The 72,089-nt window shown below is 38.8% G+C and overlaps 1 protein-coding gene across 1 annotated transcript; it reads right to left on the bottom strand.

Annotated features, from left to right (window-relative positions):
- Nucleotides 1-23,149: 23,149 nt before the first annotated feature.
- Nucleotides 23,150-33,406, bottom strand: shox (shox homeobox). Its single transcript, XM_072396591.1, is given in 7 exon segments — nucleotides 23,150-25,157; nucleotides 25,507-25,657; nucleotides 25,660-25,719; nucleotides 27,687-27,775; nucleotides 27,932-27,989; nucleotides 31,293-31,501; nucleotides 32,996-33,406. Coding segments are annotated over 7 exon segments (1,029 nt in total). The 5' UTR covers nucleotides 33,243-33,406; the 3' UTR covers nucleotides 23,150-24,942.
- Nucleotides 33,407-72,089: the final 38,683 nt, after the last annotated feature.

The following is a 72,089-nucleotide window of genomic DNA, read 5'->3' as shown; positions in this document are numbered from 1 at the left end:
ATCTTTGAAGTGCAGCTGTCAGTCAGCATGTTTCCATAGTGGGAACCATGAGGGTAAAATGATGTACAGGTGTGGAAGCAGGCACAGCTGGACCCCACCAGGTCAAATTGATACAGAAGGGGGTGTGGGGGGTAGGTGGTGAGAACAAACTTTGTAGAGATGAGAAGCAATAACATTGTGTGAACACTGGTCTTCAGCCCAGAAAAAGAGAAAACACTTTAGGTGGTGAGAAAACCAAGAGCACGACATTTTTTAACATGTGCTTGTTCTTGTTTTGTGTACATTGCATTCACACACATGGGGTGCAGGGCAGGCAGACATTCTGCTTGCAGTTTACACCCATAAACACAATCCGAAGCATATTTTTTTTAGGTTTATGTCTGTTTTTCAATGCTTTATGCAGTTAACCCCATTGATTGAGTACTGGGCTTTGAGTGTTGCTGCTGCTCTGCTGTGCACGGTTTACATTCAAAGTTGACTTGACTTCACATGCAGGTATCATGAATTATTACCTGTGTAAAAATCAACCTGAAAGTACAGAAATACACAAAGGAACCACGTCCTATTTAACAATGTATTGGGTAGTGGTTGTACTGTGTTGAAAATATGTGATGGTACCATAGAAACGATGCTAATGTTATGTTAATTAGCAGATTCGTCATAATGGACATATGACTTTGCTTGTCTTGCTGCACACAGACTAGGTTGCTCAGTTCAGGAAGTACAGAGACCCAAAGCTCACTAATTGGGAGAAGAAAGCGAAAGTGGTGTTGCACAATCAGTGCAAGACTTTCAACCGAGAGACTCTGATTCAGCTTTCATCAGAACCTTTTTTTTGCTAGTGTTGTCATTTTCCATTCTATATTGCTTTTTTGCTTTTTCAATTTTCAATCATGGTTGGGGTAGGATTAAGGGGCTTTCACTTAGAATGCCGCATTCGCTCACCCCATCTGATGCTTGCTTTTCTGTCCTCTCATCCACTAAATTTAATGACCACTTGAGCCCATGAAACCTTTGAAATAGTCACTAGCAAATTTCTTCCCTAGAAATTTAGCCATAGCTTGATAAGCCATAATAATTATAAAACATAGCCTACCCCAAGGGCAGTGTGATGTCTTAATGAGAAGTCTGCTCTTAATTCTGAACAAGACAAAATTGTTAAAAGTGCCTTCCTCTAAAAGGAAAAAAAATCCATGTTTGTAATATTTATACATTTACTGTATTTAAGTTACTTTATTTAATTCCCTTTTAGTTTATGTTCTAGGTCTGTATTTAGTTCCTCAAATGTTTCTTTAACTGTCGTATCTTGAACCATCAACTAATTGCTTTGATCTGTATAACAATATCAACAAACATGATTGAGAATGAATCATGTGCACACACAGTGCTTTACGTTCCACGAAACAGAAATGTTCCAGTTAGAACATCCAAAGAGTGACTTTAAAGATGTTAAAATGCTTCACAAAGCTAAAGGAAACAGCAGAATCTAGTAATGATATACCTGTGATTCCTTCTTCATTATCTGTAGACAATTCATCCTTTACTATAAAGATAAACATGAAGACTGAAGACTTTTAAAAAGGCAGTTTTTACTATTTTAAAGTTTGTGACTCCACTTCACACAAAACACAAATGTGCAAATGTAGAATAACTTGAGGCGAAGGCGTATCTGTACACACTCAGTGTGTTTCTAAGGTCAGTGTGACTAGAATTGAGAACACAGATTTGGAATCTTCACATATCATACATCCCTGCCTTGCATGTATCCTCATGTCAGAGAAAATACTGACAGTCTTTCATTCATTCATTGCTGCTTACATCAACGAAATAAGGACAAGGATGCCATGAATTAACGCTTCAAAGAGCTTTACCCACTCACAGACTCTTATTCATGTCAAGTCTGCATCTAACATTCAGCTGACAGACATCCTTGTCATTTCAACATTAGCAATTCATTAGTGTCCTATGGTGGCTGAAGGAGCTCGGTGCAGCTTAAGAAAACACATGCAAATGGACCAGAAAAGAGAACATCTTTCACTGCAAAAACACAGCACAAGCAAGTGGATGACAGAGCTGCAAATGATGAAAACAACTTCATCAATTTGACACGTGTCTTAGTCTGTGTCATCGTTTTTTTATGGCTTTGAAAACATGTTGTCATCTTTGCTATTTGCAGCAGTTCTGTATGTTGTGTGTGTAATTTTACATTTGGTACATTTTACACATTTATGTTTTCTGATGTCCACTGCTGTCCAAAGTCTGAAACAATTTTTTTTTCCTTCACAGATACCAGCTTGGTTAAAGGCTAAATCTCAATATATATCACTCTAAAGCTATGTGCATCAACTTGATGTACAGTATGTAACATATCAAAAATTAATTGCAAGTGTAAGAAAGCACTGAGACAATACATTTAAATTCAAATAGTTTGGGATTGTTTCTTCGGGTTATTCTGACGACGAGAATTTGGGAGTCCTTCCAGTGATCCAGGTCCACTCTTAATACATGTAGTCCATAAATGTCGCAAATTAAGCTTTTCCAGTAAAACCGATGAGAGAGCTACTCAGACTGTATCCAGCTGTGTCTACAAAACACAGCAAATGTTGAAGTTGAGGCATTTTCCTTCTGGTTGATCAAAAACTGATATTCATTGACATTGTATGGAAAGCAGCATGCTCTAGATTAGGTCATGGCATTTTACAAGTATTTTACACAGTTGCCAGTGTAATTATACTATTAAAGTGACTAAGCTCAGTCATCAGCGGGAGTTTTCTTTAATTGCCAAACCACAACAAATCTCACATTTACATTTATTGCAGTTATTTTATGGGCTCCAATGAGGTGACAGTGGCTTCCAAAGCAAAGTGACCTCTCTTCACTTTACATGTCTTTGACCTGATTTTACCCTCATGAAACTTCAATGGCGCTAAATTTGGAACAGCTCAAGTCACTTGTCAAATCTGACAGTGCTGTCACTTCTGCTCACTCCTGCTCGGCTGTGCATCCAGGCTAATTGTTCCCCAGATGTGAACATTTGCAGCCATCTTATCACACTCCATTGTGATGTCTGTGTTGGAGTCCAGGTTAATCTGAACTGAGCGTGGATTTCAAGAAAAATCAAAAGCATCCTGATTGGCTGACAGTCCCAGTTAGCTGTGTGATTTCAGAGTAAATACGCCATCTCCAATGGACCTGGACCACCTACTGATGAGTGCTCAATGGAAATTTGTTTGAAAGACACTCCTCAGAGATTTTAGACACGCAAACACACACAACACGCTCACAGACTATCAGAGATGGAGAGTCCAAAGTCATAACTGTCAGTGATGGACAGGTTGATGCAGAGATGCTTTTAAGTGACAGAATGGCCCAGGTTTCCTCTGCAGACCCCCTCTTATTGTTTTTGCATTTTTTTTCCATTTGGCTAAACTTAGATGTTCACTGGGAAATTACAATATTTCCATTGTTTGTATTTTTTATTCAGTGTCTGTCTGGACTGTTTGAGCAGGAAAATTAATAGGTCTAATGGCTGCAATAATTAGAAATGCAATGTTTTCTTCCAGCAAGCACTCTGCCAAACAGCTGAAAGAAAAGGGAAGAACCAATTCCCTCCGTGTGCATACATGCCAACACATGAAAGTCATTTAGTTGCACTTAACTATCGAAAAACAATTAGGGCAAAGCATAACAACATCTGCATGTACACCTTTTGGAACATGCTTTCTTATCCTCCTTTATGCCAGCAGTACAAGTATTGGCAATCCTCAAATGCTAGGTACACTTCATGAATTTTGCATTATGCCTGATCATTACCATAACGACACTATCAAAGATATTAGGAGCCTTCAACACTGTTTTCTCTTACACAGGGATCTGTCTTAGATCTCTTGTCATGAGGGTGGGTATCATCTACCACCATCTAGTATATAGCACGCACAAGCCCCCTCTCCTAATGAGTGTGCATGCATGTCTGAGTGTAGCATATGTAAATTCGTGGGTTGAGTTTTTGAGAGGGGGGTCGGTACTGTCTGTGGGTGTGAGCATGTGTGTAATAAATCCTTATAAAAGAGGCAGCATTGTCTTCACCACTGTGTTGTCTAATTTATCCAAAAATCAGTGACTGCTTTACGTGTGATTATTACATTTTTTCTATTGTTTTGTCATCCAAAAATGAGCCTATTGTTTTGTTTTGTTTCGTTTTCTCTTCAGTCATTTGGACAAACCATGTTACTCCAGCTGTTTGAAGCAAGAAACCTTACAGTATTAGATCTAATTTAACTGTGTCTGCCTGTATGTGACACATGTGCCAGGTGCACAACATTAAGATTTATCAAGCTAAGTTGGTGGCTTGACAGATGTTCAATAAAAGGTGGAGTAATTAGCATTCTCATCTAATCTCATCTCTCGCTATTGTCTTCCTCTCTGTCACCCCCTCTCCTCCTCTTCGTCTTGGGTGATGTGATGTCCTGTGAAGCTGTAAAATGAGGCTGCTTTCTGTGTTGTCCTTTCTCTGCTCACAAACCAACTGTAATTATTTTCTGCCAGGGACTGGATCAGTGTGGAGAACAAAGTGCGCACAAAACACCCTTGTGACAATCGTATTGGTATGTACAAAACATGAGCTCTGCACACACATAGACACACACACACACACACTTCATCATCATCACGAGCAGACAGGCATGACACAAAGACACATGCACACACACAGAAACAAATTGTACATGAACACAGACACCGAGCAAGCCTAACTTTCCTCCTGGTTGCCTTGTTATGCTGTGATTCTTCCCAGAGAGAGACTAATTTGCTTATTAATGCAACGAACGCTGTCCATTTTCTGACAATTTTGAAAATATTGTTTACATAGGTTGCATGCAATAACATGTTGTTCAGCTGTTATTAACAACCCCAGAACAAGACATGCACATTCAATGTCATACATACACACTTTATGCATGCACAGCAGCTCGCTATCTAACAATCACTGAGCGCTCTTTGGATTTCTTCCTTCTATTTGCTGGCAGCAAATTGGATGGTCTCCCATACATACAGTATTTTCATATGCTGATGGCCACATTACTGGTGCAGGCATCCTGCTGAAGTGATTTGTGGTGCTCATTTGAAAGTGATAGGACACAGGCAGCCACTGAACTCCTACTCAGCGGTGGCTGGAATCAGGCTGTCTTTATTGCTTTACAGCTTGCGCAGTAACCTGGGCACATTGATAATGGGCTGTTGTGCTAATAGGCAGATAACACATCCAATCCATCACCAACTTCCTAGAATGTGTGTGTTGTTTGCTTTTAAGTAACAAATATAGCCTTGTGGCCACAATAACTGTACCTGATTTCTGTAAGGAGCTATCCATAAGCGAACAATGAATCTATTAAAATAGGCCAAGTTTGCATTCTAAAGCAACGGGCATTCTAAAGCAACAACACAGTTGTTAGTGACAAGTGATGTAGCATATATAGTCATAAGTACTATGAACAAAGTTGCTCATTATTCACTCTGAACTTTTTCTTTTCAAACTGTCAGTTGGTTGTTGTACAATGTGATTACCTTCCTCTCTCGCCTTACCCCACATCCCTTATTCTCCCTGTCCTGCTCTCCTCCATGATTACCAAACTGCCTCCAGCTAGTGAATTTGAATTGGGGGCGCCTATTATTTTCCCCCCATGTGATAGTAATTATTTACAAATTTTGTGAGTGTTCATGAGAAATACAGGGTGTTCCATTAGGAGTTATGTGTAAAAGTGGGGGAAGGTGTAAAGGTCTTGATTTTGAATATGCAATTAATGCAATTGGATTAAAATACAGCCACAGGTAGTTGAAAAGTCAAGCAGGAGCAGCCCCTGAGACACTGTTAACCCAATCGGATTAATATTACAGATTGTCATGACCACCTCTGTTTTCCATTTGGGAGAGTCTTGGGCTCACAGGGTTAGGACGTGAATGTGATTATCTGCAAGAAACAATAGGGTACAAAGAGAGCATTGCTTTCGGCGCTGCTGTATTCAATAACCAGGAGAACAGACCGGATTCTCGCCCATTATATTTCTTAATTTGGCGAATCTTCACGCAAATTACTCAGGCTGGTCTCATTTGGGTGGAAGTACAGATTACAGAATGAGGATGTAATTGCAGGAGACGTGGGGCCGCTCACTGGGAAAGTGGTGAGGCTGATTGCACAGGAAGTAGTATTACTGGCCATGCATATGGAGCTGCTGTAATGTGGCACGACTCAAGGTTGTACAGACACAAAAGTATGAATTTCTTGTAAGATAATTAAGTTAAAGATTTATAGTTATCTTTACAGTTTTAAGATAACTGATACATACTGAACTGAACTTGTATTATTATGATTATCACTGTAATTAATGTAGTATACACTCAAATACAGCTTGTGCTGCTCTATGACACCCAGCAGTTTAGCTCACGGCCTGAAGCAAGCCACAAGGCGTAAACAAACACACCCTCAAAGCGAGCCCGTTCTTTCTGTCTAAAAAACACAATTTTTTCACACTACATAACAAGGTGTTCATTCTTGGTATCTTGGTGCCTAAAAAAACGTTGATATTCAGCATAGTCTTTAAAGCCCCCAGAATTATATTTGTTTAGGAATTACCCAAAAACAGTTAGTCAAAATATGACAACTCTGCCTTACTCTGCACCAGACATGTTCACAAGTCATTTTTTACAAGTACAAGTCAAGTCTTTGAGGACCAATTACAAATCAAGTCTCAAGTCTTTTGACCCAAGTCCAAATCAAGTCTCAAGTCTCAAATGACTGAAATGAACGTTCTATCTTTAGACACATGACATTTGGTCTAGATAAGACTGCATTGTTGTATGTTATGGACTGAAAGCATGCACTGTATTATCTATATATATTGATGTATAATAGCATGGTCACTTACGGGGGCTATTTTAAAGTGGGCTATTTTAAAACAGCAATTAGATTAACGTTGAGCTACATCCACGTAGACTTGGCTTAGTAATTAATTTGGTAAGTGTTAACCTGGGCTACTTAACTAAAGTTCTTCCCAAATTTCTCAGGCTGCTGCAGATAAATCAGCAACGCCATGTAGTGAACAAAGACGCTTTAATTTGCATATAGTTTACAACTGTTTACTTTGATTAGTTTGCTAGTGGTACCTGTCAATATGCGCTCATTTTCTCTTTTACATTACAAAGAGAATGACTTATCCGTGTGCATTTTTAGGTGCCTGATGAAGTTGGACGTAGTTGAGCCAGCATCACTTATCCTGATACCACACACTTTGCAAGTGGCCGTTCGCTTGTTTGCTGTCTGCGTGAAGGATTTATTACCAAATGTGACAACATATGACACAGTTCCAGATTCGCTTGACGTTGCCGTGGTTAGAGTAGTTTTGATATCAGTGGCTGCATACATATGTGAGGCTATGTTGCGCTCAGCCTGCCATCAGCCTTGTCATCAGAATTAAGATTGTTTATGAGTCCCAAACCTCGAGTCCAAGTCAAGTGTCAAGTCTTTTGAGGGCAAGTCTGAAGTCAAGTCTCGAGTCTTTGTTTGTGCGACTCGAGTCGAATCATCCAACTCGAGTTTTTGTAAATAATTACAAAAAATGATATTTTTTATCTATCTTTCAATCATCTCCCAGCATCAAGTCAGTGATAAAGACATTTTTCCTTAAGAAAGGCCATGAAAAACTTGACTGAACCCAAGAAAACCTCACACAATTGTGCCATATCTGACAAAGTTATTGTATATATAGGACTATATCCTGCTTTCCAAGTAAGGTGTCAACACAAACTAACCTATATCCAGTAGCATAAATACCAGTGTCAATTAAAAAGCAAAGTAAAATAAATCTCTCTGAAATAAAGTTAACATTTTTCAATTCCTTGATTTTTGGCTGCCAGGGAATTTAATCTAGTAATTATTTCAAGCTGTGCCTCATTTCAATGAATTAGTCACAGAGGTAGGAGCAATGTGGAAGCAAATTAATAGGCAGCTTACTGGATCACAGGATCATCTGCTAAGTTTTCAGTCCCAAAGCAGTTGCGGGTTGCTGGCTTCAGATGTTGGAGTTGGCAAACTTTGTGTGCAAATGTCCAGTCAACGTAGAAGCTGGGTTACACATAAGTTGACACATAGTCCTTTGCCACCATTGGATTGTCTGTTACTACAGACTTATCATTGTCCAAATGAGTAGCTGTTTGGATACAGTCTCCACTGACTTCTCATTGGTCTGTTGTGCAAAAAAGGAGACTGAGGGGCATGTATTTGCAGACACATACTGTATAGTGTGACACCTCCGCTCTTATTCTTGTCATGTTCATTTCTTTCCAAATCTATTTATCTCTTTTTCTCTGTTGTATGTATAGAAGAGTTGCCACAGTATGGCCAACATGCTGAAGGGTGGAAAGGTTTGTTTGGAGCTGATTCAATATTGCACATACTACACCTTAAAATCAAACCTAAAAGCACAAAGTTATTGCCTGAAAACATCCAGTAATAGCCAATTAGATCATCAAAAACCCTATTCCCAACAATACACCCTTGCAAGAATTCACACAGCAAGGGATTCAAAAGAGAAAAAAACAGCAAAAGGAACCCTCGGGCTGTTAAACTTTAAAGGTCCTTCTTCAAAAACTTCATAAAATAAATAATCTGACTAAAACTATGACCCTGGGAGACCTCGCTCACTGCCTGATAATTGTCTTTATTCATGGCACCGTCCATCCAGAACATTAAGCCTGTGTTCTCAGGCCTGCTGGGTGCTATCACATAGGGCAATCACAAATGAGGGAGGGAGGGAAGGGCTTCAGAGAGGTTGACCTCCACAGGGAACTTTACAGCCTCATGCTTATCGGACCGTAGGGATATAGGACCCACAGAAACACTTTCAAAGACAAGTAAAAATTGTTGCAAACAGACCAGTTACACTGCTGGGGCACATCATACATACAAAACATACACATGCATGATGTGTACACACATAAAAACACGCGTAAGTGCACAAAAACAGACTAGCTTTGGTTCTCATTCCTTCTTTCTTTGAGGCAATTGCTGGTTTCACATATGATCTATAAAAGATGAAACAACCTTTGCACTCATCCTCCTCTGATGTTCACAGACATACCTGCAGCCAACGTTGTTAGTTACTGCCTGTATTGATATGCACCATGCCCAGTGCAGCGTGTTGGCGGGTAAAACTACTATGTGTTTCTCCCACGCCTCTTCCCTTCAGACAAACAGACGCACTCTGGCCTCCAACTGTAGTGTTGTGTGATATATTTAAATCTAATTGGGTCTCAGAACAACAGAAGAGAGGAGGATGAGTTCATTAAGTTTAGCATTCAAACTGCACAGGTTTAGTCAAAGGATTCATTGCAGGATTATGACCAAATACAAATTTGACTGAATATACACATGATGTAGTTTTGTATTGCCTTTGAATATCTTTAAAAGCACTGGGTGTGAAGATAAAAGCACTCCAAACTGATATACTGTAAGTATTAAACAAGCACAATTCAACAGAGCACACAAGTTCATTTCCTGCTTCTCCTTTAAAAATGGTCTATTGGTTATTATGGGTTGTACCATTCAAATCACAACTATGTTAACAACATCCTCTCTAGTCAAATTATGCTCTATCAATTTTCTCATCAATATAAAAGTAAAATTCTTGTGGGCACAGGAACTTCTGCTTCATGATGTGTTCTCCTTCACCTACTTGATTTTATTTTCTGCTCACATGAAAACTCTTATCCTTTCTGAGAATGATTATAGCACAATAATGAATGATGATGATTTAATGAATGATTAAAGTACAATTGTTTTTGTTACTGTGTTAATCTGTGTGTGTGTGGGTGTGTGGTGTGTGTGCGTGTGTGTGACATCCCTGTGGGTTTGGAGGCGTCAATAACACTCTATAAATTGCTCCAACAAACCCATAATAACTCGCGATGGGGTTATCTGCCCTGTACTTCAAAAGATGTATTTTTGCATGTTTCTGAAAGCAGTAATATCCACAAGACGTAGCTAGAGAAATGAAAATCCTAATGATCATGTTATTAGGCAACTGAATCTGTCACAGCAAGATAATACGATGTTTTACTCAGAAGCATCCCGTAAATAAGGGTAATTAGGTGCTCTGTTCTCTTCAAAGCAAACAGCAGCCTTGCTTGATTTACTGACGTTTCTTTCACTGGTGAATAAGCATCACTGCAGTGTGTGAGAAGGCGTGCCTGAACAAATGTCTGCAAACTACATACAACAATAGGGTTATAATCAATTTATTAGTTTGGCATTATAATGGGATAAGACGGTCAGGGTTTTAAACTATGGCATTAGCTTTATTGATACATTCTGACCATAAACATGGTCTCCTCCAAATTTTCCTTCTGTGAAAATGGTACAAAAGCATTTTTCTTGTTCAGTGTGAAAATATAATACAGATTTTACTAGAAGTTCATTCAAGGCTTCCACAGTCTGAGGAAAATCAGGCAAATGTTTTGAAGAGTTAAAGCCTATTTAATGAAAAAGTGTCCTCTTTGCAGAGATGCTTTTAAGTGACAGAATGGCTTTAAAGATCCTATGACTAGTAAAATGCCTACATTCTGGAAGATACTGTTGATTTATTTTATCATCCCCAAGTAATATTTAAAGGAAGTCCTGTTTCTACAGATTATGTTATCATTTAACTAGTAAAAAGTGGAAAACGCACAAATCAAACTCCATTTCAGGCTGTTAACATTCAAAATACATTGCAAAGCCCATTGTCATGAATTAGGATTATTAATTATATCAGCTTGATTCATTACAACAGACCAGCTTCAGGTAGGTGAGACAATAATACACCATTGCCAGACTTCTACAGAGAAAGGACAAAAATATATATTTTTTATATTTAAAGTGAACTCTGCTTACAACCTCTAAAAGGATCTGTTTCTCAAACCATGAGCTTTTCTCAAATCTACCCAAGCGGCTTTGTTGCCTTAATTTAACCAAGCAGATGGAGAAAGTGAAAACCATCAAATGAGAGTAAAGCAAAAGCTGAAAGACGACAGAACCTAACAAGGCTTGAACCCCATTCTCCTGCCTGAAACGCTTACGCCTCTACCAACTCTACCAACTTCTACAAAAACTAAAGCGCCATTTCAAATTCAGTTTGTATGCCAAAAAGAACTGTAGACCTCACCCTGAGCTAACCTCTGCAACCTCAAGGAATGCAGCTCACACAACTTATCAGTTGAAATTCCATAATGTTTAGTTAAATTTGGTCTCAGACTACAAACCCAACATGAAGACAATCACCAAATATGTTGTAACTTCAATAGCTTTCAATCTACAGATTTATATGGTTGTAGCAAACACTATATTTCACTTAGAGCCACAGTAAAAGCTACCATCAGAAGCTTCGACATTACCTGTTCTCTACAGCCAAACTAGTTGATGCAACAAGATTTTAAGCAAGATTCTCATGTCGCAGTTCAATGTTGGAGGTTGCAGACAAACAATCCAGATCTTTAGCAAATCAGTGACACCCACTGATTGGTGGTTATCAATCACTGTGTATAAACATTTCAAAGACATGAAGGACTATTGAGAGGCTCATGGAGATGTCCAATTCTCCTACTGAATATCTAGCATCTTTTTTTAAGGAGATAGGGAGGAATGTTGAATCAGCCGTCAGCAAGGAACTACAGTTAACGAGAGCGCAGCAGACAGGGTCAGGTGATGCGACAGGCCAAAACCCGGAAAATGAAAAACATACAAACAAGCATACAGCAAACATGAGCCAAAACCCGGTGAATAAATAGTCTTCTAAGAAAGCTCAACAGAATTTGGTTTAACGTTGATGAGAACATCCATGGATTGCACAATGGTGTGGTGGTTAGTACCATCACCTCAGAGCAAGAGGGTTCCAGATTTAAATCCCGGCTGTGGCCTCTCTGTGTGGAGTTTGCAGGTTCTTCTCACGTATGCGTGGATTCTCTTCAGGTCCTCTGGCTTCCTCCCACCGTCCAAAAACATGCATGTCAATTTTAATAATTGGTTAATTGGTGTCTCTAAAATGTCCTTTGGAGTGAATGTGATCATGCATGGTTGTTTGTCTCTGTGTGGCCCTGTGATGGACTGGCGACCTGTCCAGGGTGTACTCAGCCTCTCGTGACAGCTGGGATACCCCCCCCCCCCCCCCCCCCCCCCCCCCCCACACACACACACACACACACACACCTCGTAATCTGACTTAAAGTAAAACAAATCGAATACTCATTACATGTGTAATTTGTGGACTTCTGTGATATAAAATCTGTAACAAATGTTCAATACTTGAAAGTGCTTTCTAAATAAAAACTGAATTCAGATTTACCTGACTGCTTATATGTTCTAATACAAAATCATGTCCGGTCATATTGTACCTTATTGTAAGACAATTTGATGCATCAATACACATATCTAGATACATCAGACTGTTAAGGGCTGAATTATAAAGTTTAACACCTCGAAATTCAAAGCTGTACAGAATATTGCAAGTTCACCAAAGACACTTTGCTGTGATAAATGCTTAAAAAAATACACTTTAGTAAATCCATTATTAGTAATATCAAAAAACATTTATAACCAAATGGCAGCTTATTAAGAAGCATTTCCAGTTTATTGTTCTAGTTCAGTCTAATTATAGACACAACTTTTGTAAGAAGGTTTGGTTTAAACAGTGTCTTAAATCATACAGTTCTGCAGTACTTAGGGGAATAGTACTTTGTGATAAAAAGAGGGGAAAAAAATTAAGCTGACAGTTTGGACTGTGGCATTGTACAATTGACAAGTAACGTATCCATCAGCCCACATGTAGCCCCAGTCTATTTAGGTTGCCACTGACTGACACCTTCTTTTTGGACATACCAGTGCAGGCTGAGAGGCTGCATGTGTAGCTATTGATTACCAGTCAGAGAAGTATAAAACATTCGGCAAACAGTTGCAATCAGGAAAGCTTGCTTTTCCTCAGGCGATTTATAGACCCATTTGCCTTTATTGTATGAAATATTTTCCAATAGTTCATCTTCAGGGATAGCTAGAAGTGCAAAGACTCTGGCAGTCTACATGGCCTCCTAAAGGCACTGCTTTTCACCAGTATAAGTCCTCCTGAGAGGTTACATGTGTGTATGATATATTGTTATTTTACATGGTTAGATATAACCCCACTGGGCTGTCATGGGAAATGTTTAGTTTTCTTGGATGCATTTTGTATGATTCATATATTTGTATTTATCCACAGCAAAGTTAAAGTCACTGATTCATCTGTGAGGTCACAATGTCATGTAGCTACAAGTGTGTGATGTACATGCATTATGTTACACATAAGCAATACTAATGAAGTCAAATGTATAGTCATTGATTTTTCATTTTAAAGTCATACATTAATCAGTAACTTTAAATTATATTCAAGATCATTTCAGCATGCACTACATATGAATAAATAATTTCATCGATCAACTATTTTATGACTTGGAACACAATCAGCTTAATCTTGTTAGTTATATATACAAACAATTCAGTATATCTCATATTTGCATGAATTTTTTGTCTGAGCCCTGTCCAAGTACATTTTTGTATCCATCTGTTTTCCATTACGATAGAAACTACATAATTCATAAGCCTTTAACATATGAACTGGTCTATGATCAAACGCTGTAGCTATCCTACACTAAAGTGTGTTTATTCATGTTTAAAATCTGACTGTGAAGTTTTTGTCTTTATTTTCTACATCGCCACAAAGAAGATGAGGAGTCATAGTGTTACACCATCATATGATTAGAGAGGAAGCCTGAATTGTCTGGTCAAATGAGATCATTTTTTGAAAGTGTGCCCTAGGCCAAGCCTGATTAATTTGCTACACATTATGTTGGCTTATTGTACCAGCTGCATTAGTCACCTTCGTTTTGGTGCTTTGATGAATTCCTGCTGAGGTGACAAAAGCAGGGACGTTTAAAATCCCAGATTTCTAAAACAATTTTTTTTATGCAAACAATTAAATAGGGTGTAGGGGGGATCTTTTTGTACAATATTTTTAAGAACTGTATCGTGTAGAGGCATCATTGCCACCTTTTGTGTGGTAGACCTGGGTTCAAACCCCCTGCATGAATAAAAGCATCTGCTGAATACATAAACATAAGACAATTTCAATTAAAAATAATGTCCAATAGGAATTCAACTGGATGGCAAAAAATAGACTTGGATGGTGCTTTAAGTTCTTTGTGGCTTGAGTAAAGTGATCACTGGACTTCAAGTCAAATGAGGAATATCACAATTAAGGAAAGTTCTAGATTATTTCTGAGTTAAAACAATATTTTCTATGAGGACGAATATGGTGAAAGTTCTTTCAAAAGGCTAATAATAATAATCTTTTAAAGATCAACTGTGCACACAATACTTTAAGGGTGTAATCTCCACTGTTATTCTTCATTTCATGAACACATGCAACCCTTGCCTCAGTCTTACATCCAAAACCAAGCTGTGAATAGCTGCAACTTATTTCATGAAGGCATTGAGGTGTCAAGTAAATTCTATGTACTGTATAATATCTAACTGCCAAAGTCTGTGTATGGATCTTTTTAGCTATTTATTACATCTCAGAAGTGAAGATGAAACATACTGGGCTGCTGATTTTTTTTTTTTTAAATTAACCTGTAATCTGGGGCTGCACAGTGGTGTTGTGGTTAGCACCATAGCCTCACAGCAAGTGGCTTCTAGGTTCAGTTCCTGTGTTTTCCCCGTGTATGCATGGCTTCTCTCTGGGTACTCTGGCTTCCTCCCACTGTCCAAAAACATGCATGTTAGGTTAATTGGTGTCTCTAAATTGTCCCTAGGAGTGAATGTGAGCATGTGTGATTGTTTGTCTCTGTGTGGCCCTGTGATGGAAAGGCAACCTGTCCAGGGTGTACTCCAGCTCTTGCCCAATGGCAGCTGTGATGGGCTCCAGCCCCCCACCGCGACCCTGAATTGGATTAGAAAATGGATGAATAACCTGTAAACTATACTGTTTTCCCAGTTTGTGTTGGTTTCAGTCCTTTAAAAATATTTTCTCAACAACCCCTCACTGAATGTTTTCTCTTTTTGGTTCATATTTTGAGTTGAGCTGCAAGTGACCGTCATTCAACATCAGGAAGGATCCTTTTACTCACAAGGTCACATTTTGTCAGGCGATACAGACAATATTTGTCTTACTCTCTAAATAGTAACCACCAAAATTACTGGCATAGCTCTTGAAATTGCAGCACTTTTGGTCAAAGTAACTGCTGTACAGGACGTTATAGTGATATAAAAAAAAAAGTCAATTTTTTTTAGTTTTGCACCACATATCAGGTTAATCTGCTGTTTCAAAAGTCTTTTGATATGTTAATCACCATCACCAAAAGTACAGTCAAGTACAGTATTACAGTCATTTACTACTGGTAAATGACTGGTAATATTCATACAGATTTGATTTCTATGTGGGGAATTCATGATAAATTATCATTACTAAATGTTCTTAATTTTGTTATCAGATCATTCTGTGCATAACCTCCTCAGTATAGACAAGCAACAGAAAGTCATTATCTGCCTTGTTTTCACACATTTCGTTTTTAGTATGAGAGCCAAAATCGCGGACTGAAGTCGAATACTAGTTCCCCAAACAAGCTCTGTTATTGGATAGATGTGACCACAATAAGAAATGTTCTGCTGTTATTCAAATTTCTCCAGTTCATTTGCCTGATTCCAAAGCTGAAAGTTGTTTTCATTTATGTCCAAACACAATCAGAGTTCAGAGTTGCAGCAGATACTGAAACAGAGCTTCCAGTACAGATGTTGTTGCTCTTGTTAAATTATTAACAGTTATCCTTTGTCTGATTGCATCAAACTTATAGGTCCCTCTGCTAAAATCTCCTCCCAACCGCCCAACAGAGGAGCTTCAGCAACTTGGATTTGTTTTGTTGTACTAATTTCTTTTCCCAATTATTCTGTGAGGTAATAATATCCCCCACCAGGGTTATCTTGGCAGGCAGTCTTGTTTTCTTCTTGTTAAGTGAATAAAGTAAAAACACTTTTGAGCATTTGAAGGTGGGTGCTGATGAACATAGGAAACAAAAGATTCTAACACCTATCAACAACCTAAGCATGACAGCTTTGATTCGATCGTTACGGATTCTTGATCCTCAATCCTCAATCCTTGATTAAGCATATGGAAAGTTTCTAAATTGTAGTGTAATTTTCAATTTGTTTGAACATTTATAGAGAAGTATTTTGAGTTTCTTCACTGACCATCTTCATCTTATTTAGAAAATATAAACAAATTAAAAATGTATTTCCAGCAACACACTCAAGAAATAAAAAAAACATTTCTCTTTGTGTTACATCAGTCTTTCTTTTAATGATACTTTTTAATCATTTTGTAAACTACGGATGCTAATTGTGGCATTTTTGATTCTTTCTCTATTCTTGCCGAATATAAAATTTCAGCTGCTCAACAGTCCATGGTCGCCATCGTCTGATTCTCTTCTTCATAATATGTCATACATTTTCAATGATAGACACATCTGGACTCCATAATTCCAATATAAACCTGGTACTTTCCCACATGCCCATGCCTTGGGCACTGATCATCACAGACGTTGGATTGTCAACCATTTTTCTGTCCTTCTAAGATGAGCTCAAGTCCAGAAAACTCAGCAGTGTTTGTGTGCACACTTGTTTAGTTGCTTATTCTTTGCGTGATGCAGTTTAAGTTTACATTTCCAGATGCAGCAGCAAACTCTGGTGAGTTTTTTTCTTTTCTTTTTTTCATTTTACATAGACAAACTCCTTTATTCAATATAATTTCTATTTTCACTGACTGTCTTTTCTCCAGCTGAGTTTGGCACAAAGTGGTGAGCAGTGACCCAGCTTTGGTTGGAAAGACTAAGACTTGGTGGATCCTGTTAGTATACCAAACCCTGAAACCCTCACCTCTCACCAATTATTCTGATTATGGTAGAACACTCTTTATTTGTATATTTTAAACTTTTCTGTCTTTCTATGCTTTTCTATGTCTATATTTTTGCTGGAGTGTGTTGCTGGCATTGTTACATTTTCTTCATACATTCTTGGATTCGTTCAAAAACAAAGATTTGAATCATTGACAATTTTCAGAATTTAGTGTTGCATTTTAGAAAAAACTTCCCAACTGCCAGCTCATGGATATATTTGGAGATGCCAATGCAGTTAAATATAATGATAATTACCATATGCAACAGTGGCCAAGTTGGTTCTGACAAATTAGGACCAAAGAAGGAGTGGTGTTACCAAAAGACTACGGTCCAAGATGGGCTCCGTGTCAGATGCGGAATGTTTTAACAGGGTGCAACCCCCTGTCTTTAATAACAAATCAGAGCTTCGTTTCTGTCCAACACATATTTATTCTGCACCACACAAATACAAAAGCCCTCTGAGAAATCATGAAACAGTGTGTTGGAAAACATAAATGATTTGTTTGACCTTTTTACAGGCAAAAATAACTTCAAGTGACGATAAGCCACAAATGAACGGTTATTGAGTTATTACATGCTAAATTTCGTGTAACACTAGTCGTTACAGTTTTTTCATTAGAAAGCTTCAGCAATATGGTTACTTCGGAGTGCAGTTTTTAGTGAGTTTTGGTGAGCACTTAATTCACTTCCTGTGACAAATGCCATAAAAACATCTCTGAGGACCCCCTGCGTGCAACATGCAGGCAGTGAGATGAGGAGTGTAGGTTTGAGATCTCATGGCAGTCCGAGGTAACTGAAGCTAATAGTTCTTTAATTTACTGTGATGGTCTGCTGGGATGCTTCACAAACGTTTACTGTTGAAATTTGTTTCAATTGCTCAACCTAATCATATTTGCTTTCCCATTTAGATTAATCTTTTGCAAATATGAACAGAATCTGAACTGTTTGTGCTCACAAGCTGAACCGGATTGACTGAATTCTCTATGTGGCAGGACTGGACAGTGTTGTCTGCACTGAAATGCAGCTCAGGTGCAGGAAGCCTGGCTGGAAATCAAACTGTTCTTTCGTTGGAATTATTGATCATATTAAGATGAAACGATTTATTTATTTTTTCACGGTGAATTTGTTGACTAAATAGTGGTTTGAAGTATTGTAATTAGAAACAGCTTTGAAGCAGAATCCCAGCAAAGAAATTTGACATTTTAAGAAACATATTTTTTGAATCAGTTCTACTGAAGTGTTTGTTAGTCATCACTTCAATGGAGGATGTCTCAGAATGAATTACGGTTTTAAATTGCTGCTGATTGTTTATTTGTACCATATCCACAACGTTTCATTTGAAATGAAGGAAAGGAAAAAGAACGACAATGATGCCTTGTTTATTTGCATTCTATTTAGAAAAAGAAGCCTCTTGACAGTAGGTTTGCTGTGCCCTCAGTTCAAAGGGCGCTTAGGAACATGAACAACAACAAAAGTTGTATTGTAATGTCTAAAGTCATCACACTTAAAGTAACACAGTGTTACTATTGATTTCCATTTGAACTATGTACCATAAAGTGAGTTTGTTTTGATGTTCATTACAGAAATGTTTCTGTCTTTAACTGTAAAGTTAAATTTTTTTTCTGTTTTTAAGACTCACATACATGTAAATAACTGCTCAATATAATGGTTTATTAACAGTTTATCATGTTAGTTTCTATGTAAATGCAATAAAAGCATGTTGACCTGCAAATCCTCCTGGGAAAAATTAGACTGATTGGTGATTCTCCATCCCACAAATATAAATAGAGAGCAGTGTTTGCCTTTGAGTCATTGTATGTTTTTCCATCTAATTTTCACTCCAATTCCCTCTAAACATGAATATTGAATAAAAATATCAACAATAACCTTATGCCACATACTGTAAATACCCGTTTCTTTACTTTTTTAGTCACAGTCTCTTATCTTAAAGTCTGGAACTCATTCTCTTTTGAAAGCTTTCTGGTTTTCTTCTGTCACCTGCAACAACTTTTACCATTGAAGCAGACAAAGTGGATAGAGGGCAGAAAGTTATATGAGAATTCTTATTTGTGAGGGCCATTTTAGAGAACTGCTTCAAAGTTGTATTCCAAGATACCTTTTGTGTTCTTTCCCCTGAACCTTTCACAAATGCAGGATATATAGACGTTTCAAACTATACCTCTCTAGGTGCTAGTCCCTTCAGTGTGAAGAAGCGGTCCTTTGCCATTAGCTCCTCTTATAGCTATGACACATTTTCACCAGAAACCTCACAGTGAGAAGAAATATAAACACACTGTCTGAAAAAACATATGATTTGTTTAGAAGAAAAGAAAACTTATTGCAGTGATTCTCAACAAAAGGGTTGCGAACACCAACCCAATATCTATATGGGAATGTGACTCCAAAATGAAAACCACTGGCTTATCCCTTTAATGTATCAACTGTCTGCATTCAGTGTCTTCACTGTGTCTTCTAACTGTGCCCCGAGCCTTCTATATTTCTCAGTTTAAGTGTGTAATACTTAAAGAAAGTATGTGTTATGACACGACTTTTTCTAATTTCTATGCTACTATCATAAAGCTTCTGCCCAAACATCTGTGAAAAACGTTGGTTTTAATTTATTCTTGCCCAAAGGAGATGGAAAACTTTTTTCAGTGAGCTTATTAAAGGCTTATTGGTATGTATTGCATAGAAAACACTTTGATGCTGGTCTGAAAATGGATTCAACCATACTTCATTTCAACATTTATGCTGATGCTTTTTCTACTGTGACATGTCAAAGTGTTTAGTTACTTTGTAATTCTCCCTGAGATGTTGTGATTTGGAACAAAGAAAATAGAACTGAATCTAAATGTATCGTGGTGGAAGGGTTCACTTTAGGAGGGTTAATGACATTTGGGTGTTAGTATTGTCTCCTCACAGCAATAAGACTCTGCAGAAGGGGTTTTGCATGTTCCCCGTTGCCTACATGGGTTTTCTCTAGATACTACGGCTTCCTTCCACAGTCCAAACATCTGCATCTTACGTTAAATGGTATGTTCTTGGTTATTTTTCCCTTTGCTGACCCTGTAATGGACAGTATGTACCCTGCATGTTATCTCATGACAGCTGAGAAAGGCTTGTGCCCTCTAACCACCTTAATCAGGATAAAGTTGGTGTCGAAGATTAATTGAACACAATTGAATTGAATTGAATTGAATTGAATTGAATTGAATTGAATTGAATTGAATTGAATTGAATTGAATTGAATTGAAATGAATTGAATTGAATTGAATTGAATTGAATTGAATTGAATTGAATTGAATTGAATTGAATTGAATTGAATTAAATGAAGGTCTTGCCTCAATATGCCAATTCACATCTGAGTCTTTATGAGGTGAATATCTCTTTAATTAAGATAATACTGTCATAAAGCCATTATATTATACAGTTGTTTAAATGTTTTTAGTTTGAATATACATAAAATAAAGATTGACTTGGCTTTCATTTGTTTAAGTCAATTATCTTCTACTCTTCCTAACTTGTAAATGGATCCGTCAGGCAAAGAGAGGGTCATTCCAGAGGAGAATATGAAATATACTTTACACTTACTGGATAGGGCTGCTAAGACACTCTGTATCACTAAAAATTCGGTTGAAGCAGAACTATGGAGGGAATTAAATCCCAAGATAAACAATCTAAACACAGCTAAATCATGATCTCTTACAGTATCTGTTTTCAACAATATCACCCTCATAGCATTAGTACAGTATGTGATGAACGAGTAAGGGTTGTTGATGGAAGACATCAAAATAATATGACTAAAACTATGGCAGAAGTCAACTATTTAAACTCTATTTTCTCAATTTGACATATACTTTAAAGTTTTTGTAGATGGAGCTGACGCATTCAGTTTTGGCTTCCAATAGACGTATTAATAGGACCGAAAATGTTGTGTTTTTACAAGATTTCTTACTTGGATTACAACAACACAGGCTGAATGCTTGAACTGGAAATAAATAGCTAATGAGTGTAACATAAACAGCTGAGCGGAATGTGAACTAATGCCTCACTGTTTTTTACCCTCTATTTTCGAACTTTAAATTCTTGACTCTTTCCACTTTCACGGTGAAAAAAAAAAGAAAAAAAGTGTTGACCCAGACTTAAAATGTTAGTTTTAATATAGCTTTGTACTGCTGATGACTCCAGATACATTTATGAGCATTAGCCAACAAAGCAAACCAAAGTCTAGCCCAAACAAACTAGGATGAAAGGCGGCCTTTGATCCATGGCCGACTGGAGTGACTTCAGCACTTCAGCTCAATTGTTTTCAGCTGAGGTTTCTCTGGGTGGCTTCACTTCAAGCAACAACTGAAACTGCCGGAACAGGATTTACTTGGGATTTAAGAACCACAAAGTTATTTCACAAAAATCCTCTCAGTTAAACTGAGCAGACTGTTATTACCGCTGCATGTAGCCCTCCAAGTTATTGTGATATAGCATGACAAAAGCTCCAACTTCACATCTTTGAGCTAAATATACACTGTCTTACTGGCCAGTGAGCTCTGTCATTTTACACCATTACTTGTGCCTCACAGAGCTTTATGCTGAGGCTGAGACAGCCCACATTCCATCTGATCATAGTTGTGTATGACATTTCAAAGAGGATTATAAGAATGAAATGTGATAAAAGTATTTTCACGTGACCCCTGAGCACTTGACCTCTGATAGGCTAGTGGAGTGTTGCACCATGGCTCAGACTTCTTGCTTCCCAAAGCAGATAGACTGAGAGTGGCAGAAAAAAGGCAAAAAAGTCAGATCTTGGTAGAAAAAAGAACATTAAATCAGCTGAGGATCCATAACTATAAAACAAGGCAACAACATTTTAGCAAAAAGCAATGCAGCGGTAAAAGCAGATTTCAAATTAATATCAAGCACAAGCTTCGACTACATGCCCCCACACTCACATGCATACACCCTCACTTCTCCCCTCTATTAATATATTATTGTGTATTTGTTACTTGTGGCCAACATAAATAGCTTATGTGCTTGAGCATGTTGACAAAGCAGCCATGGCTCATTGGTGGTTGATGGATGGCTGTGTGTGCCTTGCTAATTATTAGTACACATAAAAGGATGCTGTTATTTCCAGACCAGACCCCAGCCAGAGGGGTCACCGGGTAAATACAGAGCCATCAGTCTGCGACTATATCACTCAATCTTGATGTATGAGCAAAAAGGTACAAATTAAACGTGCAGCGACCTTCTTGGGGGTACCGCACTCAACAGGACGCCATTTGGGCTAATTCTGTGTATGGGTTTCAGACAATAAGGCACTATAGAACATGGTGTAATTACTTTGTACACACACACACATCTGGAATTAGGTTCCCAAAGGAAGCTAATATACTTAAAAAAGAGGCCAACCATTTTAAATGTGCAAAATTTAGTATGTGTGCGTAGAACAAGTGGAGGGTGTATGCAACTTTGTATGAACTCAAAATGCAGGTGAACAAATCGCAATTCATGGCTTTCTGATATCCACCGCTCAAAATGAATCGCTTGTCATCGAAACAAAACATCTTTGAGCATCCCGGTCAGAAAACAATACATCAGCATGCCTCAGATTTATCGCTTTCTCTTTTTTTTCCGCCAAACTCCAGTTACAGCCATATTGCTTCTATTTGACGACATTGCAGCACCACTTTCCATACCGCTTCACTCTGTGTCTGTTTGGCAAACAGTGGGAATCAGGTTGCATTTGGAGTTTGTAGCAGCCCAATTTTCTCTGCTGGAGTATGGCACAGATTGGATGTGATGAGCTAAGCCGGCTAACATAGAGTCTGCGTGAATGTCAACTCTAAACTGATACTGACACCGATTCGCACAGTTGCTGACATCCACCACAGAATGGTGGATGTCAGACCTGGGGAGCGAGAATCGGCACGTAGCAAATGCCCAAGAACTTGTGGAAGAGGATTAGTGTTTGACTGTAGCTAAAATGTGGTTACTATTGTCTTTGCAAGTAATTTACAGGGATTATTGTGTCGTTAATGTTTTTGTGTACTCAAAGTTACAAAGTATGTTTTCCCAGCAGCCATGAATTAATTTATGTTGGAACCCAAAGTGTTTTTTTGTGCAGCTTCTAACAATTATTTTAAAACTCAAGTACAAATATTTATAACTTTATTGATAGTTTACTTGTACAAGATGTACATTCATATTTTGTGAATCAAAAGGGGAATAAAACAATCTGTACGATGGTTCATGTTTAGGCATGCTTGCATATGAAATGGTAATAATTTTAATGGGTACAACAAATTCCATGGAGTATAGTTTAATTCAACCATCCCTGAAATGTTTGTAAACTCTGACACGCTACATTTTTTTTAGGCAAACAATGCACTACTGCCACACCTCCTAATTAAAATTCAACACAAAAAAAACATACAAAAATAAATGCAAAGCCATGTAAAAATGTACAATTGTAGTTCGACTTTTCATAAACTTTCAGACAAAATAATAAATAAAACAACCATATGTTTAATTTAAAATGGAGACATAGATAAACATTTCTAAATGGAGGTCTGTTAACATAGAAAATTATGTTTGGTGACTGTCAGAGGTATGTAGACCTGAAATGGCTCTACATATTTAGCGCAGCAGTGTTTGAAATGTTGTCAAAATTTCAGTCTTCGGCATTTTGTGTGGAGCAATTTGTAAAGTACAGTCTGGATTATCTGAAATTAATGATGAAAAGTCACAAAACACATGCAAAATTAAACTAATGACGTTGTAAAAGAACTGCTTGGTTTGGGTTTCAGAGCAGATTTGTTGATTTGATCATGGATAGTTCCCAATATCTAGAAGCAAATTAGGTTTGTAAAGTTTTGACTATATTCTTTTCCGACTCTCCGCAGTATCCAAAAATGTGCTAAATGTCTTCTTTAACATGTGACAGCTGTGCTTGATGTCTATGAACTGTCTGAATACATATAAATTATGTGAGATATGACACCTGATTTGGGGTGACTTTTCTTCAACAAAACAAAAATCACACTGCCGTAGAAAAAGAAATACAATTCTCCAACAGTGCATAAAAACAGCAACAAAGGAAAAAAAATCATCGGGCTTCTTTATTGTTGAGGATTAACTGCTAGCTGTTTTTAACTTTTTTTTCTTTTTTTTTGCTATTTACAGTATTGCACTTAAACTGCACACCATTGCATTTCAGTTTGACTGATGCGTGTTTCATATTTTTAGAATTACAAATGAAGAAAAGAAAAAAAATCCCCTTTATACCCTTTAATCCAAGATTATGTCATTTTTGCTGATCACATGACGATATCAAAATCCCACTCCCCCCCACCCCACTTTTCAATTAGTAAAGTAGTATCTGCTTGTAGGGCCATTTGTAAACACCCACATACAAGACCTGAAGTGCAAAGGCTATCTTCAATTCTTTACCCAAAATACAACACAACAAGAAAGAAATAAAGACACAGAGAGAGAAGGAGAGCACACTGTGAGGAGAAATGCAAACAAAGTCTTGCCGACACATGCCCAGCAGCACACAACATTGTCTCTCCCCTCCGCAGCAAAGAAATAGGAAATTGTTGCTTTCATCACAGCACAAGTCCAGTCCATAAGGACAAGGATATGGGACTCTGATGGAGACCTTTGACTTTGAAGGGGTTGCGGGCAAGTGAATGGCAGTGTTAAAAACTGTGGCTGAGCGATTTTTGTCAGGTGTGGATGGAGACCAGTCCAAGAGTGGTCCTCTATTAGAGCTCATGCACTTGGCAGCAGCAGGGAACACAGTGGTTGGAGACAAATATGGCCTTTTTTTCTAAAAATGTTTTCATCTTTTTTCTAGTGACGGGTGGGGTGTGGGCGAGGTGTGAAGGTGAGAGCCGTTCCAATGTCTCGGTGAGGTGGTGTGTGGGTCTGTTTCCACCAAGCTCAACACTTTGCATTGTCAACATGGCGGCAGCCAGCGTCAGCGAGGCTCTGCTTTTGGCCCCGCTGCTGCCTGTCAGTTTGCTTTGTTCTAAAGTCCTCTGGTCTAAGGGCCCCCGGCCTGGCCCTCAGACAGACATCCACATGTGTTTGTATGGTCCTTGGGATGTGATCTGTGCCTGGAGTGGACTGAGCCACTGGCCCCGCAGAAGTCCTGCCTGTTGGGCGAAAAGTAAAAGGTGATTTCATTGGTATTTAATTACCCTTTTACAAGTGGTTTGTTTTGGCAGCTGGTTTTGTGACAATTTCTCGCTCCCTCCTCCTTTTTTATTTTCTTCCTCCACTGTTCTCCCCCTTCCTCTCTCACACACACTCCCTCTCCCCTCTCTCTGTATGTGTTCCTCTCTTTCATTCTCACTCAGTGTTTTTGTTTATTTTAGTTTTAGCTGTGAGTGTCACGGCCCTTTCACAGGCTCAGTCTTGTGTGAGAGGCGATTATGGGCATCAGGCGAGCGGAGGGGTAGCCCGGTGGGGTCAGAGTCCCAGAGCCTCGGTGTGTTTTCTTGCCTTGAGTCGCAGGTCGGCGATGCTCGAATTCTTGCTGTTGCTTTTGGCAGCTGCTGCCACCGCTGCTGCTGCAGAGGCCGAGTCGGCGAGGGATGCAATTGGTAGTCCAAAGGGAGGGGGTGGAAACATCAAGTAGGGAGCATGAGCAGCCAGGTGAGGGTGCAGATGAGGGTGGGAGTGGGTGACCCCATCTAGCTGGAGTTGTGCTTGGACCTGCAGGACAGCAAAAAATAAAGTTTGTCAGCATTAGTCCCTGAGGCGTGTGTGAGTGTGTATGTGTGTGAGAGGAGGGCTGAGGATTTAGGTTTCACAGTCTGACACTATTAAATTTGCCCTCAGATTTTACCCCCTCAAAGCTGTTGCTTACAGTGTGTTTTCTAAGAAAATAGTTAAGGGCTGCACTCTACGCTTTAGTCCTTTTTTCCTGTCAGCTATTCTAAAAGTTAATGAATCATACATTGCACTCAGACACCACATCCAATTTAATCTCTGAGAATCAAAGTCTCTCTAGGACCCAGAACAGATTTCTTTAATTCAGACTGAGGACTCTGTTATACCCTTGGAAATATGCAGTCTTGTTATCCTGATTATGTATTCAATTGCATAAATAAACAATTTTGCACTAAAAAGACATTCACATATTTGGAGTCATAAATATTTATTCAGACATATTCCTGAGTCAAGAGGAAAACAGAAACCATAAGGAGCATAGGATATTAGTTTTCACATTCTTGGCAATTATTTTATAAGAAGTAGGTGAAAATTAAGCATCAGCTTACTTCAGAGGCAGAGAGCTGAGCCCGTTGCCATTTCTCATGTGTTTCAAACACCACGGGAAGAAGAGGGAAAACCAAAGTATTTCATGCTTTTCTTCTCCAACCAAAATAGAACGATAAAAAGTCAAAGTTTTAACTTGACTAAATGTTTTTTTTTTTCCAGTTTTCTTCTTTTCAAATTGGCATGAAAATGACAAAAAAATGACTTGAGCTCAGGTTGTCAAATGAAAGGGGAAACTACTTTGAACCACAAATTGATGGTTGCTAAGCACTGTAATGGCATCCAAACAAAACCCTCTATAAACAACAAACCCACCTCCAGTAAATCTTATGTACTAGTTACCCATCAGGTAACAAACTTCTGCAGGGACTGATTTTCCAACTGTGTGGTGCACTGACGTTGGATTAAAATGCAGAAGCAATGATGGAAAACCAATACGAAACTTGATTTTGTGGAGTAATTCCAGTTGGGGGTTGTGACAGAAATTGATCTGCTGCCGACAAAACATGTTGGAAAGGTTCAAAATGTTCGTGTGTTAAGGGGTGCGTTTGTGTGTGTGTGTGTGTGTCTGTGTGTGTGTGTGTGCCCTTTTTGTATAAATTTGTGGACAAATGCATGAAAGTTTGCCTCTTACAAAAACGTGAGAAGCTTTAAAGAGTAAAGAAGGACACAAGCTCGCAGGTTCAAGTTGTAACCTTATCTGAGCAAATTTCCAGACATCCACTTGTCTTATATGCATATGCTGCATTGTAATATCTGAATCTCTGGAAGCCTTCTGCCAATTTCTGCTTCATGCATCGTGCCTCTCTCAGTATGCAAGCCTCCACCCCTGCCAGTGCAGCTCAACGCCAATATCCATCAGAGCCCACTCCATTCCCTGCTTTCATCATCCCTTTTATGTGCTCACGCCCGCCGCACTGTTGGCTTAATTAGGCCTCTACTTTTCACAAGGGTCAAGCAGACAACACAGCAGTCAGGATGCAAAAGTAGATAGAAACAGATCAAATCTCAGTCCACCTCTCCACTCTCTTTCCTATACAATCCATCCCACTCCACCAAGCCAGGAGGTTAGGTCTTAGCCGCTTCATCCCCATCCAACATATATTCACAGTCTCTCATCACCCTCATACTGCAGCTGCTTAAAGATGTATGTAAATGCGTAGTTATGGAACAATTACTTTGAGGCCAATTTTACCAAACACGAATGCGCAGAAACACACAAACAGCTACATCACTCCCTCGGCCTGATTTTAAAGATCCGACCGGTTTCACCTCTGCTTTACAAGATGCAGAATATTCAGATTTGTTTAAAACTTTTCTACACTCCAAGCTTGCTTTGTCTGACTCAATTGTTTTACATTTTAATCTCCGTCTTCTCCGGCTAATATTGAAATGTGGCCTACCTGTTGGAAAGGCATTCGGAGGGCGCCCATATTAACATAGGGGGCGACTCTGCACGCATCAAGGTGACTGCCACTGCCCAGAATGACACCTGGGGAGAAGGGAAAGATGTCTGTCAGACAGCCAGACAGTTGTTGTTATGTGAGATGAGGAGATCAGAGATTTTACAAATAACTGGTCAAATTGTAATATTAAATAAGAGAATACAAGTAGGATCATTCAAACGGTTAGAGGAGGTGAGATTTACCTTTGTGCATTTGGTTTTCTTGTTTTCGACATTTTGCTCTTCTGTTCTGAAACCATACCTGCGTTTTGAGAAAAAGAAGAAAGAAAGTGTATTAGTGATACTGGCTATGTTGGCTTTTTTAAATCCAATCTACCGTCAACAAATTGTTAGAACATCATTACAGTCAAAAGATGGGCCAGTTTTTTTGTTACCAACCAAGAAAATGTAGGCACAGCTTACACCTAAGCAAATTAAATCTTATTCAGTTCTAATTTTACCATCGATTGTTATTACAAATAAAACATGCAAAATGACTTGATTATAAATTAGATCAGAAAAATGAGACCAGAAAATGCTAAATAAATTGATTTTTGGAATAAAGGGGGAAACGCAGAGAAAAAACTAAAAAGGTATACATGTATATATTTTTATATATATACATATATGCATATGTATGTGTTTTTGTGTGTGTGTGTACACATAAATGGAGATCAAACACAGTAAACTTGAAATTCTCCATCAAAGTAAATTTCAATGGAGTATAATTAGAACATGAGAATGTCAGTTAGATGAGTTTACTCTGCATAAAACAGCAGCCTCGGCTACAACTATCACACAGCAGTACTCCACTATAATGTTATAAGAAACCCGTGTCCAAATGTCTTTAAGACACTTAAACAAAAAAAAGGAAAGAAAAAAAAGTCGTTCAGGACCTTCCAATTTGCTTACTGCCTTTGAAGCTCCAGGCTACGGCCTATTGTTAATCACCATCAGCTTAATTTGACTCGTTGAATAACATTATCTCCCCTCCCCTTCGACCCCGCAGTGATTATCTTTTACAGATGCGAAATTAGCGACCGGTCGCCGACCACAAAGGGCGCAGACTGATGATGACTCAGGGTGCCACGAAGCTGTTTTCAGATGCGCGCGGAGCGACGTGCAGCCATGTGCCGATGGGCTGCAGGGCAGAAAAGAAGGAAACTGACAAGAAACTGAAGCGGCAGGAGCGGGCAGGGGGGAAAGTGTCGAGAAAATTCAAATATGTCGCTCTGTCCTCCAATAAGAAGCCTGTAGTATGGAGTTAGAATATCAGACAAGAGACGTTATATCAGCAATACCAGAGTTATTACAAAAATATATTATTATCACTAATAGAGGTAGTATTGGTATTATTACACGAAGCTTTTACGCTGTGAGTTGACGTTGTCATTTAGGCCGTGATCGGTACAATAGTGGTAAATGGTGGTAAAGGTGTTTATGCAAATCCCAGGTGATTTTGCATAGACGTACAGTAATCCCTCAGATAAATCAAGGCTAATATTAGACGGGCCCGAGATCAATTCCAATTACGTTCCAGTATGTTAAGCAAAGTGAACTACACTGGTTCAGACAGTTATTTCTTCATTAAGGACCACTCAATGATGCGCTTCACAAATACCCTAATCTCATTTCCTTTTTGATTTTTTATTAGAGACAGTGAATAATGACATTTAATTTAGCAGCGCGCCAGAAACCCAAAGATATTAGTCCTAACTGAATTACTGCCTGCTCCTCACCAAGCTCTCATAACTTTCAATTAGATTCATTGACAGCTGCTCGGAGCGCAGGTTCACAGCCTGCAACAACCCTGCTGCAATTCACTGGCGTGTGACTGGAGTAAACATGTCCGGGCGCCCTAAAAGAGAGCCCGCAAAGGCTTTTACAATGTTTTATCTTCCACGATGAGTGGATTTTTTGCGTGTTCAGTGTCCATTTGATCTGTTGAAACACACACACGCTCAGGCTGCAAAGACTTTCTAAACTACATTCACACCATGGAATTACCCTAATGAACACACTTTATTAGCCATGATTGCAGAGTTACGCTGCATTATACTGTCAACCAACTCCGACAGTATTCAGCTCAAAATGGTAGTCGCTGCGCTTATAAAGCTCTATGATGGAGCTTATTCATCCGATTAGATATATCTGAACAGCGGCAGAGTTGGCCCACAATTGAGTTATTTCTAATCTCTTTTTATGGGGACACTACATCAAGCCAGTGGCAGATATTACAAAGAGAATGAGGAGGGATACGAGTTGACATAAGAGCGCATCCCCTGAAGCAGCCATTCGGGCTCTTCATTCATTTCAATCATTGTTGGGGAGCTTATTTTTTTGTTGTTGTTGTTTATTTTTGTTTTGTTTCTGTGTTTTGTTTTGTTTGTTTTTTTTCCCTCAAGGTTGTTAGGATCGTGTGTTTTAGGCTCTATAGGCCTACTGCTGCGAGTTCACATGGTGGTTACATCCTGGATGATTTACAGCAATTTAACAAAGTTTGACATAAATGACTGCCACCAATCAACTTCTTATTAAACATGCATTATTCATTTCCATTATTGAAGCCTATCGCAGGGGGTACAAACCAACTGGAAATTCCTCTCCATTTAGATATATATCTAAAATGAATTGATGTGAAAGTCTGCACCAAATCTTGAAATGCACAGTTGTCCTGTAGGCTCTTAAAAAAAATCCAGCAAAGTATGACTCTTTACAGGGGATCCTGTACAAGTTCACAAAGAACTGGAAATATTGATGGATACAAGAGACTTTATAAACCCCCCAAAGGAGTTTTATAAAATTATGCAGACTCGGTGGTTTTTGTTTTTTTCAGCCACAGAGGCTGCATCATTTATCAGTCCAGTTTGTGAAGCCAATCTGAATGTGAACGACTAAGCCTGTCCCCTTCCCATTCCTAATTTAAATTCTTAATGTTGCAGGACACATAATTATGTCTCTATGTCACAAAACTATGAACATAATATTGCTGGGTTTTTTTTAAACGTGTTTTGGACGCAAAGGGAAAATTTGGTAGTGTCGTTTACATAAGTTTAGGCCTATATGATCAACACGAGGGAGCAACATTAAAACTAGAATTAGACAATAAGAAGAAAAGGGGCAAATGCTGCACTTTTGTTTAATATATATTGTCACATTTTCCCGAAGTGTTAATTAATTTTAGGATAAATTCATGATGCCTTGTTTCCATCTTATTGAGGCGCATTGTCACTTATTTTTTCTTACATGACAGTGTGTGTTTGTGTGTTTGTAGGACTGATTATACAATTTATAACTCGCACAACGTCACCGCACAGTTCACGCAAGCCTACATGAACTGCATTAATTCATATAATGTCCATGAAGGACCAGAAAATCGCATCACAACAATAATATTGCCACCAGCAGACAATGCGCAAAAAAAACGCTTCGGAGGCACCGGTCCCTGAAGGAATATTATCGAAAAACACGTTTTTTCTCTGTTGAACACACAGAAGCACAACAGGGGCAGCTGCCTTTGCATCAGACACACATACACAAAAACGACTATTAGGTCAATTCTCACCTGCACTCTGGCCTCAGACAGTCCCAGCCGCTGGCTCAGCTCCTCTCTCATGAACGCGTCCGGGTAGTGCGTCTCGTCGAAGAGCCGCTCGAGCTCGTTGAGCTGCTCCAAGGTGAAGTTTGTGCGACTCCGCCGCTGCTTCAGTTTGCCCTGTGCGTCCTCGTCCTCGGATTTCACGTCCTCCTTTTTCTCCTTGCACTCGTATATCCCTGTTAAACGGCCCGGGAATGAAGAAAAAAAGCAGACGCAACATTTAACATTTCATCTCGCCGCAGATACACGAACACAGTGCCTCGTTCTCGTTGAAGCAACTACATATACTAATACATCACCTATGCACATTACTGCTACCCATCACTGGGCCATGATAGGGGCCTTAGGCCAGGCAGTTTGATAGCAACACACAAACATTACACAGCCTGTTTCTTCAAGGGAGAGGCCTGCGGCTGCAAATCCAGCCTCCATAAGTCAGCGTGTAATGTCAGAACCGTTATACAAGCAAATCCGTCACTATGGTATTCAAGACTTATAGGGTAGCCTTAAAGAACAGAGTTAAGTTTTGGCGAAATGAAGAAGGGGTTACTTCATTACTTCAGTCAAGTTAATCTTGAGATTTCTTTTTTCTTTTCTTTGCCTTTTTTATTTAAAACACGACATTTCTGCAATTCACACCATCAAAACGAGAAGCTGCATTGATTGAGGTTATGTATCCGTTTTTTATCAGGCCATGCTGTAAAATCACTATCATTCCTATTAGTAGTAACAGAGTCGACAGCTGCTATAATTACTGGCCTGTTCAGTCGCATTTTACTGTTTGTAGTTTCCTGACAGTTTTTTTTTTCCCTAAAATTGAAAGCCGTTTGATTCTTACATAAATGCTTATCAGAATAATCCCTTGCAGACAAAACAAGTTTTGATCTCTGCTGGCTGGATTTAACGTGAACGAGGCCATAATAATACAGTAGCATGTTGACCCCTTAAATAAGTCAGATTTACTTCGTAAATTAAAAGGAAACTTGTATCTACTTTATAAACACCTATTAGAGGAAGACACATTTTAGTAGTGTGTTCAGTTTCAGATTTTTGTCAACTGATCGTCTTGGATCGCAGGTGAAAACTGTTTAATTGGCTTTCGGGTGTTCAATCTGTAAAAGCAGGATAATCCTTCAAGCTATAAATCTAAAAGGAGACCAAAATTACTTTCCATACTGTCTGATTTATAAAATATCACCAAGAACCAAAATGATTGACCGAAATCCGAATTTAAAAAAGAGAAGCCTGACATGCAGTCACAGCAGGCTTGTTAAAAGCCACTCAAATGTGGCTAAATTCATTAGTAAACAGCTCAGATCTGATGTATATAAATTATTAAAAAATATTTAAATATGCTAAAAAACAAAAGACAGGGAAAAAACACAGATTTTTATTTTAAATGAATGTCTGGAAACAATCATTAAATAGTTAAAACTATGCTTAGACGAAGGGCCCGCCTCCTGCTATGTAAAATAACCACTGTAACAGCAGAATAAAAAGCAAACTTTCTGTAACAGGCGCTAATCAAACGCGCTCAAGCCCCTATTGAAATTCGGATTTGAAAGCATTTCCAAAAAAAAATGTTGCTCCCAGTTCAAGGCAGCTGAACTTGAGAGACATTTGCTCGACATGACACGGAACATTTGTTAAAACTACAATGAAAGCCTCACCCTCTGTCGCCCTCGAAACATTAAAGTCCTTCAGTTTCTCCTTTTCCAGCTCGACATGGTCCTTGAACAGATGCACCGGGCAGTGGTTGCTGTCTGTTATGTCCTGCAGGTTTGTCTCCGGGCTGCCCAGCTCCCTCGCCCTCGTCAAGCCGCTCTCCAAAACTTCCCTGTACGTGATACTCTCTTTGCTGGTCTCCTTGCTTTTCTGATCGAAAGATTTCGACACGAATGCCGTAAGTTCTTCCATGGTCGACTCTGTCGGTCAGTAGTGGTCCTGGTCGGGGAAATCCACCGTGAATTCTCAGTGTGTGCGCGCCTCACCGTCTACACCGCTCACGGATTACGCTCTGTTTTGGAGGCTGGCAGCAGCGATAGATAGAAGGGGTGGAGAGGAGGTGAGATCACTCCTGCTGTTGTGACTGTGTATTTGAGAGCACACTATTTATACACGGCCACCTCGGCCCAGCCCCCCCTCCCCCCCAGCCACCCCCCACTCTTCCCTCCGATCTCTGTGTCTTGAGCAATTACAGGCCGGCTCTACTTTGCAGAATTCAACTTTCACCAGCTTTTTTTCCCCCCTTCTTCTTCCACAAATCAATGATGGAACTGATGGAGGCGGTTAATTGAATTATGGGGTCATTAAAATGCCCACGGTGGCTCACTCCTGCAGGAGGCTGTATTTATGTCTAATTAATTCAGCGAAAATTTAATCAACGTTAGGCTATTGCTAGATACAAATACAGGGTTTGTGGGGTTTTTTCCCTTTTATTTATTTTTTGGTTGTTTGTTGAGTTTGTAAATGTGCTTGAAAGCACATTGTTCTTTGAGTCACCCATGCCACTGCTGTGCCAGCTGATTGGACTTCTCAAAGGTCGGACTGGCACACAATTTAGAGGGAAAAACGCACGCGTGAAGGCAACAAGCGATGACAAATGAGTATCTGAAACTTGCAATGTAGCTATTTAAAAAAATATTTACACGTAAATATGCTTCCCCATGAACACTGCCACTTATAATAAAACTACGGCTGCCTTTTAGTATCACAGAACTACTTGTTAAGGCCTAAAGTTCTTATTTTACAGTTTCAATGCAGGCAAATTTCCGTTTGTAGGCATCTTACATTCTGCAGACAAGTATTCACAATACCGACTGGGAATCACAACAGAAAGTATCCAACACTCCAATTAAAGTCGCTACAGTGTTATAATTAATATTTAGCTGTTAAATCCGGGTCCCATTTGAGTATTCAGTTATAATCCTTTGCGGTCTCCGGTTGCAAATGTGGGACAGAAATCAATAGATACCAGCAGTGAAAAAATGTTCCCTCTATTTACAGGGTTTTCATGGGAATAAGTGAGCCCATAATGGCTTAACGTTATCTAAGTCGTTCATCAGTCCAGCACGCAAACACAAAAGGCCGGGAGAGGAGTGCGATCCCCTGGGTCTGTCGCCCTGAGCAGGCCGCCACAGTGAAAGCCTCATATCTCAGCTCTCTAATGACTCGGTTTGATGTCTCTCCATTTATCAGTGAGCCCGCTTCACATCACTGCGGCTGACTCACAAGTCGAGGTCTCTCCCCTGTGCCATGAACTGCGTCTTTTGTTGTTAATAGACCCAAATCCTCTTTAAGACGCAAATCTGCGCTCCTGGTCGTGTGCCTCGATATCATCCTGCAATGAAATGACGCTTACAAGGGGCGCACGTGCTTGTAACGAATAATCCACAATTGGAGACCTTTTAGAATAAGATTAGAGTAAATGTTTAACTTTTACACGTGGCTTCTTTAAGTGCTATCTTACTTTAAATTCCATAAAAATAGATTGTTCTTATTCGTTCTTTGGTCATGTTGGTGACTAATTTAAAATTGAATGCTGTTACTTGTGGCAGGATGAATATACAGAAACTAGAAGAAGGCTGACATTTGCGGTCAATTAATGGTAATAGATTTAATGTTTACCAAGATCGATGCCAGTATATTTATTTCTTTTTTCATTTCAAAGTGTTTCCCTCTACTTTCAGCCGTGCGTCCAGAGCCAAAGCTATCTAATATCCCCCACTGCAACAAAACATTTTTCCAAAATAATAAAGAAAAACATATTGCCAGAAGGCCTATAGGCAGCGCCTGTTTGATATGAATGACGAACACCAATTATAAGAAGACAACACATACATAATTTTAATTTTATTTCTGCTCATCAAACAACTGCTGCAGCAAACTGAGATTCCTCAGTTCCACTTTTTCTAAATATCTATCGCATATAAAGTCTAATCTCACAGACGTGAGGAATGTGTTGTCCAATCAGCAGCTGCCTGTTTAATATCAGAGGAGATCCAGGAGGAACGCTCTTTACACACCAACGCTGGTGTCGCTACAGTTTAGTGGCCAAAAACTCTTAAAGGGGCCTCAATCATATTTCCACTTGCCGTTCACTCAGCACCATTCCAACACCCCGCCTTTCCTGCTCCACCAGCGAAAGCATGTCGTTTTTTAATTATTCAGTAATTTAATCAATGTCGGAATTGTTGTGGTTATTTTAGCCGGTGTGGCACAGGACAACAGAGGGATGCCCGCAGTAATAAAACACCACTGGCTAGAGAACAAACGTAGAAAAATTACCACTATTCAAATTATTATTATTATTATTATTATTATTATTATTATTATTATTATTATTATTATTATTATTATTATTATTATTATTATTATTATTATTATTATTATTATTATCCTAAATTAATATTAATCTTATTTTGAATCAGGACCGAGACTACATTCTTTATATATTACGTTTGAATTAAGTCACTTGTGATGATCAGCATTGGTCATCATATGATATTGCTAACTTAAAATTTAGGAATCATTATAAGATGATGTATCATTATTTTAATAAGTTATAGTAATTAGTGACCAAGATGCATAATCACCAAATGTGACTGACCTCCCTATATATTATTTTCATGCAAGAATATGCAAAGAATTATGTGCTAAGAATAATTTGGAACATTGTTTCTCTGCACGTTTCTTTGTGTTTTCAAGCGAAATAAAGTCCTTACTCAACTGGAGGAGGTGATAAGCACTGCATTTTTCTGTCCATAAACAAAGTCTTTTCCATTTTATGCCAGTTGGGGGGCTACGCTGGAATCTCCTCACTACCTGCTTGCGAATGCTTTGGAGCATTATCAAGACATCAGCAGAGTCAAATGAGTCTGTGCTGATGGAGAGAGAGAAAGAGAGAGAGAGAGAGAGAGAGAGAGAGAGAGAGAGAGAGAGAGAGAGAGAGAGAGAGAGAGCGAGAGAGAGGTGGGTGGGGGTGCAAAGAGACAGGGTAAAACTCAGGGAGATTAAGTGGAGGACATGCAGCAATGAAAAGTAATGAGGGGAATAGGATTGTACAGATTTTACTTCAGATTTACACATCTGGGCAACATTTTAATAATTCGAGCTGCACTGCTTTAAAGCTCTGGAGAGTAGGTTTGAAAGTTTGAATCTGTCAGTGTCCATATTTGGCAGAGAAGGGGTGAGAAACCCAAGCAGGGTCTGAGCAGCCGCCGCCTGCCTGGGCACAAATCCTCAATCCAGCAAAAGCCAAAGCACTGCTTCAACCTGTTCATCCTGCGAGGTTGGTCACTCATGTGTGAAGGGATGGATGAGTCTAAATGCACATCGCAGCTCTTGGAAAGGTCCCAATTTTTTTTTTCCTAACATTAGAGTATTCTTAAATAAATCCTTTTGTTCGCAAAAATTAAAGCATTTTACAAAATAATTCTCAGGATTGGTTTTCTGGTATATTTATTGGTATCCTTAACACATTATCTGTGTAAGTTTTAGTCAGATAGATTCATCTATCCTTCTCTCTTTGCACCATGCTTCAGTAAAGTCATGTCATAAGACAGATGTGATTGTGCAAATGTTATACTTGGCCCCAAGAGGAAAGAGGGATTTTTTTTCAAACTGTAACTTTAAAAAGCAACTCCTGCACCTCTATCTTCTAATATGATTTCCATGAACATAAAGTGTTTTTACAGCAGTGCTTATCTTCAAATATCATCAACTTGTTCTATAGGGACAGGGAAATGGCAAAAAAAAAAAAGCAATAACGTGCTTTACTTGAATTTGATTCAGCAATGCAGAGATGCTGTACAGATGTGGTCCTGAGCAGAAACAGAAAATTGGATTCTTCCCTGGTACGAAAAAATCTAAACCTTTCCCATGAGAACGCAGGGGATTTGAACTCAAAGTCGTGTTAATGACAGTGATTGTGTGAGTGTTTATTAGAGTCCTCTGGCTTATCTGTGGGTGTAGGGAACCCATGGTTGCTACATTGTCTGGTGCCTTCATTTAGGTCCTTTTGCAATGCTGCAGCAGTCCACAGAGACTACAGGCTGTTCTGTGTTCAAACGCCTCGTCTGCCATCTAAATGAGGCTTTCAGGGCAAAAAGAAGGGGGAAAAAAATTCAACATGAAAATACTACAATATGCTGAACATTAGCTCACACTCAACAGGGATGTTTTGGGAATATGTTGATTCTCCTTTTTTGGATTGTTATTTTTCCATGTGTTTTCTCTAGTTGCTATCTACCCGCAGGCCCTCAATTTGGGAAAGAGAAGGCATAAAATTGACATTATACCCTTAAATGTGGAGGGATTCTAAAGGAAAACACAATAATCTACTGGCAATGCTTGAAAATCAAACACATACACATTTCTCTCTTTCTAACAAGTTAGTTTGCTCTTAAATCTCGTCATTAATTGCAATTAGCACGGAAGTAGTTGCTTAAAAGATATTGATGTCTTTACAGCCAAAAAAAGGAAGAATATTTTCAACAAGTCCCTATACAAATACTGCAGTGTTTATGGTCAAAGTCTCAGGAGAAAGGCAACATTTTTTTAAATCAGTAGCATTCAAATAATTCATGAGTGATCACATGGTGTTTTAGCTCCTTATTTGCTGTAGAAAACCATGTTTTGTTTGGCTCCCAGAGGGCAACATGAAAGACTCGGGCAGAGGCGGGGAGATTTGGGAATGGAAGTGAAGAGAGTGCATGAGGATAATAGGAGGACATTGATCATTTGGTGCACAAGAAGAAACTGAACCTGTTAGTCGAGGCTAACAAGATGTATCATTTATACATTATTTAGACATGTCTGAGTTGCTTGTGTACATTTAGTTACATCAGGTTTGCATCACCATCTTTGGAGGGGCCACTGCGCAGTGACCTGAGATGCTAAGATGTGGATCACACTTTTGTCGTTGTCTAATTTTTATTGTCCATCCACTGGCAAAGAGAAAGAAAAAGAACAAGAACAAAAGAAGGGGAAGACATATAAAACAACTGCCAACATACTGCAGCAGTCAGTTTGATCCTGATTTCAGTTAGATCTTTCATTGCTGTCCATTTGAAATTGCTATCATGGGAGCAAATAAATCCCAATTTGGACAGCTTTAGTCAGTCACAGCTTGTAATAAAAATTAATTTTGTAAATGTGGAGATGTATCAAGTTCCCTCTTGGCAGGAAAACCATCCCACAGACATGTTAACAACGTCTTCAGAGACCAATGAGGCCCATTTACAATAAGTGTCTGTTTTAAGTCACTTGCTTTGTGTGTGCATGTGCACGTCTCACCACAGCAGGCTATAAGGGGTCCCTCTGGTGTCAGCCTGAAAGCGGCCATTTGAGGCAGACTGCCTTTAATGGAGTGATGCTACACTTTCTCAATCACACAATTAAAGCCTGGTCTGGGGAGAGAGAGACTTTTGTGCTCACAGTGCAGGGAGAAAAAGAGGAGAAAGAGAAATAGCATCTCTTACACAGAGTGATTTATGTTGTGGTGTTGAGGAAAGAAAATGCCCTGATAGATGACTTCATTAGAATTAATTAACAGAAGTGAGGACCCAACACAGACACAGGAGAAAGAGGAGAAACTAAAGGGTGAACAGTGGATTTGAGGGGAGATAAAAAAAAACAGGAAAACACAGAGAAGAAGTCTATCCAGGAAAACTGAGGCAGAGCGGAGGGAGAAAGGATAAATGGGGAACAGATGTCAGAGATTAGGATGAGAAAAGTGACACATGATGAGAATGCTTGTTTTTATGTGTTTAGAGGTTAGTGTGTGATCAAACAGCTGTGCCCTCTGTAGCTGCGACTGTAAAGAGAGCCACTGGGCTGGAAAATTGTTCAGCTTTACACGATTGTTCTCTTAGTTTCCCTTTTGACGTGCAGATGTGTACACACACACACACAAAAGAATACAAACCCCCAGATCACCATCCAGAATATAACACTACAACTTACTTCATAACACCAAGTGGCCCATTTAGGAGCGAGGCACAAGTGTGTTCAGTGTAAGACTTATCTGGCATGCGCCGCAGGCTGTGTCTGTTGGCTGAAGGCAGGCTTTGATGGGGCAAATCACTGCCTCTCTTCTATCAGACATGTCTATCATCTCAACGCTTTGAATCTCTCATCTCCCCTCCAAAGAGACAGAGGCCAGAACTCCATCGACTACAGACAAACCCAAGTCCCCTTTTTGTAGATCTCAAACATTGTTTGACATGTTCAGATGACATTTAGACAGTGACTGCAGCTAAGATTGGCATGTAGTATTTTTGACTTATCATGTTGTTTCTCAGCTTTGACATTTTGGACATTTGCTGGACAGACAGCAAGCAGTGTCACCACTGCATAGTTAGGAAGAACAAATTTTTAGCACTGACGGAAGGTGAGCATTCTAAAGTAAAGCAGTGCAGGTAGTTGCTAAGGGGCCTGAGGTAGCAAAAATAGCTTTTTTTAAAAACGATAAAGAAAGAAAACCGTCAAAATATCGCCTATCACCTATGCTATTACAGGAAATACAAGCAACCTTTAGTTAATAGGGTTTAATGATAATTTTGTAAACAACTGAAATGACTAATCAGTGCTAAGAAAACTTAAATCAGGATATTGGTATTAACTGACTGAACGATATTGGAATACAGCTATCTTAGATGATGTATTACATCTTATATGTCATTACGTTAGTTAAGTGATGTATATCCACTCTTTGCAGTCATTATAAGCTGCCAGTTGAGCTCAGTGTGCTGCTGTAGTTAGGGAGCACCTGTCACTTCTCATCCATACATGTTAGCCTGTCTTAACTCAGGGCTGAGGAGAAGAAGGAGACCCTCAGAAAACCTCTGCAGCCTCACCTGCTGAGGGCAATAATTAATCTAATAAATCACACACTTAATATGAAGGTGCAACTGGTGTGCTCAAAAAAAAAGTCAAATCTCAGATATAGCATGTTTGTAGTGCAACTCTCGATCTTTTTTCTTCTCGTTTCATCACCTCTCCCTTCCCTCATTCCCTTCATGCCATTCTCCTTATCTATCCATCTCATCTCAAATTGATTCAGGCACCAAAACTGTGGTCACATGACATGGATAGGTAGTCAGTAGGTATTAATGTGTGTTGATAACCCCTGTGCTGAAAGAGGATTTTTTTTTCTCAATATAAGGGAGATAACACAGCAGAGGAGTACAAAACGAATGGCCCTAAGCCTCTAGCTGCTGCCCCCCCCCCCCCCATCCAAAGTTGTTTTCCTGGAAAATTAGGCAATTGACTAATGGTGTAAATGCTGTGTTAATTACCAGCACCAGTACCCCAAACAGTCGTCTCTGCCTGTAACTAATAAGAAATCAATTAGCTAATGAATTGGTCATTAAGTGAAAAGCTAATCTTGGCCGAGGTATGTTTTAATGATTATTTTTTGCCTATGATCCTGGCTAATTGCCGTTGTCATACGGCGCTCTCAGCTTTCAGCATGCCTAATGAAGCTTCATTAGATCATAACTGGCACTCTTGGAAGATTCCCGAGCAAACCTGCTTCCCAATTATTTTTAATTGCCAGACATTCTGCACAAACAAGTGCTGCTGCACCTTGCAGAACAGGAGAGCTCAGGCTGGCTGCGCTGCTTTCCTTCATGACTTCATTTGAGGCGATTAGAGCATGGGGCAGGGTCGCCGCCGAGCTGCTGTCGTCTGTGGCAGATTTAAAGAGCCCATCAGCTCAAACTGCTGGGCTCATCACTTCGCTTCCTTCCTCACTTTGATTTGGACAGGGGAGAAAAAGCCACTGATTCCAGCATGGCTGTACGGGTCTGTGTCACCCTTTTACACAGGCACTGTTGGCCACATTTTGTCTGATGATAATACGCACAAACACACTCATACGCAGACAATGAGGAAATTTAGCATTTAAGCAGCATTTCTACACAATTACAAATAAAAACACAAAACTGACACAGACAGATATATAAACACACACACTGCCTGCATCATCATACCTGTACATGTGTCAGCTGACAGAAACAAAGAAGAGGGAACATCCCTCCCGGGCATGAATAATTAAAAAAAAGACAAAAGAACCATGTTTTTTTTTCCTCCTGTACCTCCGTCTTTTGTTCATCTAGTAAACCCCACCATAGCGTGCTCTGAGTTCTCATGTAATAAGATGGAGGATCATTCCCTCTGTGGTGTTCACACAACACTTGTTTTAAATATGACCCTGTGCAAGTGTCTTTCTCTACCATGAAGAGGCGTATGCGTGGAACTGATACTCTGCCATTCCTGCTGATGCATTTCGGCAGTTTATCATGAATTTGCCTTTCCCTGCAATGTCAGGCCTTTTCCACCTGCATGACGAACATAAATGACGCCACTTCAGTGACACGGACTGAACATTGTTTTGTTTTGTAAGAGCTAACAGAAATAGAAGAAACATGTCCAAAATAAACTGAAGCTTAGACCAAGTTCAGTTAGGTACGTTTCAGTTAGGAGCAACATAATGTTATAACCACCGACACTTGCAAAGACTTTGAAATGTAGATTCTGCATTAATACAGCTGTCAAGCAGAGGCATATTCATGCAATTACAATAACAGTTAGCTGCCAAAATATTGTGCCTTTGAGACATCAGCCAATCTTCCATTATTTCAGCGGCTTGATTTTGTGGCCAAGGCCATGCATTGCAGTGATGCCAAACACCTCGCCCCAGGTGCCTTCCTGTGCATGTGTGTAAATTTGCATGCGTGTCTGCAATGGTTGACACACTGAGGAGAGGGCTGGGCCTACTTCACTGGGACGCTGAAGTTTGATGGCGGATGAATGGCATCCCAGATGTCTATCAATATTTAGCAGTAAACATCCCGGGCAGGCGGGGAAACGTGGCAGCTGAGAACTTGAGGTGGTGCAGCAATGAACTGTTGGTTTTCAGTTTAACTGGTTAAACTGGAAAGTAAAACCTCTCTGTAGATGACAGTGCCAGCTACTTCTGAAACACCTCACTGTTTCAGATTTCTTTGCAATATCAACGCTTCTGTTTCTTTCTTTTCTCAAAAAAAAAAAGAAATCTGGGCTTTTGTCTACACATAGACAATTGCTGTATTTCCTGAAAGATTACCTATCTTCTTTTGTTACCTCTGGACAACAGAGAACTGGAAAAACGAATGTCTGGTTGAAATTTTGTGGGGATTTTGTACATGAACAAGTAACAACTTCTGCATAGACTTGTAAACTTTAGGCCTGATTGATATTCTGAAAGCTCATTCTGTACAATTTGAAAATGCAATGTGCAATTTTTCACGTGCTTTATCTTTTTCTTTTATGAAAAAGTCCCATTGAGATAAAGATCTCATTTGCAACACTTATAAATAATGTCCTAATCAAAGCAGAAGCTGATAGAGCTTTACTGTCTCTTACGCTCAAGCTGTTTCAAAATTCACTCCAGTAATCAGATGACTGTAACTGGAATCCTGTCTAGTGTTTGTTTAGTGTTTGCTTGAGAATTTTTTAAAGCCAATTTTCTCTTTGTCTAACCAAATTTCAAGATATTTTGTATTTCTGGACTTTACAGATTTGATTTAATTTTAAAGGAGGGATAGGGTTGGGAGCATAGATGCTTCGCTCACTTCTAAAGTGCACAGCTGCTTTTTTGTTGATTAAAATGAGCGGAAAGATTTGATTTTCAAATCATTAAAAGCAGACTATAAAACTGGTGAAGGTCTAGTTTACAGAGGGATCGATGACACATAAGATGGTATCATCAGAACAAGAAATGTAGAATACAGTTTTGAAGTGAAAAAGAAATTGTTTACAGAGTCAAATTAAATGGACTTTATACTGAACCCTGAGGAATACCTTTATCAACTATTTGGGGACTTTGTTTTTGTAACTGTCAACAAACAGTTTGTAAGGGGGAACGAATAGAACAAAAAGTATTTGCTCACCTGCCTTTACACACTTGTGAACTTAAGTGACATCCCCTTCTTAATCCGTGGGGCTTAATATGACGTCGACTCACCCTTTGCAGCTATAACAGATTCAACTCCTCGGGGCAACCTTTCCACAAGGTTTAGGAGTGTGTTTATGGGAACTTTGTACCATTCTTCCAGAAGCACATTTGTGAGGTCAGACACTGATGTTGGACGAGAAGGCCTGTCTCACAGTTCCGCTCTAATTAATTCCACAGGTATTCTATCGGGTTGAGATCAGGACTCTGCGCAGGCCAGTCAAGTTCTCTCACACCAAACTTACTCATCCATGTCTTTATGGACCTTGCTTTGTGCACCGGTCATGTTGGAACAGGAAGGGGTCATCCTCAAACTGTTTCCACAATGTTGTGAGCATGAAATTGTCCAAAATCTCTTAGTATGCTGAAGCATTCAGAGTCCCTTTCACTGGAAGTAAGGAGCCAAGTCCAGCTCCTAAAAAACAACCCCACATCATAAACCCCCCTCCACCAAACTTTACACTAGGCACAATGCAGTCAGACAAGTACCGTTCTCCTGGCAACCACCAAACCCAGACTCCTCCATCAGATTGCCAGATGGAGAAGCATGATTCGTCACTCCAGAGAACGCAGTCCAGTGGCAGTGTGCTTTACAACACTGCATCCAATGCTTTGCATTGCACTTGGTGATGTGTGGCTTAGATGCAGCTGCTCAGCCATGGAAACCCATTCCATGAAGTTCTCTGTTCTTGAGCTAATCTGCAGGCCACATGAAGTTTGGAGGTCTATAGCGATTGACTCTGCAGAAGGTTGGGGACCTCTGTGCGCTATGCTCCTCAGCATACGGTGACCCTGCTCTGTCATTGACAGTGGCCATTTTACGTGGCCTACATCTTTGTGGCTGAGTTGCTGTCGTTCCCAATCGCTTCCACTTTGTTATAATACCACTGACAGTTGACTGTGGAATATTTAGTAGTGAGGAAATTTCACGACTGTATTTGTTGCACAGGTGGCATCCTATCACAATATCACACTGGAATTCACTGAGCTCCTGAGAGCGACCCATTCTTTCACAAATGTTTGTAGCAGCAGTCTGCATGAATAGGTCTTTGAAATTATACACCTGTGGCCATTGAAGTGATTGGAACAATTTAATTATTTGGAAGTAACAGTGAACACTTTTGGCAAATTAGTGTAAATATATACACACACACACAAACAAATGCACACACAAATATACATATACACACAAAGATGATATTAGTTGTAACAAATAATCAAAACAAGGTATATCAAGTGATAAGCCTTATGTACATCTTAATGCCTTACAGCAATAACAGCAACACACATGACAAAATGTTCAGGAAATACAATCCAGGTTCAAATACATGCATAGTTATTAACTGTGTGAGTAAGAAAAGTTTCATGTCTGCTTTTGAATATAGTTACTGTTGTAAATGACTTCTAGTCAGCAGGCAGCTTGTTCCAAAGAGCAGGACCACAGTAAAGCTCCCCTTGGAAACTTATTCCAGAACTTACTAAAAGGACTTCACCTGATCACCTGACAAACCTGATGTTTTAGTGAGTATGTTTTAGTGAGTATGTCAAAGCTCAGGGGCCAAACCATTAAGTACTTTAAAGACTAATAAGTGGATTTTAAAGGGGACTGTGGACTGAAGTTATATGTTCACATATCCATAGGAACTCTCACTGATACAATCTGAAAGATTTTAGCTCGTCCTACTGGTTGTTCGGATAAGCTTGCAATTAGATCGTAATATCAGTCCAGCAGAAGAGTTTTGATATACTTCTCAAGTGGTAGAAAGCAGTCTTGATGATGCTGGTAATATGATGATCAAAACTGATGTGATGATGTTCACATGATCAAAACTGTAACCATATTAAAGCCAAGATTTCTGACTTACTGGGATTTAGAGACAGCAGTGACAAGTATGAACACATTTTCTCTCTCCAACTATTTGAGCCAACAAGTATTTCAGTCTTGGCTTTGTTCAGTTATAGAAAGTTTTTGAGTTAATATAATCAGAAACACATAGTTGCAGCAGTAACTGTGCTATTGGTTTGTCTGAAGTTTATCTGCTGTGGTTGAAGGACAATAAACCACATAATTGTGAATTTGACCGGATTTTTGGACCAACAGAAAAGCTTGGAAATAGTTAAAAAGCTGTTAAAGTCATCAGTGTCACCATCTTTATACAATAGAAGTGACCGAACAGTCTCTCACACAGATGGGATTTTGAAGCAATTTTTGAGCCAAAGGTTGTCTTAAGAATGTGTTCACAGATGTATTAATAACAAGAGCACTGAGGTGAACAAGCAAGTTTTCTTTGTAGGAGACATTTTAAATGTATCAGTCAATTACATACCTCTGATTATCTGACAGCTATTAGAGAAAAATTGCTGGATCCATTATCAAACATGTCACAACTATGTTACTTTTTATTGAAGTTGGCATAAAGCAAAAGTGTAATCCGACCAACCAAGTAACATGAAGTAAATAATGAAATATAGCCGCAAGCAGTGATGAGGGGCCAAACAGTTCGGCAATGCACAGTCGTCATGGCAGCTTGATTTGATCATATGAAAAGAATTAATGCAAGGCCTGCTTGTACTTTTTTTCGTCAGCCTCAGGAAGAGGTGTCCACAGAGTCATGACTGCATTCCCTGTTTGGTTGCTGTGCAATCAATTTTGGTTTGCTTTTATGAATAAATGACTGAAAATCTACGATTAATGTTGGCGCTTCTATGTGTACTACAGTGACGATGATCTGTGCCAATTATAGGAGAAGGTTTATAACATTTCTAAACAATGAAATCAAATTTAGCAGTCATATCAGTTACAATGAACAATCCAAACTGCACACATAGGATGCAACTGGACTTCAAGAACCAGAAAACAACCAGGATTACCATGCGCCAATTGACTGAGACACAAGAATTAATAATCATGAGGTAAACATATTAAAACTTATAAGCAAGGAATATTTTTGCTGTTGTGCTCCCAAAAAATGTACCGTCAAGTTTGGTTTTCAGAGATGAGAACATTGCTGATATTTACCCTCATTTTCACACTGGTAGCCCTACTGCTGACTTGAATTGGCTGTGATGAACAAATTTGTTAGAGAATCCAATATTTTGGAAAATCTGGTTTGGTCAACATTTATGTTATATCATGCAGGCATGTAGTTTAAAACTTATGTTCAGAGATGCAACTTCAACCCAATGGTGGCTCCAGTGATCGAGGCACAGATACAAGGTTTAGTGAAAAGTGTCAAGGAGCTGACCCCAATCAGTGTGCTACATTAGAATTTCATCCAGAGTTCTTGCGACTGCCATAGACTTCAAACAAAAAGACATTTGGGAGGAGATTGAAAAACTGTGAGTGCCCCCAACAAGTCCTCCAATGAGAACAACCAAATAGGTTGATTGTTCATATCCTTGAATGAGATCCATGTGAGCACCCATTAAACTATTGCTGCAATTTGCTGCAACTGGAAAGTACAACTCACATGGACGATGCAAACCCTTTCAACCACGGGATGGAAGTCTGACAGTCTAAAAAGACTGACAAAAATGATCAACTTTCTCTACAGCAGATAAATCATTTTTAGTGTATCACCACAGTCTAGAAACTAACTGATATAATGTTTTCAGCTTGATTTTAGCTTCTGTTTTTTTTTTAATAATTGTAATTATTTGTTTTAAAAATGTAAAGGTTAAATGCGTAAACATCATCTTTATTTGCCTGACTCTTACCCCTTAACTCACACACTTAGACAGACACACACAGACACTCAAATCGCATTACAACACATCTAATTGAAGTTTATGATGCGGTGGAGAGCATATGCTCATTGAGCCAATTGAATCATTAGAAAAACACACAGTAGGCTGAAGACCTGCCAGAACTACAGCTGAGAAAAATATGTGACGGCCTGGATTACCTGTCCAAGACTGTTATAAAGATTAAACATGCAGGCACGTTGACACAGACAGTAAAGCACACCTTTCACATGCAGTGTGACATTCTTCCGTTATGCAAATTGGGTTGTGTGGTTGCAACCAGCTCTGAGCCTTGATATCTCCTTTCACCCAACTCCCCCTATTTCCTGAGAGCTGGTTGAGCTCTGACATCCACACACGTCCACACAGTCTGTCTGACATTGGGCCCTGTGGTGAGACGCTCCTTGACCGGCCTTGATCCACAGAAGAGCGAGTAAGTGGAGGGGAAGTAAGATAGACAGGAAAAAAGACAGCCCATCAGAGTTAAAGGCAAACAGACATTAGGCTTTCCAGAGTTGCTCTCTCTGCTACACACTTTATAAAATTTACATGACGCATCAGAAAGGCCACAAGAGTCTCTTTGATTGTGGAACTATGTCTGAAAAATACATCAGTCGCCATCTTTTCTGGCGGAGAGGCTGGGAGACAGAATGAAAATACACTTGGCGCGTTCACACAGCCTTTCACGCTTTCATTCGCAAACAACATGGCACACACAAAAGCAGAAGACAGAGTAGGAGTACATGCTTGCAGTGCATGCTTGCAGCTTCACCCTGTGCATCTGGGAAACAGTGGGATGTAGCTCCTCAGTGTCATCTCTAATTGCTGTGATCTAAATGTATAAGAATTGATGGTGCCTTCCTCCAAATGCTTTTATGGGGGACCTGCTTGGTTTATTTAATGAAACCAGTGTCACAGTGAATCTGTGTCCTTGCCTTTGGAAATGGTGGCAGGTGTTGGTGGCAGATTTCCCTCAAACAGGGCCACGGAATTAACAAATCAAATTAACATAACACTGGCGTCAGATCTGTGGGCCTGTTTTTCTGGCACGGCTGTCCCTGTAGTTTGCCTGTATGGATGGTCTCCTCTTGTGTCCAGATGTCCCCACAGTGCCAGCTTCCTCTGCCCAGAAAGCTCTGAATGAGGCCCAGACTAGAAACAAAACAAGGCCAAATACAGAGCATTTTGTCTCACCACTTGAACTAAAGTTTCTGTGTCTACTGTAGTATCGTCGCAGCATCAAATCCCATGATCAAGTCCCTTCCTTCTTGGAATTTCTTATGTAGTTTGTCGAAATATGTGTGCTTGTTAAACAACTGTGCAGAATATTTTAACCTTTTTGGCGATAATTCTCAAACAATAATCACAGCACAGAATTTTTAATGGATGACTTTGTGTCACAATTAAAAAATAAAAGTTTTGCCAACCCTGAGATATGATCGAGCTATCTGTTATTTATTGCTTCTTGCAAAGTTGTTGCTACCACGGAAGATGTTGTGTCTTCTCAGCACAAATGGATTTACTATCTGACATTTAAATTATGTGTTTGTATTTTTGTCCAAATTTTAATTTGGATGAGTGACAATTTAAACCCAGCAGATACCATGTTCACAAACATAATAAATATCTACCATAACGTATATTTATTAATTTATTTAGCAGACACTTTAATCCAAAGTGATTTAAGAGAGAGGAACACATCAGAGGGCAATGTGGGATTTAATATCTTGACCGAGGATACTTCAACATTTACCCTGGGAAGTTGAGAATCAAACCAGCAATCTTCTAGTTGAAAGACACTACTACCACTCTACCGCCTGACTTACAGCCTAAAAACCCAACTGTCTACACACCACAGCCTGATATTGCTTACATCATATGGAAAACCCTAAATGCCTGCATGAACAAGCTGACAGTATTTATTCAATCTTTGTGAATGTAGTTGATGTCACGTTGTGACCATCTGAATCTTCTTGTTTCACAAACAAATAAACTGTCAATGACGTGTTCTCTGAAAAGAACTGGCTATTTTTGTTTGAGCCTCTGACTGAACCAATACTGAACGTGTAAACAGTGACACATGATGCCTTTCAGCTTCTAACCATGGATGGCTATTTAGCAGTTTTACTGCAGCTATTTCTTTTTGGACATGTACACAAAGTTTCTGTCTCAACATTTTTGTTTTGGATGCTGGAGATGTGATGACAAAAAATGGACTAAATGGATTTGAATTTTTTTTTTTTAAATCAGACAACAGTGTGAGTGGAATGGATTTGTCAATGTGTGTACAAGTCTGCGATGATCTAAAGTAATTAAAGTTACTCAGAACAGAACAGATTGCTTTGGTGTGGATGAAATCAGGCCCAGTATGCCCACTTATTCAACCTGATCAGACAATTCTGTAGCTCTCTTCTTACGACTTTTATTGCCAATAATATTAATACTTTACCAAACCCAGGCTTTTGCAGAAACTGTAATAATTCTGATGATCAAACTTCTTTATTTAGTCTGTCTGTGTTTCTTCTGAACTTGCTATTTTACACTTCCATTAAGCCTTTCTCCTGTTTTCTTGTTCTTGCATCTGTTTTTTTTTAATCAGATTGTTTTTTATTTTATTTTGCTTGAACCATTTTTGTGAAATGTTCACTCAAAAAATAATAAAAAAATTCTTCCAGGCTAACACTTTCAGATGGACAAAACATGGATGAAGAGATTGAAACACTGGCATAATCCACCAGGGTTTTCAGCAGGCTCGTTTTAGCCAAAACACACAGTGAATTAGTTCCACTTAAAACATCCCAAAAATTAACTGCTTTGTGCAAGTCTATTATGACAAAATGTCACCGTTGTTGATGTGTAAATAATTTAACTAGTCCTTTTAATTACAAAAAGATGTGATTAAACAAAAATGTTGGAACTGCTTTTACCATGCTGCTTTTATCGTTTTATTTTAACCACATCGGAGAGATCAAATTACATTGTACCTGAGTATAATGATGACATATATAGTGACAATATTCTGCATAGGAATTTAGAGGGGCATCTGGTATTTCACTATTAGTTGGGTAAGCCATATTTTAGTAAAAAGGGTCAATGGATTAAGCTAAACATGTTTGGAGTTAAACTGACAAGGGAAAAACAATCCAAATGGACCTGATTAGAGCAAAATTAGCCAGACAGAAGCAGAAGAACTGTCTGTGTCTACAATCATTCCCTCGATCACTCATGAGCTACTTCAAATAAAATAGAGACAACACAAGTCAATAATAAGTAGGAAATTGAAATTTAAAGACACTAATTAAAATAACACTTTGCATCATTACTCACATTTTTGAGGATTCTATCTAATGGATGCATTTATGCAGATTGGATTTCAAGAGTCTCAAACTGGCTGACAGTCAGTGTGGTTTATTGTGTAATAAACTAAATGATTTTGAATGCTGCTTTAGCCTTATCTATTGTCTACATGATAAAATATTTGATGGGCTATATAAACTACCAATACCAAAACGTAAAAATATATCATCACAAGTCTTTAATTGACATTTCTGAATAAATGAGCATTCGTCAGATTTTTGGCCACCTGGAGGCAGAACCTCACAATGAGTAAGGCTTGTTCAGGCTTTATGAAACTGATCAAGTGAACATGTTTGCAGACCATTACTTACACAGTGAGCACACTCAGAGCAGTGTCAGTTTTCATTTACACATTATGGAGACCTGATGAGTACAAAGAGCACTTTCCTGTTGCCACGGTTCTGCTCTTTATTGGTGATTAAGGTGACAAACGAACAAAACAGTTAATTAACCTAAAAAGAGACTGAAGTGGGTCCATCATAACAACCACTGTTACATTACAAATTTCAAACTTTACGTACTTGCAAATGTTGATTATCTTTGAATAGAGCAGTAATTATAGCATTATTTATCAGAAGTGTTCAGACAGAATGACCACTTTTCAGGATGTTTAATGTGTTGGTCCAGGTGGTGAATTGCAACAGAATTCCAAGGTGGTGAATTGCTATATTCTATGAGTCAATTCTATGTTGTTGTTTTTTTTTTATGTTTATGTTTAGTCTATGTTTTTTTTTATTCAAAATTTTAATCTATAGGCTAAAGTGAACAGGACTATTCAGTTGAGTGTATCTGCATCTTGCTGTTAGCAGACTTAATGCAGATTCATGGAAAAATAGAAACATCTAAACTGACTGTAAACTGGCTGTCACAGTCATTTATGGCTTTCCTATCCATCGACTTGATGTTGTGGATGTGCTGGCAGCACAAACAGAGGCAGCCCAGAATCTCCTAGAGTTAAAAATTGTTAGCTACATTTAGTTGTATTAAACAGAATATTAATAGATTTGGAATGAGACTACTGAGCACCATTTAAAGCTCAAAGTGACTTAATATCAACCTATAAACTCCATTACCTCCATTTACCGTACCTTTTATTCACCGCTTGACAGTGGTAAACAAAAAGCGTTTATAATGAATTTAAAATGAATGATTCTTTACTGTGCAAGTTTTACAGAGCACTGTTTGTTACAGCATCAGCCAACAGCACTTTAGGGATTCTACTGTTCCTGAAAAAAAAGCATTCAGAGCGAAGGCACACATCCACATGATTTAGTGTAACACGTGCCATCACAAAATTAAGCTGGACACCTCAGTTCAAATCAGCTATGTTATTGATGACAGGAGTTGTGATAGAATGCAGAATGATGAGTTTTTCATTCATAATTGTTGGTTTCAGTCCACACTACATGCCTCAACAGTACAAGATAAACAGCAATCGCTTGGAGAGTTATGCTAATGGTTTTGTGCAGTGACAGTCGATGGCTAAGTCAGTCATAAACACCTCTCATCTTATCATCACTAGCTAGAAGCCAGCTAGGGATGCCTGCTGGATACACCACAGCACAACACTGTCAAGTATAATGATCAAGAGCACACACGTGCAAGGTCCCGTTCACATCCACAACTGTGAAAAAGGATTCAAACTCTGCAGTCTTGCACACTTTGGAGTTTAGAACTAAGTAAATTGAGCAGATTGCCTGAGTTTAATGACAAAGGAAAACCTAAATTTGGTGCAAAATGAAAGTTCGACGATATCTTTCAGAAAGAAATAGCAAATCTGTCAGAGGACTCCCCAAGTGCCCACTGTGGGGAGTTTGGAGGGAAAACATAGCAGCAGCCACTGTGCCTCCCTTAGCTCCGTCGATTTCCATAAGTGCTGCTGGCTGTCTTTCCTACACCAGAAACACTGGGAGGCTAAATACTCTGGCATATTGTTTCCTCCTCGCTCTCACCTATTCTGAACCAAAAGTTCATTACCATACAGTCTGCCTCGGAGAAAGAGAAGGAGAAAACGACGAAGAGTACAGAGCTGAGATCATTGACAGCTTGATGTGACGAAGGTCAATTGAAATAACAGGTTTTTTGTGTGTTTATATTCTAAATGGGACACTTGTGTCGGCTGTTCTTGGCTTTCTCCAGAAGGAGAAGCTGGGGAGCTCTGTGGCTACAGGGCTGACCCCCCCCCCCCCCCCCCCCCCCCCCCCCCCCCCCCCCCCAACACACACACACACACTCACTCACTGTAATGAGCAGGTTATGCTCAGGCACAGACTGCTAAAATCTGTAATTATAATCAACCTCTCCCCCTCATCTCCATCTCCCTTCCTCTCTCCTTCTCTTTTTCTAGCTACATCAGTGAGCGGGAATCAGGGAATCCTTTGCTAAGCACCAGAGGTAATGAGTTTATTGATTAACATGCAGAGATGAAGCAGCTTTCTCAAATTAGTGTTGTTTTACATTATTACATGGACTCAGGGCACTTCAAAATGCAACAAGACTATTAACTCATTGCTGTCCCAAAACTCACATACACATTAACTCTGCTACTTAACATTAAATAGAAAACCTTTGACAAACTGTATGCGAGGTGTTTAGACTCTTGGGTATCTCAGCCTGTATTGCTCATATACAAATATACTCTCCTGTGACAAAGTTCAGTGGTGAGTTTTGTTTAATGCCACTCTTTTTTCTGTGTGTGTCTGCTTGTGTTTTTGTATGCAGGTGGGGTACATGCTCTGTCAGAAGACTGAGAGCTCTGCATCTGGCAAACCATCTGGATGAAGAAGATCACATATGACCCACATAACTGTAGCGTGTGCCCCTGCTCTTTGACACGTCTTAGAGTCATACAATAATGGCACCAAAAGTTGTATAAATCAGCCGATGCTTTTTCCGTATAAACGGATAAAATGGAGACAAGATATTTGCACAGTACATCACAAAAAAGTTCAAAACTCGAAGCTTAATTTCCAAAAAAACGTCTGCACTCCTGTTAGAAAGTGTTGTTGTGCCTCAGCTAAATCTCAGTGGCAACAGATACATAACATGGAAACAGCCCACAATACTAAAAGGCTTATTTTAGGCCAGAGTCAACGGGATAGTTCAGTTATGAGTAATGAGTAAGAAATGAGTAAGAAATGAGTATGAGTTATCTGTCAGGCTTTGATTGAGAATATACTGACATCCCAATTTAATATATAATAAGCTTTAGACCATTAAGAATGACAAGTGTGACTGCAAGGCTGCTGACTCCAGTAGCAGTATAAATGTAGTTGGGGATAGTGAAGCAATACTTACTATCTCTTACTGCCATTGGTAAGAGCTGCCCTTAGGCAAGGATCTTGGCCCCCAGCCGCTCCATTCCTAAACAGCTAGTGTGGTTCCATGTATGAATATAGAAAAACTTTGCTACAGTGACCAGTGCCTCTCTCACAGTTTTACTAATGTATTTTGGTTAAGTCTGTGAAAAGTTGAAAACTCTGAATAATGAGTTTATTGTTCACAACACACTGACATTTCCCACAGATTCAAAGTAATTGCAGATGTTTTAGCATAAGATTGTTTGAAAAATAGTTTAGGTAGTCAAAGTAACATTCACCAGGATGTCCACTGAAAGTTGAAAAGACTTATTTACTGCAAGAAGAACGATTTGTTGTTTGAACTAAACTGCAACAAGTTGTCTAATTTTGCTTCAATCTTTTTTGGCTCACTGTATACGAATTTAGATGAAAGATAAAGGGCACATTATCAGTAAATAGTACATATAGCACATTCAACTGTCAGTATGTTTACATGACACAAGAAAAATGTTATGTTTGTGCTCAAATGGGCTCAAAGAGGACTAGGTGCTCCGTACATGCTATAAAGTTCCATCTTTTTGCATCTATTTATAAAATCAGTGTAAATATATATTATTATTGCCAAATGTTTGAGGTGCACTCATTAACAATTTTTATGTTTCCTGAAACGCAACTTAAAGACAATGCCTGTGCTGTGAATTTGACTGTGCTTTCATGTACGATGTTCTGCCAGAGAATGTTAAAAAAAAAAAAGTGTCAAAATGTCTGGAATGTGTTCTTGCCCAGTCCACAGCGTCATGGCATTTGACATACTTTGGTACACATTTCATTTCTACTGCCGTCCATGTATACTGGGATAAGGACAGAGTGCGTATCTCAACTCAATTGTGCATGTAACCCTGCAATGTGATGAATCATGCATTTCCCTTTCCCTCGAACAACAGTATTATACATTATTTACTTTACCCAAAGCTGACACTGAAATCTGACTGTGATACCCAATTACATTCAGCCAGACAAAAAATGAATTCGTAGCATTAATATGGTGAGGAAAAAAGATTCTTTATATTCATATTTTTCAGCTATTTCATAGTTTCTGCAGACAATAAAAGCTGTAATGTCAAACAAAACACAGGGAAACAATAAAAAAAACTGTAAAATAAATAACATGTTAGTTAAGCATAAATGTTCTATAATAAATGCAAAGGATTTGAAGGCTATTATTTAACTAAACATCTCTAATATCTTCAAAAAAAAAACATTTCTTTCACAACAAAAGCTATATCAGAGAAAAGACACGTTGGTTTAAGACCCCTCTACAACTTTTAAAAACAACTCTCTTTCAACAGCAACACATACAAATACACACAATTCCTTTAAACAACCTGTCATGTACTCTCGATGTATCACACACTCATCCTTCAGGTAGTTTGCCCGCATTCAATACTGAGCCAGAGGGGAGTCCCTCAACTCTGGTTTCCTCTCTTTACCAAGTGGATACTTCTTCTGAAGGATCCTGGTGAGCAGTATGTCAGAGGCGCTATGAAGAAACCAGCGAAAATGGCAGAGGAAAGAAGTGGCGTCAATCGCTCACCGCTGGTGCCTTTCTCCTGCCACTTTGATGTGATGGCTTTGTGATGTGCGGAAGTTGTCAGATTAGTGGGCCTGTCATGGCTCTGTCTGCTTGTCTGCTGGGCTTGACAGAGCTTGTGACGGAGCTCAGACTAAACAAAAGGGTTATCACCTTCCCCCGTGCTCAACCACACTTCTCTTTCATATACAGGAACAGGGGAGGAGAAAGCATCCATCCTGCAGGCAGGGAGAGGTGGAGGAGGAGAGCGTGCCACCCCTAAACCGTCATCAAGAAAGGTGCAAGTGGGATGAAACAGGATGCAATTACTAAACCTAACTGTATTTATCTGCACGTCTCTATAAAAATCTGGGGTTACATTTATACATAGATAGACAGAGACACTCATGCTCTAAGGTGAGAAAACAAGAATATGGAAAATAATGTGTGAATTTGCACAGCAACCACCATCCATTCGTCGAAAGGAAGTTCATGCTGCATGGACTTCCTCTTAAATACAGCTGTTACGTGAAATGAGGCATTAAAAAAGTGGCCCATTCTCCAGACGCCAGGCACCCTCAGCCTACAGGTGCAGGGAGTGTGTGAATGTTTCAACGAGGTGAAATAACACACTAATGAAGAGAGAGTGATCTCTGCTGACAAAGCCGGGCTCCCACAGTAATATGAACTTCCTGTTGCAAGTCATTCTTATTTCCTTTTTGACTTGTACTGTAATTAAGAGGCCAGGGTTTCGGCTTCAGTTACAGCAGTCTACATTACTGTGTGCCTTTCTTACACTTTATTTTCCAAGAATGCACTCACTTTACATATCACCATGTTCAAATCAAAATTATTAGAGAGATTGCCTGCAGGAACAGAGAAATACAGGCCAACTCATTCATTCAGCACATCAAAGTACATTGATTTTTATTGATACTGGTAATGCAAAGTTATCAACTCTCACTCTTTAACATTGTACTAAGTTCAAAAGCCAAATGTTCTACTTAAATTAGGAAAACTCAGCATAGATTTATAAACACTGTAATCTTCATATAGTTCTGTTCCGTCCTATTTGTTTTTATGATTTAACCTTATAAGAATAACTAAATGAATGTCCTTATTTTTAAAGCAGTGTGCAGAACCTCTTTCACAATCATTTCTAGTTTCATAAATTTCTTTGGAGACAGCTGACGGGCTGATGAAGAGTAAAAACACATTGCTGAGGTCTTCTTCAATTGACAAATTAAGAAAAGATTGTTTGTCAGGGTGTGCACTTTCAGTATCTGTCTTCTGCCTGATGAGACATCTGTGATTTAAATGATGCTTTCAAATCAAAATTAAGAAATTGTCACTGTCTCAGCAACTGATGTTAGAGTGAGCCGAGTGACAGAGAGACAAATAAAGGGAGACTGAGTTGGCTAATAGTATTTAAAAAAAAAAGAAAGAAAAAGAACAGTGCAAATACTAACGACAGGGGAGGAAATAATGACGAGTTGCGATGTGACACTCATGACAGAGGGATCAAACAGAGGTAATCAGCTAAAGCTGAATGGCTTCACCACAGGTCAGCTCATGCACAAACTCACAGCCGCTACAAAATAGACACTGACTTCAAATGCACACAAGATGCCAAAATCTGCCCTCATCTGTCACATCTGTCTCAACACACTCTAATACAAACACTTATAGACATTGAAACAAAGGAAGAACATATTGCATGTTCAGCCAAAATATATGGAGTATAAAAGCTATTAAATAAAAGCTAGATTAATCTGTTTGTATGCTTATATTAAATATATAGTGAAAATATAAAATAGTGAACAGTTCAGATTTGCTACAAGAGTAGTAGACATATAGTACCATCCCACTTCAACTTAAAATCCTAACACATTCATTGTACTTTGCAAGAGAAAAGTTGGAACTCTTTTACACTCCTTTTCTTACCTGGCAGTTTTTGCCTTTTAGCTCACCCTGAGATTTCAGGACATAACACCTGAGTCATAAAGGCACATGCCCATTTAAGCCCTGCACATGCACAGCCATACACTTAAATATGTTGTCATTCTAAAGAAGCTGACAAAGACATCCCCAGAAGCCACCAAAACAGTCAAGTTTGACAAGAACAAATTACCTGAATATGCTGCTATTGTAATGTTGTCTATCTCTCATTAGTTGAAATACAGAGCTACAAAGTAAATGACTGGAATCAGTATTTTGCATGTACACATTAAACTGAGCATGTTGAAGAATGGCTATCATATTTTCCCTGAATTTTGAACTAATTAAGGCTTTTAACTGGCAAATATGATATGAGTGCAGCTCTTTCTCAGGGCGTTAAACTTGTCCACAATGAACTTATCATAAAGAATTGTACCCACATGCATCCAGCTGATGGGTGGTCGGGCAAAGTTTATTTTCAATTCAATTAATTTCAGTTTTATTTATATACTGCCAAATCGTAATAAATGTCATCTCAAAGCACTTCAAAGTTTCAGTTCAGTTTAACTTGACAGAAGTGGAAATTCTGTAAATGGTATTATGAACTGTACATAATTGAAAATTTTCTTGTTATGTGTTAGATAAGAGTAAATATTATAGCATATATTGCTGTGGATTTGAAGGCTATTATTTGGCATATCTCTTCTAATATAATTTCTTCCATAATAGAATCTATTTACAAATAAAAGACATGCTTGCCTATGACAAATCCTCTGAAACAGACTGTCATGTCCTCTTGATGTACCTCACACTCCAAAGTTGTGAACTGCAGTATGTCAGGCCAAGAGTGCTGCCCAGCATATAATGAGCCTAATCCAACAGGGGAATTAAAACATGATTTTGATTAATTTATTACCCTTTAGTAGATTCTTGAAGACACAGCCACTTTAGAATGGCCAGTTTAGTCATGCATGGGCCATTCACTTCCAAGCCGATTCCCAATGCTGGAAAGTGGCTGGACTTTGGCTGATAGTGGCAATTCTGTATGTTACTGTATGTTAGGTTTTGAACTGCAAATGAGAGAAATCTAAGAATTTGTGAGTAAAACTGACCGTCAAGAGTAGTGCAAAGATGTGGGACTGATCTCAAAATAGGCACACCCTACAGAAGAGATGGGTGCAGTGGAATCAAGTGGCTCAGTCCCCCCTAAATCTGACTGCTACGAACAGAGGTGTAAAAGACTTGTTCAAATAGGGAGCTGCACTCTAACTTTGGTATTTTGACCAAAGGAGGTCACAGACATTTCATTACCACCACAAGTTGTGTCAACTTGTGAAACGAGGGCACAATTCAGCTCCAATGAGATTTAAACTCCAACTAGAATTATCTCTCTGTGGAGGTAGTTTGTATGCTGTGTCTTAGACAATATGTCCCCTATACACATGTATTTAGCCCAACTGTTTGTTTTTTTATGGACAGTGTGTTTATATTTTACAATAGAAACGGAGCTCATCAATAAAACAGTTGGTGTACAGTTAATGATTTATAGATGTCATGCCTGCTCTTCCTCTACTTCCACGTTCAACGTCGCCAGCATACTGATCACCGGTTCTGATACTACAATTCCCAGGATTCCTCTGTTCAAGTCATCATTGTCTGCACCTGTGCCCTTGTCATTACCCTCAAGTGTTGCACCTGTCATCTCTCTACTTATACCCAGGGTTCATCCAGCTTCCTTGTGTAGTCTTGTTACTTGATGTCTCAAGTCTTTACCATAAGAGTAAACCCTTTGAAGAATGCTAGCATTTGCGTCCAGCAAGTATTGTTTCATTCTGACAATAGACTAGCCTGAGATGTAATAAAGCTTACCAGTCTCAGCAAGCCAGCAACCTCTCTATTGCAGCTGTTGGCTGCCATTGAGCTATTTACAATTTCTTTGTGTTCCTTAAAATTCTTTGAAAGTTCTTGAATTGAAAAAAAATATTAGTGACAACCTTTTCTTTTTCATAAACTGACTCCATCATCTCAGGAGATTTTTTTATATTATACCAATAGCTTACATAAATGCTACATGTGTGACGTGTAATTAATGTTGTGTACATTAGATCGTTCACATCTTTATTTGTAACACACTTTACATGTAAAGACTATTCAGAGTGCCAATTGGATAAGACTGGGATTAAGTGAAGGTTAGAGTAAGACTTCCTTGTGGATATGGTTAGGTTAGCATTAAGATAAGTATACAGTGAATAAATCAAAGTCAGTGTAAGGTCCTCTAAAGTGTTAGAAATGTGTGTGGTGGTAGATAGGGTGTAAATTAGGCCTGCTTGATTTACATCTAAATCTACATAAAGTGATGTCTATATCAATCAATGCAGACTGCTGAGTGTGCATAACATAAACAGACATATCATAGACAGAATGTATGTTTGTATGTTTACGCCTGTGTATCTACATCTACAGCATTTCCATTTGAAGGCATCCATCTCAACAGAGATAATAAGGCAGGGTGTGTGAGCTTCTCCCCAAAGCTGTGAGTGACAGTCTGAGGAAGCGTGGCGACACACTTATTCACACTGATGGAGAGATCAGAGTGAAACATGGCAGACATTGTCATTGCAGCCTTACACCAGAGAAAGGAATGCTTCCTAACATTGATACTGTGGTCCTGTCGGGCAGACAGTGATACTCTGAAGATGAACAGTCGCACAGGACAGCATGAAAATGGCAAGAAAGGAGGAGGAGGAGGAGGAGGGAAGATGGGCAGGAGAGAGGAGAAGAGGGGAGGAGAATGTTGGATTGCTCATACTTTAAACTCATTTCATTACTCAGTACTTCTTACTCAGATATTTGGCCCTATTTCTTCCTTTTTCTTCTATTACCATCCTTTTTTAGTATTCTATAATAAGTTATAGATAATAATAATAATATTGTTATAATAATATAAATCATATAATATGTTATTATAATATTATATTTTATATTATCATAAAAAACAATAAGAATAAGAATAATATTAAGCAGTCTGCAATAATATTAAGTGTCACAGTTTTGATCATGGTTATGTTCAGGTTCTTTATGTTCTCGTCATGTTTCTCCCCTGCCATCAGCTTCACTCATGTCACCTGCTTCCTTGTCATCAGCTGCACTCACTCACTAATCACCCTCTTCAGTATTTAGTTTCCTGGTTCACTCATGTTCATTGCAGAATCCTCGCTTACCCTTCATGCCACAATCACTGAGAGTTAAGTCTGGTTATGCCTCATAGTCTTGTTTATTTGTTTATTCACAGCCACTGTAATCATATTCCTTTTTATTAATCATATTCTTGTTTTTCACAGTTTAAGTATTTTTGATATCCGGCTCAGTTGCGCTTTTTGTTCTTGCTCCTTGTTTTTTTTAATAAACCGTTTTTGATTTTGAAAGAACTGCATCTGGGTCCTACCTTCACCATCGTCCCTGACAATAAGTCTACTATCTATATATAGATCTATATATAGATAGATAGAATATATTCTTCTCAAGTTGATTAATTTATCATTATTATTGTTCTAATGTACAGTCATTGTAAAGATTTTAATTGAGCTCCATGACAATTTGAATTTCCCCCACGGGGGATGAATAAAGTATTTTCTATTCTATTTTATAACGATCCTCTTTTCTATTAGCATATGTTTTTGTTTGTGAGAGATCTAGTTAGTCGGAGAAACCCATGAATATGCAACAGCTTCTAACTGACCATAAATATTGGTCTTTTTTTATGTTTGTGCTCAATATATCACAAAATAACTACATATGATGGCTGGACAAGGACCACAATTATCAGTCTGTGCAAAATGTAAAGGCTATCTTTTCAAAAGCTGTTGGGACTTTCCAGCATGAGGAATAAATGGTGAAACAAAGCAATCGTTCATAGCAATTCATTAAATAAATCCTTAATTACATTTATTCTTTGGGTTTGGACAAGATCAAAATAAATCATGATACTCTGTGTTTCAGTTGTGCATATTTCCTTCTGCCCATACCATGTGTGGTTCTGTATTTCTGATGAACTGGGACCATCCACCCAGGTAACTTAGAAAGTGCGATAGACACTGTAAAGGGGTCTTAATTAACCCATGCCGCTGTCATTTCCTACATGCTACCAAGCACTTTTTCAATTAAACATATGGTGAAACCAAAGTTTTCTAAGAATAAATGTCCAAAAGTGACCATTATTTCACCATACATGGATTTTCAACCTTCTACCACAGACTTTGTCACTCTTTTACCACAATTGCTCTTTGCTTTTGGTTTTTGTGTCCATGTACACAATAAATATGTAAAACTCACAAACTGATGTGAGACCAGGTGGGATTGACTCTGGAACCATAATGGTATGGTTTTATACCATTAGTGTAGCTAAAAAGAAATCTTGAATGTTTTATGTAACGTGTGTAGTAAAGAAACTCACTGAACAGGTTCCCTAAATTACAAATTTCCTTCCCTTCAGGGTATCTACAGACAAAATATCTCTAATGAACAGCAGAGTGTAGTTCAGGAAGGTGTAAACTGATGGCATGCAATTCATTAGCATTGGACAGAAAGTACTAAACACTGGTCATTTATTGTCTTCGGAACATAATTGACAGTGTGCTTCGGTGAGTGTTGCTGTGGTGTCTTCATAGGTGGGTATGCTGCAAGCTTTTGTCTGAATCTAAAGATAGAATGCAGAGGCATATGTACATTTTCAAGGCATAACTTTTACTTGTAGTTGAGTGTTTTTAATTAGTAGTGTTGGTACTTTTTCAAACTAGCTTACAGCAATCATCCGTGTAGGCATCGGCAGGTGTTTTTTAAAAGTGCACTGATGTTCTTGCTTCATGTATTTTATATGAGGTATATGAAGCTTGCGGGTCATGGAACATCAAGGTAAAGGATTCTTCCTTGATCCTTTTGACAGCACCTTTTCCCAGACTTGGTGAAGTTTTATTTGAGCACACAAGATTAAAGTTGAGGAACAAAAGTTTGTGTTGTGTGTGTATTGAACACCACATAATAAAAGACATGCTTAGTTACTGCCTCACTCAGCAAATATACAAATCTGTAATTGTTTCTTGCTATATAAATTTTCATTTCATGACTTACTTACAAACTTAACTTACTTTATTCAGGAAATCCCCATAACTAATGGTAGACACATGCTACACTGTAAAAAATCTGTAGTTTTTTTCCTTTTATATTACAATTTTTCCTGTCTTTTTTAAATATGCAAAAAAAGATCAATAAAATTACAGAAATAGACTGTGACTCTATGTCTGTGTCTAATGTAAAGTCGTGAAAAGTTCTTAACTCTGAATAACCATGATATTTATATTTTTCAACGACGTTTCATTTAATTTAACATCAAAAATTTTTTTTAAATACATTTGCACAGATGGGGACTTTGACTGGGGTCAGTTTCATTGCACGCCTCATGGAAGGTTAGGCTAAATTGTTCTTTTGTGATGCATTTGTTGTAATTTTGTTGGTTTAATGGCTGAGAACAGTGTTACATTTGATAAACCACTGACAACAAGCAGAGATTAATTGCCAATCCTATCAATGGCATTTAGAAATAAAGAGGGATTTGATGATATCACAACGAGCTCTATTACACTAATTGACTCAGCTAAATCAAAAATCACTGTATTGTTATGACTCAGTTATTTTGTGTTTTTTAGCAAAAAAAACTATTTCACTCCAATTTACTTCATAATCTTAGACGGTTAGGGTTAGACCAATTTCTTTATTGGTTAGACATTGTGCTGTGTTACAAGTGGATAACAATTTAGTGAGAAAATGATCAAAATAGAGGGTGAGAAGGATCTGAGCCTGTAACAAGCATATTTACAATATCAAGAGATAACCTGAAAAATTGCCTAATCACTGCCCTCCTCTGTTCATCCTCTATCTTTGCTTTGATCATGTGTTTAGACTTAGCATGTTTCACCAAAACATATTGAGCTGGTTGCATGACTGCATTTAGATGGGATCTAACAGTGGTCTAATGGGGCTCAAGCTTTAAATCAATAGTCTATTCATAAGAATCGATAAATACACCATGCAAGAGAACCATAGGACAGTGAGGTGCACACATAAACTAAAATCTGTTCAGTAAAATTAAAAAGGAAACTGGAGGGCTGAGAGAGAAAGGAAGGAAGCAAGGCAAAAGACTGAGGCTTCAAGGGATGCACAGTCTTGGCATTGTAACAAAGGCACCAGCACTGTCTCATCTGTCATGCACTTGACTTTTGTTTACTTAGTAGTGGTAGCATTACTACCGGATGATAATGAATGTTTGATCTTAAGTATTTCTCTGGTTAGCAAAGTTACTGAAGTTGTTTTGTCTCTGCAAATTTTTGAAACTGACAAAGCAGTGATTACAATCATTTAAACTTTTCTTTCAGTAACACTTAATAGTTTATGCACATCTCTGTGCAGATTTTGTTTATGTGAGTGTTTGTGAGGGAATGTACATGCCTTAGTGCCAGGCTGCTGTGGGACAGTGAAATAAATCAAGCCCACCTGATGTGTGTTTACCTTTTCAAAGCCCCAGGAGGCTTGAGGTAATTGAGCATGAGCAGATCAGCAACAGAAAACCAATTCTGCGCTGAGACGCAAACACACACCTGCATGTAGGAATACTGTGCATTCGTGTGTGGCAACAAAGACAGATGTGTTGTATTTGTGACAACATTAACCCTGAAGGACAGTGTGGACATGTATGAGTTGACTATGGTAAGTATATAAAGGTAAGTCAAATCCCTAATATAAACTACAGGTGTTTTTTTCTTATTTTTTCAAAGAAGAGCAAGAGAAAATCAATAATACACATTTAACACAGTATTTGAAATTAGCTATTCTCCAAACAGTAGCAGCTTCCCCCAACAATACAACTGTGAGCTTGAGCTTAAAAGCTGCTTGGAAGATAACACAGCTGGTCACCCAGCCTTCAAAGTCCCCATGATGACATATGTGGGAAGCAAACCCAACCCAACAAGATCCCACCCCTCAATTGACCAACCAAATGTCCCAGGGCACATCTGCTTGCTCCTTGCTCATGTCCTGATTGGTCAGCTCTGTTTTGGTAGAAAAAGAGGACCTACTAAAAATTCATAGTGGTTATAGTGTTATGGTTGAAAGGTGTAAAACCCCAATATAAAATAACTACTCTATCATCACCAGTACTGGACACCACATGCTTTAAAGTCACCTCGCTCGGTCCTGTGTGGCAAAGAGCTGGCAAATACAGTGGGTTGCTTTGGGAAATGTTCTGGTGAGACATTTTGAGTCCTGATATTCAAATTTGTATTACTTTGAGGCATACCTTAACACTACTGAGGATCAAACAATCCCCTTCATTGCAGTGATTTTATGCACCGCAAACGCTGTTCACAAATTGTACAAAGAGTTCAAGGCCTCTAAATGGTTGTGTTTAATTGATGATCCTACTTTTAATTAGACATTAAATTTGTGTTCTTTCATGGAGGGAAATATGATCTAAAATTGCATTTCAATATACAACCTCTTCTGGTCACGAGAGCAACTGAATGTGAATTGGGAAAATGGTGTCCAGTAATGATGATGATGGTGTAGTAATTTAAGATCTCACCATAATCGTTTTCTAACCTTAGGCCTCTAAATTACCCAGGACTGAATCTGTTCAAGCAATTGTTGGAAGTGCTCAGAAAGTAAGTCAAATGAGATTTCACATTGCAACAAACAAGACTTAAAGGATCTGCTTTTAACGATTTGATATCTGATCCTGTCACTGATGTTTTGCCTGCACAAGAGGACCAACACAATATCAGGCAAGTAGTTTTAATGTTGTGGCTGATCAGTTTACAGTACATTACACAAATGTTCCAGATCTGAATAACACAGCATCTCTCTGTATGTATTTGTATATCTGAATAAATGCATGGGTTTTCTGTGTGTCTGCAGTTTGTGTGTTTCTGTCAGAGTGTGCATGTTGATGGCATCCCTGAAGTTGCATCTCCCCTGCTTTTGTAATGTACCCATGTAATGGTGTAATGAAAATTCATGATGAGAGCATGTTAACTGCATTAGCCAGTCTCCCGAGTTCCAGCACATGAATAAAATGAACAAGGCAAAATAGAAAAAAAAAACAGGAAAACTCATTTTGATGCCTAATTATTTTTGGACTTGACAGCCTGGCAGCAGTCTGGCCTGTGTATGTATGTGCATGCATGTACATGTGTATTTGTATGTGCGTGTGCAGGTCCTCAGCGTCGCTGGCTAGATGAACAACAGTAAGCAGGGCCCTTCATTATGGACCATAATGAGTACATCCACCCTAGATACAACACCTTGGGAACCTTTGTTGCATTGTTTTGTTCCAGCACCTTGAGCAACACAATTTACATGGCTCAAGTACCTGAATTTTTTTTCTCTCTCTAAATACATAACATGGTCATATCTTGCCATAGTGTATGTTTTTCTGCATGCTTTCCTTTCATTATCTTTGCATACACATTTGTGGTGCAGAAATCATTATGAGTAGAATTCAATGCAGGAAAAGCATAAATTTACTGTGTTTTATAATAATTGTACTATTTTGTAGGGAGATTCCACTTGACTTTAATAAGTCACATTATTTTAAAAGTACACATCCCCAGAACACTAGAGAAAAAAAAGCAATTTGCTGAGCTTGTTGGGGCTAATTTCCAATTTCTATCAGCACATGCTCTTTTGTTGCTACTTTTTTATTCTTATAAAGCTGTGAGTGTAAAACTGTTGACTTAAGGGTGAGCCACATTCTATCAGAGAGAGCGTGTTTGGTTTTTCTGTGGTTAGCAACATGGATTTCTGCAACCAGTCATTGTTAGTCTGGTAGATTCACATATTCGTCTCAACTTGTTTGACTCAGAACAAGAATAGATTCTTCAGGTAACTGTGGTTTGTTTGATTTTCGAGGGCAATGTTTCAAGGAGAGAACTAAAAAGGCAAACTGCTGACTATAACCGCTATGTGAGGATTGGGAGAAAATGTTTTTCCAATGAATATCTTGTAACTCTGCTCTTAGAGACGTCAATTCCCCTAATGGAGCTGATATTCAGTTGAACAAAGGTTTCCTACCTTAGACAATCAGACACACCTGTGTGGGACAAGTGACTATGTGTAATCAACCCCAGGGGACTGACAGAATTCTTCCTGCCCATGATGGAGACACGCTCCAATGCAACGGATGCAAAGCTGGATTCCCGAAATCAATCTTCCAGGATTAGACCAGCAATGAAAGAGAAGCATCCGGATGTCTTCTATTGGTTTGTGATTACCCTTATCCCAACCACATTAACCCCCTGATTGCTTAAAAAGACATTATTAGATGCTTCCCTTGGAATAAAAAGAAATGAGGAGCAAAGAGAGGCCAACAGGTAATTACGACTACCGGCCCATGTATGGAATTTAAGGCTAAGGATACAAAGAGGGAGCCAGCGCAGCCAACATGAAAAGCAAGAGAGTGGGAGAAAGAGGTGAGGAGGTGGGGGAGGAAGGAGGGGAGCGGGTGTTCGATCGTCGATTAAAGTGCAATTGTGCAATTTCATTCCTGTTCCAGCACAATGAGGAATGAGATTAAGCTCAATTTGGACCTGTTCAGGAGATCTCCTCACCTCTGTCTGAGGTGCACCATGCAACAGACACACACACACCAAAGCACGCACAAGCACAAGCACGCATTCACACCTACACACCCCTGGAGCCCCTCACCATGTCAGCACCCCTCCAGGGAAATCAGGCGTCTGGAGACAGGTCAGCCCTGGCCCATGTATATATTCATGGGCTTAATCTGGCATCATTTCTCACTGCTGCTGGAAAAAGAAATGTATTTAATTTACACAATCCCCATTTGGCCTTCTCACCAAGGAGAAATACATAGGGAAAGTAGGCCCATAGTCAGGGCTTCACCCCTTCAGCATTCACTAGTTTGTAAGAGTGTGCACATACAAGTTTGTGCATGTCTGCATGTGTCTATATAGTGTATGTCAGCATGCAAAGCAGAATTCTGTCTGTGTATTGCAGAGGAGAAAAAAAAACATCTTATCATATTCCAGACCTGTACAGTACACCCAAACAGTGGCAGCTGTGCTCGTCAGTTTGAATGGGAGGATGGGAGTTGTACCCAGCAGATGCTGTGTGTGTATTAAACAGATTAATTATTAAAAGATGCTTGACAGATGAAAAGTGGGTCCTCAGGCTATAAAGGAAAATGTTTATTCTTCTGCCATAGACTGTAGTACTCTTACCTCCTGCTCTCAACTTGTCCTACGCCTCAATGAAGAGAGTAAACACTTTCTGTGCTCTGTGTGGTTGGAATCACATACATAATAATTTGAAATGGCCGCCTGGGATAAACCTTCAAAAATGTGTGTGTGTTTAGTGATTGGGGTGAAATATGATTATCACTGAGTGCTAGCGTTTACATACGTGTGTTTGCAGGGGGTTGACTTGCCCAAGGACAGACCAAATCACTTTTTTTCCAGCTGGACACCTAATCAGCTATCCCTGTTCTCAGAGGCACATCAACTTCCTTCCATTCCAAGATTTCCCTTTGAGCATTTAAAATCACTATTACAGCTGAAAACATTTGACTCTAATGTATTGTAACAAGTATGGAGAGTGGCTGCTTGGGTCGTAAATTACCTTTGCTGGATTTTCATGAAGTAAATAAACAGGTTCAGTGCTAAGCAGTTCACAAGAATATATATCATTTTTACACACCACTGTGACTTTTGAATAGTTGAAGTCACATGTTTGATTACGGGGCCTGTTTAAAAACACCAGGAGTTAGTCTATGCAAAAGTCCAAAGGAGAAAAGAATTTAGTATTAAGATGGCAGTTATTGCTCTCTGTATTGTCTATAGTTAATTTCATAAAATGATGGTGTAAAGGGAAAAAAAATGTAATAATGAAAAATCTGTTCTGTGTGCAGCACTTTTTCTTAAGGTGACTGCATGTGGCTGTACACTATCCTCACCGATGAGAACACTGGTGAGTTGCAGGACTTAAAATGATTTAACATAAGTTGAGGAACAGCTTGGGGGATCTTCATTTCACACTTTGAAACACTCTTTACATTCAGTTTGACCTGTTTAGGTTTAGGATTCAAAACAACTTGGTAAACCTTGAAAATTGTGATTGTGGTTTTGTTTGACATACACCACTTCACACATTACTCCAGGGTATTGAATAACTATGTGTAATTTCTCCATTTACATAACATTTCTCCAGCACATTGAAAGCTGTTTCCTCTTCCACAACGACTTGTACCATCAGGGTCCTGACAAAACAGCAACATGAGAAGCCATCAGAACAGGCTGATAAAATTGTGAATCTAGGCTTTTACATGAGAAAAGTCAGAGCTCCACTTTTTTCTGTGTTTTTTTAAAGCCATCATATACCATTTAAACTGGTAAAATTTCTGTGAAAAAAAACTGTGCACAGTCAGATGTGACAAATGTGCCTCGCTTTCTAACTTAAGCAGTGTAATTTCATCTTGTTATTTACGTTCAGTGGCAATGTGCCAGTTACCAGATGAGAAGGTAAAACTAACACCTGGTGACTTTATCAAAGCACATTAGCCACATTAAAGAGGAAACATATTATACATTTATCCTTAGTATAACTTAAAAGAAAATTAGTAATGCTCTACAAGTACTTTGTTTAATGTTTCAGTATTCTGAATAGGAAATCTGACTTATAGTTTGTTTTCCATTCAGAAGTTGCCCATTGAATAAACCGATCTCCATTACAAAAACACATAGGAATGGAGAAACAGATGTAAAATGTATGGTCAAAAAGGGTTGTGTAGTACTGTATCTCTGTGGTATTTTGACCAAACATAAACACATTTAATTTACACCTGTGGAAATTATGTCAACTTACAAATAAAAATATATAATATCTCCTTTAAATCAAAGGCTTCATACAGTTTTGAAGGCACAGTGTCGGGTGACACGTGAGTACAAACATTTTAAACAGTTTGTGCTTTAATACCAAATCTAACAAGTGAATCTGGCCTCAGTAAGTTTAAAGAAGATTAATCTGCTACCAAGCTGCAAAACCCAATTTTTAATCATTATTTGGAATGTTCTGAAAAGTCTTGATTTGCCTTTCTTATTTCAGACAACAAGAGTGTAATGCATTGAGTGAGAGCCCCAGGAGAGGACAAGTGGATGGGGGGATGTTTGCAGTCAGACACATCTGTCTACGGCACGGGGAGGAGGGAGAAGGAGATACCACCTGCTCGTGCCATTTCTCCAGTTCTCGACTCCATGTAAATAGGTGACAAACTATTTAGTCTAGGATCTGAGCATCCCAGCCCTCTCTTAAGATGGAGGCCAAAATGGACCAGTTGACCTCCCAGCTTCGCTTCTCTTGCACTCACATATATACATGAAAACTCACAAAACTAAATATTTTCTCCCATCCCCCATACAACACACACACGCACACACACATTGATACACACATAGACACGGGTTGCTGGGCCCCCTGTTGCCTCATCTGTCAGCCCCTGCAACCAAACACACACACACCAGCATCGTGCACGCACAAACACAAACTCCCAAGGGAGAGGGTCTCAGATGCAGATCATCAGTATTAGCGGGCGGCTCATGGATTAGCATCCCCCCGCAGTGACCTACAGGTGTAGCCCTGGGTTAGAGCAGACACTTATCTTACTGAGCGTCGGCGGGCCCTGACCCCTGGCCCTCACCAGAAACACCTCACAGGAGAAACAGCACAGGAAGACAGATGGGGGAGGTGTTGCAGTGTACTGAATAAAGGGCTAGAGGGAGTGCAGTGAGATGTAGTTGGCAAGTGAATGAAATTGCAGTCATCATTGTATAATGGTCTTAAATCTGTACATTTGAGATTAAGAGGATGTGGTTGAAGGCTGATAGATTTTTACTTGCCAGTACTAACTGTAAATCCTGTTACTAAAATCCATTTAAATCCACTGATTCTAATTTAATTTAATCCAATTAGTTATTCAATTAGTTATTAATTCAGAGCTTGTATATAAGTCATAAGCCATATCAAAGAATAACCTTTTGGATGCCCAAGTTTAATTTCAGAAATAACACAATTAGGAATGTTGACAATCAATGAATGAATGTTTCATGTGTTCCTCACTGTAATATGTCAGTGAGCAGAATCACCAAGAGTGCAGCTCTTAGTGCCAATAAACTGTCAACACAAACCTTATCCCCAGCCATTTTCAAGAAACATGGTTAGAAGGTCTATCCAGTTAAGAGATAATTTCAGTATAACCAAAAAAATATCTAAGCACAAGACCCATATCAAGCAAGACAGCTACAAATCAAAGATCAACTACAAAACAGCTATTATGTAACAGCACAGGGCGACCATCCATACTGAAGTAAGAGTGCTCGTATTGGTAGCTGTCAGACTCATGTTATTATGACAGCGTCAATGTGTTATCACAGGTTTTATCAACATTTATGAAAGGGTTCTCTAAAGAAATCATGCTGAAGGAAAAGTCTTTCTACTTTTCTTCTTTTAGAAATCATGGCTTTCTAAAACATACTGGATTGGGTGGGCTATTCTAGAGTCTATGGCAGCAAAATGTCAAGTTGCACTTAACTATTTTTTTACAAGCTGTATTTGGGGGGCCATATAGATTGGGTATAAAATCTTGGCCTGTGAAGTCATTTTTCTTTATCATACAAAATACTTGAACAACAATGATCGGGGCAATGTGAGGTTCAGTGTAATATCCAACAAGCACTCTGGGGAAACCAACGCTCTTCCTCCTGAGTCACAACCGCTTTTTTACATCATTGGATTATAAATCCTTCACCAGAGCACCTTTTCCTGAAGAAACATGGTCTTAAAAGAGAAGAGAGTCTTGTTATTTTCTCAGAGGTCTCCTTCTCTGTAATATAGCTGGTGGCAATCCAATTCAAATGTCACAAGCAGTTAATAATCATCAAAATATTCAATCCTGGCCAGTGGAAATAAATGAATAAGAGTAGTCCCACGATGCATGTGGGAATCTTGTTTTCACAATATGGTAACCGAAAAGCAACTTTTAACATTTGCTTATGAAGAATACATAAAATAACTAGTAAATTACTAACAGAGTTGGGTCATTGTATGTAATAACTTTATACACATGTTAAATTAAGTACATTCCACTGCCAAAGATACATGAGTTAACAAAATAGTCTAGTAGTCATAGTAGTAATAGTCAAAATAGTGGGCATCTGCCCAAATATCCACATGAGTCCTGATCCTAATCAGGAAGCCATATACAAGATGTTTCTTTTATGTTTTTTAAGAAAGCATAAACAGCAAAGTTCCTGAAAACCACTCCAAGGAACTCTTCATAGAAAATTATTGTGGCAAGAAGAAGTTCAACAAAGGTCAGTTGCACACAAAGAGAATGACTATACTGCCTAAAATACGCATACTAATGTGAATACTGCATTTAGGAAAAGTAAAGTCTATTTGAGACAAATGTCATGTGATTACAAGAAAGTGTTACAATGAAACATAAACTCCTAACAAAGATGATTTATTAATAATACAGGTATTATTCCCAATGTTAGATATTTGATAATTATTTCATATTAGTATGTGGTACTTTAGTACCTTTTTAAGAAACTCAGGAAACTTTACTTTCTTTTGAAGAGCAGCAGAGTTTCTGTTTTTTAATATCTTATCACTCTTGATCAATTAATCTTGAATTATCCTCTGGCACGCGGACAGCAAAACTGGTACTTGTAACAGAATTACTGTCAAATCTCTAATACCCACTTGACTCAACAGCAGTACACAGGTCATCGTTC

This window comes from Leuresthes tenuis, unplaced genomic scaffold (genome assembly GCF_036924035.1).
Source record: "Leuresthes tenuis unplaced genomic scaffold, fLeuTen1.0.hap1 SCAF_12, whole genome shotgun sequence".
Lineage (NCBI taxonomy): Eukaryota > Metazoa > Chordata > Actinopteri > Atheriniformes > Atherinopsidae > Leuresthes > Leuresthes tenuis.
The sequence above is the reverse complement of the archived record's forward strand: the minus strand, read 5'-3'. Positions and strand labels throughout refer to the sequence as shown.